The 72,089-nt window shown below is 50.0% G+C and overlaps 2 pseudogenes; one reads left to right on the top strand and one right to left on the bottom strand.

The window, feature by feature from the left end:
- The first annotated feature begins 22,032 nt into the window (after nt 1-22,032).
- On the top strand, nt 22,033-23,124 carry LOC121440356 (annotated as a pseudogene).
- A 33,022-nt stretch (nt 23,125-56,146) lies between these two features.
- Nucleotides 56,147-56,322, bottom strand: LOC121440357 (annotated as a pseudogene).
- Between the last annotated feature and the right edge of the window lie 15,767 nt (nt 56,323-72,089).

Raw genomic sequence — 72,089 nt, 5'->3', positions numbered from 1 at the left:
TGAACAGGCTCCCTGTGGAAAATGCACACAAGAATCCTTAACTGAGGACAAACATCCTAACTTCGCTCTGAAGGAAAGGCAGGCGAGGCACGCGATTTCGGAGAGACCAGCGCTCATGTGAGGCAAAGTCGGATTTGCCTCTCCCGGGTCATTGGTCTTACTCCTTTACTCAGGTTTTCACAGGGAACCAAAGAGCTCACTGCAGATACATATGGGCACACGGTTAAGGGTTACTTACTGGAGCGTGGGTGACTCAAAGTCAGCCATATCCCCAGGAAACCAACCTCAGGCTGGGTGCTGGATGACTCAGGAAAACTGCATCCCTGGCCTTCCCAGCCCAACTGCACTGGGCTCCACAAAGAGTCTCCTCTCCGCAAGCAGCGGCTTTGTGTTATGTTGTGACAGCCTAGGGGTTGGTATACTACATGCTGACCGGAGCCCATTCACTGTACAGCACTGACGGGTTTCATAGAGGTGTGCCCAGCCGTCTTTCGTGAACTACAGCCGTATTCACTCTCCTCCATCCTCAATCCCCTCCCGCTACTTACTCCTCCTCTATTACCCAGCAGTGTCTCTTCAACCTTCATGCCACGTGACCACACTCCACCTCCAGAGTCGGCCTCCACTCCTCAAACCTTCCCCTCTATTGGCCATTGCCTGCCTCTCCCCAGTCTCCCTTCTGAGTTCGGGTGATATCATTTTATGGACCTATTTATAATCTGGGATCCTCAAATGAGAGAAAACAGCTGACTGTCGTCTCTGGTGCTGGCTTATTTCACGAAACACCAAACTCTCCGTTTGTAGCCGTCTCCCAGAAAAGGGCAGAAGTTTCTGCAGAAAACAACACTGAAACTACTTCCTGGGTCAGGCCAAAGTTGCTTTAAGACATCACCTGGCCTCCTGCACGTTTGATCCTGAGGAACAGCTGCCCATCTCACTGGTATCAGCCGCCGGATTGTTTGCTGCACCGAGAAGAAAGGAAAAACCTTTGTGAATGAAGTGTGCTGTTCTCATGGTCCCACGTGGGAAACAGCTTCAGTCTGGGGTCCACAGAGTCCATCGCCGAGGGCAGTTTTAAAGTACTCTTCCAGGAACTCATGACCCACCCCAGTCCCACCCAGGTGAAATTCAACTAGGCCTGAGTCTGGGGACAGCAGGTACTTGTGTTTGTACAAGCCTTGCAAGGAAAACCACCGTGGCCCACGGGTTCTTCAGAGGCCTGTTGGCCAAGGCCAACTCCCTTGCACCCCAGCCACGGGGAAGAACATCGGGTGGGGACAGAAACCCAGAGCGTGCTTGAGAATCACTTCTCAGCACGCGAATCCCCACACCCACACCTGGAACTCCGGGGAAAGACCCGGTGAGTACTAGGCCACCCCGGTGCTCCACCCGTCGAGGAGTAGCAGAATGTCCCCTCTCGGTTAGGATCCCCCCACCCATATGCCCCATATCAGTTGTTACCGGGGGTGACTCGACCTGGGTTCTGCAAGTCATCTGGTGGGAGATTCTGATCAACCCTAGGGCGCTTGGCACTTCTCTCTGTATGTTTCTGCTCCTTGCTTGACATGGCTGGGGCTCTGCGGGGCTGGGGACGACTCCTGAAATGTTGGTGCACACAGACAGTAAAGACACCGAGAAGAATGTCGTGGTCGCCATGGAAACAGGGACCCGGACTGCACAGGCTGTGGCCATGAGTCCTGGCACTCTCTGTGCTGCAGCCAAGAGGAGGTAGGAGGATGACACCGATATCCCGCAACATCCAATCACATTCTGTCCCAATTTTCTGTCTGAATGCAGAGCTCTCCACAGCCCTGTAGCCCTCAGTCTCGGCCCTTTCTGCTGACTTCTTGGCCCCAGGATAGGACTGCTTGGGCTGGCCCCAAACCAAGTGGCCATTAACCCAGACACCAGCCCACTGACGGCCAATGGGGTCACTGGAGCCAAGTCCCTGCACTTCACGCTTGAGTCCTGCTGAACACTCAGCTGAAATCCCTACCCACTCTGAGTCTGCATGTCTCAGAAGCAACACATGGACTCCAACATCCTTGAAGGACCCAATGGAGGCAAATGCAGAGGTTCGCCAATATACCCTCGCACAGGGAGTGACACACAGCCTGTAAGCGGGCATGAGGCCCCTGTGCTCACAGACAAGCACTATGGGAACTAGGAACGGTAAGCACCCAGGCTAGTCTCGTCAACAGAAGGGATGCCTACGTCTGTTTTCCAACCAGAAGACCTGGAGAGGATGCTGTTAACAGCCTGGTGATCTGTGCTGCCTGCAGAGCCAGGCCACACCCGGATCTCCCAGATTATTATGTTTGACTCTCCCTCCCTAGACCTTCACCTTTAGTTTGGTTTCTCGGTCAACAGAGCCCATCCTTAGGGGAGATGGCCCATGGACGTTACGGCCTGGTGACCTCAACGCTATCCGCGTGACTGAGCCACACCAGACCCCAGGTCCCTAAGCTATAGAACCCATCTTCGTGGTAGAGGTCACATGTACGTTGCAAGAGAGTTTCTATGTAGTCAGGCCTCCATATTCATTCTGCACATGTTACTGAGATCATCGTTACCAAGAATTTTTTCCCCCAAATTGTGCTTTATTTAATCGTGTCAAAAACAACCCGCCTGGGGTCAGCCTCTAGAAGTTTGAACCAACATCTGCTAAATAACTAAGGTATTTGCACACAGATTTCATCTTGATCTCGTGGGGATCGTTACTCTTTTCACTGTGGCATTTGTAGGGAGCCCCATGACGATCCACACCCCTCTGTGATGAAGTGCAGCCCCCGGGGGCCCTTCTATTTGCCCCTCGACAAGTCACCTCACAGGCCAAGTTTGGATCTTCCAGGCACAAGCCTGATCACCTCCGCACACTCTGACACAGTTTCTCTTAGAATAAGCAGTCACCCACCAAGAGGAGCCTACTCCAAGACCTTTCCCTCAGAAACCTCTTTCTCTTTAGAGGAAGGTAACACCTAGACATTGCCTGCCTCCACAAGCATGCTTTCCTACTGGCTGGAACAACTCCTATGCATGAGAGATGCCTCGCATGTGGGCCCAGCTGGTGCACAGACATGAGGAGAGTGTGTGTGTTTGTCTGTGTGTGTGCGTGCGTGTGAGTGTGTGTGTGTGTGTGTGGCAGAATGGGGGTGGGGTAGTGCCTGGCGTGTGTGGTAGGTGATACAGCACCAAGTACTGTGGATCCAGGCTGACTCTGATTTTGGAACCACCAGATCTTCAGAAGAGGGACCCACCCAGATAACGTGACCACACTTCAGCCACATTTCCCTGAGAGTTCTCTTCCCTTGGGAAGCTTGTCCCACCTGAGTGGGCCCCACATCCCCGAATGGGATGATGTGTGATCAGGTGGAGAAGCATGCAGGCATGCATGGATGAGCCTGCTGCAAGGAGCTAAAGGACTAGACCCATGCAAGTAAGGAAGCTTGTGTGTTGACCTGGACTTAAAGGTGCACACGACTGGTCCGGGAACTGCAGTGACGGGGGCTCGAAGGGACAGGACTTCCTTCACCAGAACACATGCTGTCCTGCCCACTCCTTCAGGGCCCTGCGGTCCTGACAGAGCTTTCTCAGATCTCCCCTCTGTCCTTGATTGCAGTCTGATGCAGAAGGGAGGCTCCAGACATCACCTCAAGGGCCACCATGGTGGGCCCTAGTGACCAGTCACTCGCCAAGGTGGACCTGCTTCACCACCATCCTCTGAGACTGTCCTTCCACTCGAGGGGGATCACACCTAGTTCGTCCTCACTTCCTGAACCTAAGAATCCCTGATTCTGGAAGAGCGGAAAGGAGGGTAGGCAAGGGTCTAACCTAGGCTCTTCCACTTCTATGGTAAGGTTCACCTAGAAATCATGTCTAGGGACTCTGGGCTTGCAGTCACACATGGCTGAAACGGGACCCCACTATCGAGGGTGGGAAAGGCCCAGAGCACCTCTTCTTCTCGGTGTGCCCGCCCGTCTAGCTCTCTGCCCTGGACCAATCTGGAAAATGCCCAAGAGGTACAAAAGGTGCCTCCTGGAAGGTCCCTAGTCCCTCCAGCAGCAGGCAAAACTGCCCTGCCCAGTGCCCTCAGGCCGTGGGGCCCCAGCACAGCTTTCTCAGACTGCTCAATCTGGCCTCTTCCAGTCACATTCAGAAGCGAGGCTCTGGACATCACGGGCTCTCCTGGGGCCCCATACCTCGTCACAAACCTAGGAGGACAGGATTCACGTTGATCCCCACAGACCCTCCTTACCCACGAAGGTGCGTCACACCTAGCTAGGCCCACGGGGCAATGACACATACGTGACTTGAGTGTTGGGGTGGCACACGCGTGTCCCGGAATAGAGCGGATTAAGGCTTGCGAGAACCTGAACACCCACCGCCCCTTTCACCTAGGCCCGCCCTCCACGGATGTCCCGGAGGACATCGGAAGTGCCCAGAGACCTCGGAACGGGCCATGGGGAGGTCCCTAAGTCTTTCCCCAAGCACCCCTGTTTCTGGTCCGCTCTTCTCAGTCCCGCGTCCCTCACAAAGCATTCCTAGACTTTCCTCCGGGAACCTGGGCCATGAGGAGAGGAGATGTGGTGTGGAATTCAGGAGCCAGGCACCAACCACCTCAGGGAAGATCCTGGGTCCTAACACCTGGTCACTCACCTAGAGGAATGGCCTCGGGAGGGCGACCCGAAACCCGGCTTCCCCTCGGCAGTGGTCACAGCCAGTTAGTTCTCACTTCCGGTAAATCGTCGGCCTCTGTGGAAAAGCGTGGGCGCGTGAGCATGCGTGCTCCTGTCCAATGTCTTTAGGCCCGCCCACAACCACGCACAAGCACGTATGCACGCAGGCATGCACACACGTATGCACGCGTCGAGGGGAAATTTCCCTTTAAGGCTCGGGAGGACCTTAAACACCCACACTCGTGTTTTGACTCAGCACAACTGTGGACCTGTGGACCCGGATGAATGTCTCACTGGCCCAGACATCAGAAAGGGCCATGTGGTAGGTCCCTGGTCCTTTGTGAGCACACATATCGTCCCGCCCACTCTTCTCAGTCCCTGCTTCCTATCAGAGCTTTCCACACAGCCCTTCCAGGCCTCCTCCACTCCACTGGGGAATTTGGGCTCAGGACGTCATCTCAGAGACTAACCTGGGTTTCAGTAACTACTCACTCACCCAGAGGGACGCAGCTCTCCACAATCCTCAGACTCCCTTTTAGCTCTTGGTCCTCCGGGTGGGCGAGGGAGGGGCCGGCATCCCAGGTCGGCCTCACTATGGGGAAGTGTTCTACCTCTATAGAAAACCATGTCAGCATATGTGAGCCAGGCTGGCGCTGGTCCGTCTTGAGACCGACCCTGCAATGAAGCATACTTGACTTGGAGCTTTCGGTTGTGCATGCACAAACTGGAAACTCACCTAGGAAGGGCTGAAAGTGCCCGGAACACCTCTGCTCCCTGTTTGCAATGCTCCCACATGTGGAAGTAAGGACCTGTGAGGAATGGCGGGAATGCTCAAAGGGTACTGAACGAGCCATGTGGAAGGCCCCGAGTCTCTGCAGGGGCATACAAGCGGTCCTGCTCATGCGTCGGGGTCCCTAGCACCTTCAGGAAGCTTTCCCAGGCAGCCCTTCTGGGCCTTGTCCACTCCAGGGTGGAAGTGAGGCCCATGATCACCTCGCGGGCCCTGAAGCCTAGTCACCCGCCCTTAGATGGGAGATGTCCCCCTATAGGCCTTGTGGTGTCACCATTTTCACAGGCTTTCATCCATGTCCGTCAGTCCAGCCATTCCCTGGGATGAGTGCCTTTTAGAGGCCCTAAGACCCCAGGCCTTAATGTCCTAATTCTTCAGCTCCTTCCCTCACTCCGCCAGTGTCCCCCAGGCTCCACTTTTATGGGAGCTTTCTAACTACTGTCAACATACAAACAAACGGAAGGAGATTCCTCAAACTGTCCCTGCCACCGCTACTGCTGCCAACAAGATTGGTCGGATCCATGAGGCGGCTGTTTTCAATTCCAGCCTTTTGCTCCCCACCACGGCTTGTGGTATGGTGGTTCGGTACAGGGCGGATCACGCCTCTGGGTCTCTCTTTTTATTAAACTTAAAATCCCTGCGGCTCAAATTTCGTGGCTTTTCCATACACTATATGTCCCGCTGCCATTTTGACTGAGGTCAGGTGAACTTACCATCATCTTAACTGAGGTCAGATGACTTCACCGACATCTTAACTGAGAGCCAGGTAGATGACCAAGTCCTGTCATCTTTACTGAAGTGTTCCCTGTCTGCTCCCCCAGTGCTGACTCTGTTGCTTGTGTGTTTTGTGCAGTGGCACGCCTTAGGTTGGCCGCACCAAGAACATCCACTTTGCCCAATTCCTGTTCCCTCTGTGTGTATGTTCGTACATGTAACTTAGGTGCACCTATGTTTACCGTTAAATGTTATAATTGTCTGTTCATTGCATCTCATTTCAGACTACAGAAACAATAAGTCTTATGTTTTATGCTGGCATGTACTTTTAAGTTTCTTACAAAAACACTTTATATTTGATCCAAACCTCATTTAAAATGTAGTAAGATGTTCTCTACTATTGTCAGTTCTGCCCTTAACCTTCTATTGCAAGCAGTTTTTTTTCTTTCTGTCTTTTTACAAATGTAAATCTTGCCTGGTAAATTAAGAGCCGGTACAGTCAAGCTCAGGCCCGGCTCTCCAGGCAGATTCTATACTGTAGTTCCACCTGATAAACGGCCCACAACTGCTCCGAGATCTGGGAGACATGGCATTTAAATATTTAATTATTAATAAACTTTTCCTCACAAAAAGAGACAGGTTGGCTCCTAGCAGCAGCACTCTACTTCCTTCAAAGAAGACAGAAAGCAAATGGGCACAGAACAACGTCCATCCACACTTTGCTTCGACTGCCAAGCGCTGACCACCGAGAAAAACTGCCTTTCATCTGAACTGAGGATCTCCAGACACGAAAAGAATCTCTGGAATCGACAGCCTAGCTGCTCAGGTCAAGGTAGGCTTGTCTGCCTACAGATTTCGTAGCCCGCAGGATCTTCTGGAGCCTGGCAGGCCCTGCTCTAAACATCAAAAGACAAACGCGACCTTCAGTGACCACGGAGAACCCTGAGGTCTAGGTGCCAAACAAGTAAGTCCTCTGTCGTTTTTTAATCAGTAATTCAAGTAAAATTTCATCCTTCTCAAAGGTCTCTGATGCAGTTTGACAGCTGAGAGGTTTTGTCAGTTTAAAAGGACAACCTCACCAAACAAATTTCAGGTAAATACAAATACAAGACCTGCAGGTTATAAAGGTGTGAGCTTTTATAAACACAAGTTTGAACACAAGTTATCAAATTTCTCTCACACGCTGTCTTCCGTAGTCTTAACACTTTTCATTGTGCAATAATATCTGTCACAGCCATTCTGACATAAATATGCTACTGTTTATACAATGTATATGTCTGAAACTTCTTTTTTCACAAACCCTAAGAATTCTTGTGAGTTCCAGGAAAAAACAGTCAGAAACGCCCCCTTCAATTCCCTGGTCCTAATTTTTTCCCCTAAACTTAACTTTGTTCTCTGTTCTGCCATTACCTTAAACAGGTGTAAGAGGTCTGTGTTTGTGTGGTGTGTGTGTGTGTGTGTGTGTGTGTGTATTGTTTGGTGTCTGTGTGAGAGTGTGTCTGAGTGTGTTTGTGTGGTGTGTGTGTATTGTTTGGTGTCTGTGTGAGAGTGTGTCTGTGTATAAGTGTGTTTGTGTGGTGTGTGTGTGGTGTGTGTGTGTGTGAGTGTGTGTGGTGTGTTGATTTAAATGAGATAGCCTCCACCGCCTGGGGATATTGAATACTTCTTTTCTCCTAGATGGCTGCTGTTTGGGTTTGTTTTGGGGTGTGGCACTGCTGCAGGAAATATGTCACTGTGCATGGCTTTGAGGTTTCCAAAGCTTCCTGCCATTTGAAGTGGGTTCTCTCTCCTTTCTGCTTGAGATTCACCGTGTAATTTTTTTTTGTGAGGACGGGGTGGGGGGAATGATGCTGCCACCTGATTTCCTGGAGGTTCCCGGTCCTCCATATTTGTTGCAAAGTGACCTAGAACACTTATTTCCAGCTGGAGAGACAAAGTGCCTGCCTTCCAAATTCTGTCAGGTGAAAAGGTGTCCTTCTCAGACCTGGCCCCTGCCTGATCTTATTATAGTAGAAGGTAGAACGGAGCCTGTCAGCTCTTGTCTTGCCTTGTCCCGGCCCCTTGTCAAAGCCCAGCACCAAGGCCCCTGCACCCTGGAATGGCAGGCAACATCGTCTTCTGTCGTTGTGTGCATGCTTACTCTGTTTCATGCGTGCAGCTGCAGGGGATGGTGGGGGAACTAGGTGACAGAGATGTAAGTGAACAGTCAGGCAGCCTCCTTCCTGATTTCTACCGAGAACTGGCCTCTTACTAGGGGAGAACGTTTTTCCTATGACACTGTGGTTGCCATGACAATGGGGACAAGCCATTCTTTCCTGGTTACAGATACATTAGCGAAAGATACTCACAGAGCGGAGACGTGGGATCACTAGACAGACACACGAGGCACACAGGTAGGTGCCTGCAGCCATCCTGAGTGAATGTGAGCTGGGCCCGTGAGTGTGCCGTGGGTACGTGCTGGCTCTTTCGTGGGACAGGAAAGGTTCTGGCTATTACTGTTTGACGCGAAGCCCCAAGGACTGGTGCTCAGCCAGCCCTGTCTCTTTGTCCTCGGGTGACACCTCACCGCGTTGGTGCCAGCTTTATCCTTTCAGGCTCTGAAAGGATAGCTCGCCAACCTACATAAATGGCTGCCTCGTCGCTGTTTGGCAATGATTGTCACACGTGCTCTTGACAGAATGGCCGTGTTGGTGCGATGGCACCTTACCCGAGAGAGTTGTAGCTTGTGTTGTCTGAGAGAGAGAAGCTGGAAGGCATTTAAGGAGGAGGTAAACATGGATGAGGACTGGCAGTTCCCTTGGAGGATAGAAGCCGAGGTCTCCAGATCTCTTGGCCTGGAGACCTGACACAAGAAGGGAAGAAATGCCTCCAAAAGACAGCCGCCTCTAAAGTGGCCACTAATCGCAGCTAGGCAGACTGAGGCAAAAAAAAAAAAAAAAAAGTCAGTGCGGTATGAGAGCACCTGAAGAAGGGGCAGCGTCTGTTTCCTCGATGGGTGTTAGTTTGTGCCCGGGTCAGAGTCTTTGCTCTGCTCACAGATGGGTTAAGCATCAGCTGGGCTGTGTTACAGGGTGTGCAGCTGGGGTTTCCCTCTGACCCAGCAGCCCATCATCGGCATCTCTCCCTGTATCTCAGCCCCTGCGTGTGAACAATACGCTCTGTGCCCTTCTCGCACCCTCTCGTCAGACTGGGCCCCGTCTGTTTGTCTCACCACAGGGAGGGGAGCCATCTGGAAGTTCCCATCTGGACAAAACGTGAATGGATGTCGCACACGGAGACCGTGTGCGAGTTCTTGACAGAAGGCCTCGGGCACGGGGCCAAAGCATGTGTTGAGACAGGGATTTCAGGGTTCCATCTTGCACCCTTCTCCGTGCACCTCTGGGGAAGACTTTGCTGCTTTCATCGGAAAGGTAACTGTCGAAGGTAGTGCACTAGAGGTGATGCCTGAATCGATGGAGCCGGATGGCAAAACTGACAATATTTAAGCAGGTTGTAGAAAGACGGAGGGCTTTTCTAAGGCACGGCGCAGTAGGCCTGCACAGATGGAATACACACGCCGGGAAGAGCGTGGCCTGATAATGGGTGCAGACGCTTTTCTCTGTGACTGAGATACAGATGCTGCCTGGATGTCCTGGCATGTGGGCTTGAACACAAACTTGATATTCCCGGGTATGTTTTCTAACTCAGGAAGTGTGTGAGGCTGAGAACATCACGCCTGAGGGAAGCAGAAGCTCCTGCAGGCACCCCTGCCTGGGGTGGAAAGCTTGCATTCTATAACTATAACGCGGGCCTCCGTGATTGCTAAGGGCACCGAGTGAGCGGTGGGCTCTCTCGTGCCCGAGGTGTGGTACCCGCATATGGATGGGGGCATGGTTGCTTGGGCTAGATGGTGCTCAGTCAGCCTTGCTGGTGAGCATGTGCTCGGAAGGTCCAGCAGAGGGCAGCCGGAAGTAACTGAGGTGCCTATGTTTTCCTCTGTGTCCTCAGCAGATAGATACCTGTGGCCGAGGACTCCACGGAGGCTGGATCAGAGCAGGCCAACCCTGTGAGGTCACACAGATTTCTCGGAGGAAGAACCACTGCGGGTGATCCCTAAATTGGGCCCCAGATTGCACAGTCCACATTTACTATTGCATCACCCAGCAGGTGTGGCCTGGGCCAGACCTAGACTCCTGCATGTTGAGAGCCACTTTATGCACTGTGAGATCAGATTGGAAGTCGGTAAGACTTGAACGGGAATACGGCAGAGGGGACACTGTACATTTGAGCAGTGAATAGGGATCTGGTGCTAGAATTACCGACGGGTGTTTATGGATACAGAGGGTGGGAAGGGGAGGGCTGAGGGACTGAAGCGAATATCATTTGCCTCCCATATTTCTGTCCGGTCGGGAATTCCCATGGGTAAGGCAAGGCCTGGAGTCCCTAAGGGAGAGGTCGGGGTGCCCGCACTCACCGAAGGGGTCGTGGGCTAACAGGAGTCCCCAAAATGACCAGGGTCCTCAGGGAACTGCCTCAGGACCCCCTGGTCCACAGTGCTCTGCAGCGCTGTGCCTGGTGCTGGCCCGGTAATGACAGAAGCCGCCTGCGTCTTGGCAGGAACAGTGAGCGACTGTGGCTTGTGAGCCCTCCGTGGTTCTTCCGTGTGTGGTCATCGGCACCCTCAGTGGGCCTCTCCTGAGGATCAGACGGATGTGGGCTTTGTTTCCAGAGTGCATGCACGACACGCATGGCATGCTCACTGCTGATAGGAAAGCGCGGACCCAAGGTAAGAGCAGTCAGGAAAGGAGTAGACCCCTGACACACACCCACTCACAGTGAGCAGAAAGGGACGAGACTCCACTGAGAAGCACGGGGGAGGCCCTGTGTGGAGAGGCAGAGAATGGAGGGACATGGACGGGAGAGCTACGCTACAGATGAGATTGGACACCACTTAAGATTCAAAGCATGCCTTCTGGACTTAGGGATGGGCAAGTGACCATCCAGGGCATCAAACAGCTGCTTTGATTTCCTGTCTGTCTAAGACGACCCTGTGGATTAACATTATGGCACAGAGGTTGTGGGCAGGAGAGTTCTGTGGCCTGGGATCTGATGGTAGAACAGTGCCCATCGCCAGCAGATATGGGTGTGCAGGGCCCATGGACTTGAGGCAGCAGCAGGAGAGTGGGCAATACCAATGGCGACACTTACCCTGTTGCTCTCATCTGACACTACTGAGTCTGCCAATTAGAAAGCATTTCTCCACGGTGAAGTGCTTTCCTTGGGGGGGCTCTCCTTTGTGCCACGCGTGCACTTGATCCCATAGCGAGGTCGGTCCAGCACGGAGTTGGGAGCAAGAGGTCAGAACCAAACTATGAGGGGGCGGGGGAAGGGGAGGGAGGCCAGAAGCTATGACAGTGACAGCAACCATCCTTACCTGCCATGTTATGCAAATCGCCATGAAGATTTCCGCACACACACACACACACGCACACACACGCACACACACGCACACACACACACACACACACACACACACCCCGTTCCTCAACCTGGTATCATACTGGTGCAGAAGGCAAGGTGCACTAGGTGTGCACAGGCTTCCTGGGGTGGGGCACAGGGGGGGTTAGCTCCCTAGGAAAGAAAGCAATGAGGCTCCCCCCACCCGGACGGAATCCCGGGGAGCCCCCAAGGCATTGGATGGGCAGGAAAATACACAAGCCAAGTAAAGACACTCACCTCTCCGGGAGGAAGTTCACCACCCTAGCCTCAGGGTGGGTGACCGTGTGTCACACATCTGCTCTGGATCCTTCCATATCTTCTCAGGCACACACCCTCATCCCTGTGGAACGACAGACTTTGGGCACCCCCTTGCTTTCTCTCTCCTCACCTCACTGAGCTGTTGCTTCAGTATCCACTAAAGGCTAATTCCGTCCTAACGCAGCTCTGCTTCCCTCTCCCACACTTACAGGGCAGGCCCACATCACCCTGAGAGAGGCCCTCAGGTTGAGCTTGTCTACCAGATTCTGGAGGGAGGACAGCACCGCAGGCAGGGGAGCCAGGCCAGACAGAGACGACCAGCAGGGAGCAGTGCCCACCACAACGCAGGGGGTCACCCTGCCCTGATCAGAACAGCCCCAGGGTTCCATCGCCATGGACTCTGCAGAGTATGTGCTCTGTGGCTGGAAGGGCCAGCTGTGGCCTGCAAGGGTGTTGACCAGACCCAGGACCTCGGCCCATAGTAAGAGGAGAGGGGCCTCTTTCCTGGAGGTCCAAATTCTCTCTGTTGGTGAGAAGACCAGAGTGAGGAGCACAGAGGCGAGGCCCCTAACCAAGTCTGAAATCGTAACCATCGCCTCCTTGGCCGGAAAGGAGTCACAGGGCAGTGGCCCGCCAGGGCAGACCAGGGCATACAGAAGAGCCCTCAGGGTGGCCCTGGATGTTCTGGGCGAGGGAACCCGCTTGTATCAAGGAGAAAGGGCAGGTGGCCGAAGAACCAGCACAGTGGCTCCCAAGGTTCCGAAAGAGGAGACCAGCTCCAGCCCACGCCAGCGCCAGCACCCCCAAGGGCGCAACCAGAGAGGCCAAGGGCTCTCCCACAGGAGTCCTGGGAAGCGAGGCCGCCCAGGACCTGTGTTGATGGGCTCAGGGAATGATCCTGCAGTGCAAGGGGGGGAAGCCCAGGCCCATGCCACTGTAGAGTCCCCTTACTCTGAAATGCAAGGGAACATGTTAAGGGGCACCAGAGCTAGGCCAAGTTCCTGCAAGACGCCAACAGGAAATGCTGGTGATAATCCTGGCAAGAGAAAGTTGAGCACCCGGGCCTCTAGGGAGGGTGCCCGTGCTAACAATGAGCATAGACCTGCCTCTGGGCCACCGAGGAGGCACGCCTCTACCTCGCCCAAAGCTCTCAAGCAGCAAGTAGGGTGTGGTGGCCTAGAGATCCAGGCCATTGGAGCCCAAAGGAAGACCACCCTCCCAGAGAACAAGGAGGATCCCGGTCCGCCGACCCCGAGGCCAGACTCAGAGGGGGCATCGGCAGCCTGCACGCCTCCAGTCCCGAGCCTGCGAAGATCAGTCCGCACTGCTGGCAGGAAAAGGAAGATCCATGTGCTGTGTGCACATTGTGGGCTCTCGGGACTGGAAACTCGAGTGCGCTCGAAGGTGACTAAGGCCAGGGTCAAGAGGAGAGCCCCTGGAGTTCAGGAAGACTGCCAAGCCACCAGTGTGGCTTCTGCCCAGGAGACGAATACCATCGAACGAGGGATGCTGGTCTGGTTCAAATTCCAGGACCATCCTTTCTGGCCGGCGGTGGTCAAGAGTGTCAGCAAGAACGACAAGACGGCCAGGGTGCTGCTGATCGAGGGCAACATGCAGTTTGAGCGCAGGGGTGTCCGCGTCCCTCTCCGCAAGCTGAAGCTCCTGGACTGTGGGGAGAGATTCTCCCTCCTGCGGAGAGCCAGCAAAGTGTACGGCCAGGGCATCAACTGGTGCCTCTCTGTGATCGACCGCTACAGAGAGGACCTCGCCTGTGGCTCCTTCCGGGGCTCCTTTATGGACTACTACACCGCCCGAGCCAGTTACCCGCTGAGGAGAGCCATTCAAGAGGGCGACCTGCGCATTGATTTCCCCAAGGTGAGCTATGCCGACTTGGAAGACTGGGAGGAGGAGACCGCCCCCGGTGGGAAGAGGCCCCGCAAGAAACTCCTGCCTGACCGCATGAGAGCCGCTTGGGACAGAGCCAACCAGAAGCTCGTAGACTTCATCGTGAAGAGAAAGGGGGCCGACCAGCACCTGCTGGACATCGTGAAGGGCAGGAAACCGTCCCGGTGGCTGGACGACCTCTGGAAGTCAAAGAGGGAAGTCTTCTGCATTGAGACCTACCTGGAGGATGAAGACCAGTTGCACCTCGTGGCCAGACATTTGCAAGAAATATCCAAGGAAGCAGACCAGGCCCTGCTCTCGCTGGCAAGAGGAGACCAAGTCCGGCTCACCATGGAGGTTCTTCTTCCAGAGGCAATCATCTGCTCCATCGCTGCCCTGGATGAGCTCAGCTACAAGGAGGCAGAAGAGAAGTACCTGCGTGGCCCACCTGTGCACTATCGTGAAAAAGAGCTCTTTGAGAAGACCATCCTAAAGGCGGCCCGGAAGAGGTCAGCAGCCAGGATTGGGGCTGGCAGGGACCCTCCTGCGCCCACTCCTTAGAAGGGAGCCTCCTCCTTTCTGCCATCACCCCCTGCAGCTCCACCTCCAAAAGAGAACCATCTGGGAGACTGTGGGGCTTGCTATGACCGCTCCTCACTGCATACGTGTTTCTCCACACACAGACCCCACCCCTACCCCCTGACCCCCAAAATAAACGTTCACGAACGTGCTTGACGTTGCAGATTGTCTACATGGATTCGGCAATTCCTGTTAGCTTCAGGCCGGGCCTAGCCCTCTGTGGCCTGTGCCCAAGCGTGGAGAAGTCCCTTGGGGTCTCCTCTCTGGACCGTCACCAGCTATGGGTGGGGTATTAGCTAGCTATGCGCAGACTTGCCCTCTCTGCACGGACCCCATGCACCCAGACAGCACACCAGGTTCCTGATGACACTGTGTCTCTCTATGTGTCTCTGACTCTTCCCCTTACTCCCTGTCCTCTCTAGGGTGCCTTGGATGGGGCAGGTCCCATTGCTTTCTCCATTACCTCCCTCTTGGCTCACTCACGTTGAAGGAGAGGAACGCATGTGTGCTTTGAGGCTGTGCTTTGAAGCCAAAGAAGGGGTTGGAAATGTTGTGACCCTAGGAATAGCCTGATTTCAAAGGACTCCCCCTGTCTTTGTGTGTGAGTGTCTCTCTGCGTGTGTCTCTCTGTGTGTGTCTCTCTCTGTCTATCCCTCTCTTTATCTCTCTGTGTGTGAGCACGCTTGCACGCGTGCATGTTTGTGAGTGTGTATGTGTGTGCTCCTTTTGATCCTCCTGTCTCTGTCTCCCTGGTGCTGAGATTAAACATACCTGTCCACATACCTTTTTGTCAAATGAGTACTGGATGATGAAGGCAGATTTTACATTATTAATTTCTTTCTGTTATTTGAATATAGTTTTTAATTCTTTGCCTATAAGTTCTTGCAAATTGTTCTTAATGAGAAACTTTACTCTGAGATCAGCAATTTTTGGAGAAAGTATATTATTTTTGTTGTTGTTATTTATTTGGTTTTGTGCTGGACTTGTACATCTAGATTTGGTTTGTTTCCTGAGTTTCTCTTTTTTCTTTTTTAAATTCTCATTTCCTTTCTTCTTTCACTGGGAATAATTACAATGTTTACAAGAGGACTACAGTCATAATAACTTTGCAGTGTTGTTTTCCTCTATGACGGGGATTTAGACCAGAGGCTCTATGTCTAGCCTTTCTCTGAACACTCCCGTAGGTTTTAGAATCGATGTTCCTTTGGGTCTTGCCCTGTGTCAAATCTGGTCCCTCCTGTGGGTCCGCAGCTTCCTTTGAAGCAGCAACAAGATGTGCATTCCCCTCACGTAGGGTTTTCCCGTCCTTATTCTGGGTCAACAGCTGCCTCTGCTGCTGTGAGGTGTCAAGACCAAAATTCCTATCTGCTCTGGTACCCAACTTCTTCCAGTAGGACCGCATCTAAACTATCTAAAACTAAATTAAGTGTCCAGCAACCCTCTCCCAATAAGTTACATCCTGAGGTAACAAGAGCTAGAGCCTTCCTCTTATGAGTGTGGATTTGTGGAAAATTGAATCCACATCACCCAGGAATCCAGGTCCCTGGAGTCTCCATGAGGTGACTAGCACAAAAGTGCATTTGAATAAAGACCTCTTTCTTGCAAGATGTTGACTTGTTCATGAATGTTGGTTGACTCCTAAAGTAGCTATCACCGAACCCCACAAGACAAAAGGGCAATCCAGGCAGACCATGTAGGCTGGTAATTTGAGCTAGAAGGAACAAGTGCCCTTGGGTTACATATTCATAACTCCAGGCTGGACAATCAGGCTGCTGTGTCCATCTGTGCTGCTGTAACAAAATGCCTAAGGCAGATCTAACTTACATGAAAACTGTAAATTTACCTCTCACATCTCTGGGTGTTGGGTCACTCACCCCTCTCTAGGCTGAGAAACTAGCCAGATGGTCTTCAAGGCAAGATCAATCCACCACTGATTTCCAGTGAGCTTGAAGCTAGCTAAATTGTATCATCATTTTATCTTTCTCATGTCTTCATTTCCCACTGTTCCCACACACACACCATAACGCCTGCACTTAGAACTGCAGTCGGGCAAGTGTCTGGGGAGTAAAGAACACATGGAGATGTAGGTCACTCTTGAAACAAGAATGCTAGTTTATTATGTTCCAGGGCAGCTTATATAGTGCTCTCCTTGATTAGTGATTATGTCCTAGCTCTCAGGATTTTCTACTGCAAGCCCACCAGAAACCACTTCCTTGTTCTTAGGAACTCATGAGGGTCCCATGTTCAGAGCAACTCTCTCTCTCTCTCTCTCTCTCTCTCTCTCTCTCTCTCTCTCTCTGTGTGTGTGTGTGTGTGTGTGTCTGTGTGTTTGTTTGTTTGTTTGTTTGTTTGCCACTGGCTCTTACAACCTAGAAGACAGACTCACTTGCCATCCAAGGCAATGTGATCCTGAAAATGTCAGGGCACACATAGATGTCAGCCCATTCCACTTTTTCTGAAGGCCAGAGAGTTTGAGCTTATTTTTGCTTTCTCAAAGTTGTTGACAGCAGGTGTGTCCACAAAGGAGACATGCTGACCTATGGTATGGTTAACTAGCATTTTGAGTGTTGAAGTAGATACCTCTACCAAAGTCAGAAAATTCAAGTCTATTCCTTGTGTCATGCTAATATAGTCTGTTATCTCCCCTCTCCACCTTTGGACTAAATTATAAGCCTGTGGAAAATAAGTGAGGTGGATTCAGTATTCCCTGACTGTCCCTCCCGATGCTGTTCTGTTTCTGTCTCTTATTTCTCCTATATCTCTGTTCCTTTTGCCTAATAATTTTAATCCTCATGCTCCTACCCTGGAACGTACAAGTTTTCTTGAAGCTGATTTTTGACAGGAAAGGCTCCTTTTAGTAAGGGCACCTGCTTGCTTTCCAGGAGGGAGTTCTCAATGCTCAAAAGCAGAGAGCTCTCCATAATTTATCTGGTGGTGACATGGAAAGAAGTGCTACTAAGAAGGATGAGCAGGTAGAGGGGTCAGAGTACAGGCATGAAGAGTAGGACACCGGGCTAGGAACTATGGAAAAGAAGGGCTGTCCTTGTTTGTAAAATTGATAACCTTTGGTAGTGAGTGAAATAGTATTTGGAGGGGAAAAACAAACGAAAGGAGAGGAGAGGAGAGGAGAGGAGAGGAAAGGAATATGTTTGCCACCTTTGTTGAAGTAACCTGATAGACGGCATCTGTATAGGTGGGTGAAGCACAGGGAAAGAACAGGTATGCAAAGGTGCTTGAAGCACCCTAGTTGAAACATCTCAATTGTTAAATTCCTGAGGGGCATCCAAATGGACATTCTGATGCACATGGGCAGATCTGGAGGAGGGATCACTACCAGCATAGAACATCTCTGAACTACAGTTAGGAAATCACCCACACTATACTGAGCTCCAACAAAGGAACAGGAAGAGAAAAAAAAAAGAGGCGGAGAGGTTTGAAGAATAACTTCAGCTGAGAAGCAGGAAAAGAGGCAGAAGGTCAGTTCAAAGGCAGGAAGGAGTGTCCCAGAAACCAAGAAAGGAGAGATTAGAGAAGGAAAAGCTACTACCTGCTGAGACATAGAGACATTGTATACAAAGAAGAAACAAAGGAAGACAACTGAGGTGTCACTACCAATGTCCTAGAGCAGAGGGAGAAAAATGACCCTATAAAGAAGCAAAGTCCTCTCTCAGAGAGAAGGAAAGAGGGAAAGGAGCGACCAGCCTAAAAACTGGGAAATGTGTTGATTATCTGTTTGTAAGCCCACTGGGCCAGCTGGTAACACTAGACCATCCTGCATATTTATGTTCCCAAGGGAGAGCCTTCTCTGAGGAAAGACCCCAGGAAAATTACCTCCAAACCAAGAAAGAAGACAAGGTATTCATTGTATGATCCATGACAGGTCAAACAGGGAATTTCATTAGACGGAAATTCTCATATCAGACATTAACAGCAGTTACTGACCTGTATGAGAACAGACAGTGTGGGCCCTAGAAGCTGAGTAAGGGAGTGATTAGGCCAATTGACAAAGTTGGGTTGTAACAGAAAATTTAAAATTTTTTCTTGTTCCCAAAGCACTTGACTTCAGGCTGTATATAATCATAGAAGAGATTCCAGGGGCAAGAAAGAGAACCACACACGACAAACTGAAGGCCAAGTGTGAGATCAAGTAACCTGTTTGGGCATTGGTTGCATGTACACAATGAGAGTACCTTCAGGTTTGACACTAGAAACTTTCTCCTGAAAACAGGCCAAAGACCCATCTGTAGGACAGAGCTGGGCATGAGGAAGGGGCAAAGGAGATTCACAGAAGCTGAACCAGGAGTGGAAGATGAAATTGTAAGAGGATGCACAATATCATAACCTATTAAGGAAATACCAAACACTTATCAATGCATGAGATAGTAATTCTCCCCTTGGGGTGTTCGATGGTCAAGGCTGAAAGGCTGCTTGGGATGTAGGATACAGATGAGCACTCCCACACTGCTAATGGGAGAGGACATGGGTTGCCCCCCCCCATGGCAGATAATAGATTAATGGATATCTACTTGGATACAGCTCAAGTTTCAGCAACGTCATGTTTGGTCAAATGCCCCAAAGCCTTCCTTCCTGCCAGAGGTTCAGGAAAGCAGGTAGAATGCTGGTGGCAGTAGTGAGGGTCATTCAAATGGGCACTCTGATGCACACGGAGTATTCCAACATGACAAAAGCCTCAATAGAGTCCCTGATAATAAACCAAAGCAGTGTGAGTGAGATGGACACCATTGGGGAAACCTTTACAGTAGTGAAAGTCAAGTGGCCAGAGTATGACGCCCAAAGAAAGAAAATGGGGTCAAGAAAGAATACACAGAGGCATAATAACCTTCTGTGAACCTGCTTGCCCTCTCTCTCACTGGCAGAAATGTTGTGCATGTGGCCCTGGACTCTTGGTGACTGCAGAGAGTCAGAGTGATGAGACTGGCAGGGTCTGAAACTGTTTTGAGCCAGGATAGCACAGCTCTGAGTGGATGTCTAGCCCAGGCAGCAGAAGATATGGAGGGTGGGGGTGGGGACTAACTGATGTTAAAACCATAGGGAGGCTTCTGGGATCTCGGCCACCCATGCCACCCTCACACTGAAAGAGTCATGCCCCAGAGCCCGGAAGGCTATCAACACTGGAAGCAGGGAAAAGTTGAACACCTCACCACCATCACAGTGCTTCCTATATGAATTTAGGCAGAATTCCCAGAAACTCTAAACTTTTCGGCGACAAGAAGTGGAAGGGACTGGCCCAAAGTCAGCCAGTAAGATACAAGTCTAAGGGTTTGGGCTTCAAATCTGAAAAGCAGCTTTTCAAGAAGCTGGATATACAGCATGCAGAGCGGGAAAGGCCTGCCAGTGCTGGACCCTCCTGTGAGCTGGCCACTGGCACCAAGGGCAGGAAGGCATGCAGGCCCACAGTGGTGAAAGTGCCTGCAGCCCCTTCCACTGGGATGGGCATCACCCAGATGGTACACGCTTCATGGGGAGTGATGGGATGGGGTGTATGGGCTCATGTGTTATCTATTCCAGGGACTCTACCTAGAATAGGTGTTGCTTGCCCAGCTCTGTCACTAGACTAGGTCCAGATAGGGACTCACCAGGGCAAAAACCCTCAGAGTCCCTGCTCCCTGGCCTTGATCAGGAAACAGAGCTGGAGGGGGCAACACAGATTTTTGGTGCCCTTCTGTGGAGACCCCTGAGCACTCTGTCCCCTGTGCCAGGGGCACAGATGTGTGGTGGTGGTGGTGGGGGTCAGCAGCCGATGACGTCATCAGTGACTGGACCGGTGATGTCACCTGAGGTCCCAGGCTGAGACAGCCTTGTCACTTGACCCTCCTGCACCAATGGCCTGGCTAGTCTGCTTCTGGAGGACTAGGAGGTAGAGGATCCATGCTCCGGCGTCACCACACCCCCGCGCTAAATCTGCACTGCAGAGAGCAGCGTTAAGCTCGCATCACCGTTTGTGAGGTCCTGGATTCTATTCCCAGCACTGCAGAAAAATAGAAAGAGAAAACCACTCTTGGGAATATACCCAAGAGAGGCCCTATCATACAACAAAAGTATATGCTCAACTATGTTCATAGCAGCATTGTTTGTAATAGCCAGAACCTGGAAACAACCTAGATGCCCTTCAATGGAAGAATGGATGAAGAAAGTATGGAATATATACATATTAGAGTACTACTCAGCAGTAAAATACAAGGACTTCTTGAATTTTGCATGCAAATGGATGGAAATAGAAAACACTATCCTGAGTGAGGTAAGCCAGACCCAAAAAGAGGAACATGGGATGTACTCACTCATATTTGGTTTTTAGCCATAAATAAAGGACACTGAGCCTATAATTTGCGATCCTAGAGAAGCTAAATAAGAAGGTGAATCCAAAGACAAACATAAATATAGGCATCCTCCTGAATATTAACCTTCATCAGGCGATGAAAGGAGACAGAGACAGAGACCCACATTGGAGCACAGGACTGAAATCTCAAGGTCCAAATCAGGAGCAGAAGGAGAGAGAGCACGAGCAAGGAACTCAGGACCGCGAGCTGTGCACCCACACACTGAGACAATGGGGATGTTCTATCAGGAACCCACTAAGGCCAGCTGGCCTGGGTCTGAAAAAGCATGGGATAAAACCGAACTTGCTGAACATAGTGGACAATGAGGACTACTGAGAACTCAAGAACAATGGCAATGGGTTTCTGATCCTACTGCACGTACTGGCTTTGGGGGAGCCTTGGCAGTTTGGATGCTCACCTTACTAGACCTGGATGGAGGTGGGTGGTCCTTGGACTTCCCACAGGTCAGGGAACCCTGATTGCTCTTCGAGCTGATGAGGGAGGGGGACTTGGTCAGGGGAGGGGAGGGAAATGGGAGGCGGTGGCGGGGAAGAGGCAGAAATCTTAAATAAATAAATAAATAAATAAATAAATAAAACAAAACAAAAAAGCTTGCATATGTACACTGGTCTGCGTGAGTGCGCAGCTATAAGGCTAGAGAGAGCAAGGGAGCTGGCTGGCGGGAGAACCTGGAGAACAGCCCGGGGAATCCTTGCTGTGCGATTGAAGGAGAAAGGGTTCTGCTCCTAGAAGGTACCAAATTCTGGGAGGGTATTACTGGCCCTGACAAACCCCCTCTCAACCAGCACGCCTGCCTGGGTTGGACTGTAGGGAGGTGCTGGGGAAGGCCTGTGTCTGAGGCACAGAGTGGGATGCAGAAGCATCATGTAAGGCAGTGGTTCTCAATATCCCTAATGCTACGACCCTTTAATACAGTTCTTTGTGTTGTGGTGACTCCCTCACACAACCATAAAACTTATTTCCATGGCTACTTCATACCTGTAATTTTGCTACTGTTGCAAATCATAAGGTAAATACCTGTGTTTCCCAGCGGTCTTTGGAGATCCCCTTGAAAAGGTCGCTTGACCCTGAAGGGTCACGAAGCACGGGTTGAGAACCTCTGCTCTAGGGCTAGTGGATGAGAAGGGGCTGGGGTGGGGAAGACATTAACCTCCTCTTTCCGTTTTTTGTTTCCAGGCTGTGGAGAGCTAGGCTGGTCTTCCTGAGTCCTAGCCTAGGCTCCTATCCCAACCTGATGTGCTTCTGGGGAAACTGTTTCCGGCCCCTAGTGTGAGCTTTGCTAAATTTTCAGATTATGGCGGTGGAGATGCTCCAGGACTGGTGCAGGTGGATGGGTGTCAGCGCTCGTAGGGGCTTGCTTATCCTGGGCATCCTGGAGGACTGCAGTGAAGCTGAATTCCAAGGGTCCCTGCAGGCTGCCCTGTGGCCCATGGGCCACTTTACTGTGCTTGGCAAAGTGTTTCATGAGGAGGATAATGCCACTGCAGCCCTGGTTGAGCTCGACCAGGAAATCAACTATGCTTTGGTCCCAAGGGAAATCCTAGGCACTGGGGGGCCCTGGAACGTGGTCTTTGTGCCCAGTTGCTCCAGCGAGGAGCTTCTTGATCGTGTTTTCCACTTCTTGGAGCAACGGGGGAGACAGTGGACAGTGTACCTGGAGACCCAGGTCTGGAGCTGGACAGAGTGTGCAGGCTCCAGTCAGTTAGTCAGGCAATCCAGCCCTGGGTGGATACCTTGCGGTACCAGCGTTTGGGTATGTTTTCTGGGAGCGTTCAGCCAGCCCCTGGGGAGGAATCCTTTGAGGCCTGGCTAGACCACACCACTGACATGTTTTGGGTGTGGCAAAGGGTCCCAGAAAGGGAGAAGAGGAGACGGTTGCTGGAGGGCTTGCGGGGAACTGCTTTGTACCTTGTACAGGGGCTGTTAGCAGAGAATCCGGCAAAGACTGCAGAGGAGTGCCTAGAGGCTCTGTCGAGTATTTGGAGACAATGAGTCTCAGGCCACCATTCGAATCAAGTGTCTGACTGCAAAACAGCAGCCAGATGAGCAGCTCTCTGCCTTTGTGTTGAGGCTAGAAGTTCTGCTGCAGAAAGCCATTTAGAAAGGGGCTCTCGAGAGAACCTCTACGGATGATTTGCGCCTGAGGCAGATGCTCACCAGGGCTAACCTGACTGAGCCTCTGGAGGAAGCTCTGAGGAGGCTAAGAATGATCAGGAGATCTCCAACTTTCCTGGAGTTGTTGGGCCTCAAACGGGAATCTGAGGAATGGGAGGCAAGACTAGCCAGCAACATGGTAGTCCAGGTGGAGGATGAAGCTGGCAATCTGGCTTCTGTCCAGGCTGATGGAAGAGCCAGTGCTAAGGCAGAAGATGAGGTGGAGGAGTAGGCAAAGGACAAGGTTGAGGAGGAGATATAAGGCCATAACTCAGACCACGGCCCTGTAGACCCAAGCCAGACAGGACCCTATGAGCCCCCTGGGACTCCCACCCCAGCACAGATGGGCAGTAATCTTAGAGAGTGCCCAGGAGGGCCCGGCTGCATGCTGGGCAGCCTTGCCTAGGCAGGAGAACATAAGGCAGAAGACCCCATCCTGTCCCAGTCTAGAAGTATTGCTGAAGGGTCAGCCCCAAAGTAAAGGAGCGGGCCTGCAGATATCTGCTATAGCCCCTGGCCTGGGAGAGATTAGGGAGAAATAGTCTCTTATAAGGGTCCTGACTGCCTGGCTCTTCTACCCAGTTAGCATCTCCAGGCAGGTTTATGACACTGCCTTTGGAATCTCATCCTTATCTGTTCTACTCACAGTGGCCCAGGTATTCAGTGAGTACACACTTTAATACTAGCTCTCCCATCCATCACACCCTAGCAAAGTATATCAGTCCCTGACTTACCCTGCTAGCTACTACCGTAGCCCAGCTTGTGTTGCGAACTTCCATGCCAGCCAAGGCCCTATTTGCTCTGCTCCTATCTCGTGTTGTGTATTCCTGGACAGCTTTCTTGATATACTTACAGGCCAGCAACTTGCTGCTTGTTCCCTGCAGATGTGTGTGTTCTTACCTGAGAAGGTGCTCTACAGAGATCCCAAGACAAGCCCTTGGAACCAGCAAAACAGTATGGGTGATGGCAATCAGCAACTGGCTGATGCTCATCTTGTGACTGATTACAATCTGGGGTGGGCACGAAGACCTGGACTAAGGATGGATGGGCTCGGAGAACCAAGATTCAATGTTCCACTCTTGTTGTTACTTTTGTTATTACTTGTGACAACAGTTCTTCAGTTTGGCAAGATGTTCCTTTCAGTGCTTTCCAGTGTCCAGAATAATTCAGGATCACCCTACAGTGGGTGATTCTTCTAGAGAGTTCCCCCAAAAGAAAGAACACTTCCAGATGCCATTATTCTGCAAAGAGGTGTATCAGGGGTCCCTTGGAAGGAAGAAGCTTAGGCAAGCAGGCCTCAGTGTGGCCAGTAGATGAGATCCTTTCTAATGAATCACAGAGTAGGAAAAGGTGGGACCTGTGGCCTCTAACAGCTGGGGGAAGTTCTGTGCTGTCATCCCCCCGCCTTCAATGACTTCAGTAAATGTATCTGTTCAATAAATTTCACGGATGTTACAGTTGCATCCTGCTTTTTCTTGGCTTGGACTGGACTGGAGCAAGATTGATTTATGTACAAGGCAAGAACATGAAGGGCTGTGGGGGTGGCAGGGGGGGCTTGAATTGGTAAAAGCAGGCTGACAATGTGTATGGGGGCAGTGGCTATCTGGTTTCAGTGGGGAGGCACTTCAGGATGACAAGAGTTAGGGATACGTCAGTTATGTGCTCAAGTGAAGCTATGGAGCAGTAAGCAAGGCCCTTGGACCCAATGTTCATGACTGATGGGTGTTTCAGTTAGGAAAGCGTTCTCACAGATATTAAATGCCATTTTTGATTACTAAAATATAGAAAAAAGAAAACCAAAAAAAATTTCCATGGAGCCACAAATAGCCAAAACCCTCCCCTGAGACAGAAAACCAAAATTGGAGGCATTATATTTTCTGATTTCATAATATATTACACAGATATAATGATCAAAAGAGTACCACACGCTTTTAATCACAGAGTTGGGAGGCAGAGGCAGGAGATCTCTGAGTTAAAGGCATAGCTGGTCTACATGGTGAATTCCAAGACAGCCAGGACTACATAGAATGACTCTGTCTCAAACAAACAAACAAAAGTATGGCATTGGCATCAAGGTGTGTATCAATGGGATGGGGAAAACATATAAGAAACCAGTCCCCACACCCACAAAAAACTGGGGAAAGTATGGTCTTTTCAGCAAATAGCACTCAGAAAGCTATGCATCTATGTGTAGAAGTAAGAATTTTGACCCTCACTTTGTTCTTGGAGCACTTTTAGTTATCACATTAAAACTTTAGACAGAAAAAGCATAAAAGATTTCCTCAAACGATAAATGTTATGCATAGCAAAAGGAAATATTCGAACAAACAAAATCACCATCTTTGGATTGGGGGAAAACATTTGTGAATTATAAACTTCATGGGGGTTAATATCTCAAATATCAATGAATTAGTACAACTCAATAGCAAAAAGCAAGCAAACAAAAACTCCCAAATAATTTGATTAAAAAATGGACAAAAGAACTCCATAGACAACAAGTATATGAAAATGTACGCAACATCACTAGTCAATAGGAAATGCAAAGCAAAACCACAATGTGAGACTTCCCCAGATGGGTTGAATGGCTACTATTAAAAACCACAACAGAGCCGGGCAGTGGTGGCACATGCCTTTAATCCCAGAACTCGGGAGGCAGAGGCAGGTGGACCTCTGTGAGTTCGTGGTCAGCCTGGTCTACAAAAGCTAGTGCCAGGACAGGAACCAAAAAGTTACAGAGAAACCCCCGTCTCGAAAAATCAAAAAAAAAAAAATAGCTAGCTTCCTGGTTTGTGCTGGTTGCACAAATGCCTCTGGCTCTTTTGGGAGGTCCAGCTATGGAACACTTAAATGGGGTTTGTGAACAGAGTACCACAAATTGCTTAATGGCAACATAAACCTGCTGCATCCCTGGAGCTGGGGTAGAGAGCATGGCTTGCAGAGGCAGTGAACATACCTCCACCATGTTGTATAGGGCAGAGCCAATGGGCAGAGCCATGGAGTTGGTCCTAGCCATGCCCACTTAACATTTTTTAAAAAGGTACTCCTTGTCAAAAATAGCTATGCAATAAAGACAGACTCAGACAAAAGTGAACCTCTGAATGGGCCACAGCGTGTTTAACAACATACACAGGCTTGGGAAAGAGAGGGAAAAGAGTATAGATAGTAAAATAATATAAATAGTACGTACAGACAGTCATAGATTTAAGAAGAAAAGATAATTAAATAAATATTAAAAACTAAGAGTAAAAAAGCCACACGAGGTTGGAAAATGCACAGAGAGTCTGAATTATGTATACTATTGTGTTTTCTTTAAATTTTTTGACTGTGAATAAACTAACAACAGAGAGATATTTCATTGTATGGGCTACTAAGCTAAAGCAACATATATATTTTAAAGGTATTTTGACCTCAAATTTGAGTCTGAGGATATGTTACTTTGGAAAAGAGATTCTACATTTGTTCCCACAGAAGATAAGAACCTTAAGTTCCTTCCAGGCTAATGTAGTATGATGGAACATAGATCCCCTGAAAGGTCTCCATAAACCCTAAAAATACTTTGCCCAACAAACAGCAGGAATCAATTTGGAGAAAACAACTCCCAAATTTCCAAAATGATGGTTTATAAATGTTTGTTTTCATTTGAAGGGGGATATGATATAGAGATGAATACTTTGCATTGGTAGGGACCTTGGTCTATTGATACATATTTAAGGTCGACTTTGTCACAGTGTATATATGTAATTCTGCTCTTATTTAAGGTATTGTGTTTGTGCAGCTCATTTAAAAAAGTAATGTATAATTAAAAATTACAGATTATTAGCCTTTTATAATAGTCAAACAGGTAGTCATGTTATTCAGGTTTTCTAGATATATAGAGATATAATTCAGTTAGATAGATAATCTTCAACACTTTAAAGACTACAGAATATGACATTTTAAATGTTTTAAGAACTTAGACTTTTCTCACTAGTGAGACATGTCTGCTTCTGTCAGCACCAATTGCTTCAGAGACATTGATAGGCATTGAAGGAACTCATCATGGAATTTGCCTTCAATGTGACAAGGCTAGCCATTTGGGCAAGAAACTGCTCTTGCCTGGACTGCTTGATGGGATGCTGTATGAACTGGACATGCAGGACCCATAGAAAAATGATTGCTGAACTTGACTAAAGAAGGTGAGGCAGTCCTTCAGGGTTTCTGCTTCATGAAAGAGTCTGCCAGACATTCTACAGGACACAGAATAAACCAACTGATGCTCTTTACAAGACAGAACAGATATTCAAATTTCTTGCTTCATGGAAAAGTCTGTACTAGGGGCCTGTAGACTGAAGATGGATGCCCCAATGGTACAGAAGAACTTTGGGTGACTGTCCAGGCAGCGAGATCTCTCTGTCAGCTCTAGAGTATTGCAAGTTGCTTACAATGCACTTCCTGTTCACTTATATCCTCCTGGGGTCTTTGCTGGAATTGAAGATAAATAGGAATATAGTTTTCCTTAATTATAATAAAAGATAAATTAGATATAAAACTTTAGATTCACAAAGAAATATTGTCACTGTAAATCTTGCTTGATACTTGTTATATGTAATTTTACTGTGTTAAAGTTAAAACTTTCTTTTTTGTTTAGATCGAAAAGGGGAGGTGATGTGGGATATCCTTGATATATGTTGCTTTTATTGGCTAATGAATAAAGCTGCTTTGGCCTATGACAGGGCAGAATATAGCCAGACTGGAAGAGATATCTAGAGAGAGTAGGCGGAGTCAGAGAGACACCATGTAGCTGCTAAAGAAGACAGAGGCCTTGTAGCTGCCTAAGAAGCAAGCAACTAACAAACCACTAGCCATGGGGTAAAATATAAAATAACAGAAATGGGTTAATTTAAGAAAGACATAAGAGATAAATAAGAATACACATAAGCTATTGGCCAAACAGTGTTGTAATTAATATAGTTTCTGTGTGATTATTCGGGTCGGGGCAGTCAGGAAACGTAAGCACAACCTCTGCTTACAATTGTCGGTAGGCCTTTTTGTTTTTCAAGTCCTGGGCTGATGCAATAAAGCACTTCAAGGTACATATTAGACAGTGAGTGAGGAGTATGCTTTTCTTTCGGAACTATGAGGAACAGGAGCTGCAGAAGGAATCAGAAGTCCACAGCATGTAGAATCAGAATATGAAACTCCAGGAACATATTTGCACATGAGGCACATGGCCCACACTTTTGATAGTGGTAGGACAGGAGCCTAGGCCTTCTTACATGCTTGACAAGAACCATACCACTGATCTCTGTAGAGGCTTACTCTGTGGGGGCAGTGATGAATATGGAATTTCACAGTTTGAAAGCGACCTGGAAAGTAGAAGCTGTTGTTTTTCAGCAGCACAATAAGAGTCTCTGCCGACACAATAATCCAAATTAGAGCAAATCAGATCGAATTAAAAAAAATAACCAGGTTTAATGGACGCCAGGGTTACTGGGTGGACCCAGGAAAAACATGGAGAGGGAGAAAAGAGAACCGGAATAAACACCAGAGAGGGAAAAGGGAAGACCAGGTGTTCCTTGGGGGTGGGGGGTAAATAGCTTGTGGGAGTGGCCTCGAGCATCTCTGGGGAGGGGTCACTGTTTGGTAGGTTGTCTTGGAGGTGGAACTTGGATTGAGGCAACTCCCAGGGGAGGTGACTTGAAATGGAGTTTTCTGCTCAACATTCCAAAATGAATGCCAGGGAGCTGGGGTGAAGCCCCCAACTAAACATTACAGTCTTTTCGGTTAAAGGGCTGCTGGTTCAAGTTTAGCTACTTACTGCGGGCATTGTTGATGTGGGAGAGGGGAGAGTTGGGAGTTGGTGGGCTCACACTCAGAGAGAGATGTGGCTGGAGAGGCATCCAGTATACTGCCTTCCTGGAGACCTCCAGCAGCTGTTTCTTGAGGGAGGTAAGAAGGCAGGTAGCTAGGAGAAAAAATATTGTTATTACCTGTCTTGTTTGTACCAACAACGATGAGTGTGCCAGGACAAGGAGCAGATAGGATCTTTATTATGGCATCTTGGAAAACCAGAGGGTGGAAGGTCCTAACTTCTAGACAGATCAAGTATCCACAATAGGTGCCCGCTTGGGTCTGGAGAGATGGTACCAGCATGGGTGTCTCAGAAGCTTGGCAGCTGAGGGGGTGGTGAGGATTACCGTGTGAGGTCCTGTCCATCCAAGAGAACTGGGAGCTATGTAGAAGGAGCTACCGGCCTGCTTTTCATCCCACCCGGCTCCCGCACAGCTAGCTTTACACCCGAAATAACAACATACTAATTGTATTCATTTAAACATTGCCTGGCCAGTTAGCTCTAGCCTCTTATAGGCTAATTCTTACATCTTGATTAACCCATTTCTATTAATGTGTGTAGCACCACGAGCTGGTGGCTTACCGGGAAAGATTCAGCATGTCTGACCTGGCGGCTGGCTCCATGGCGTCTGGCTCACTTCCCTTCTTCCCAGCATTCTGTTCTGTCTACTCCACCCACCCATGTTCTGACCTATCAGGCCAAGCAGTTTCTTTATTAATTAACCAATGAAAGCAACAGATAGACAGATGACCCTCCTCCATCAGAGCTAGATGTTTAAGGAATACTCTGCCCCTGGGGAGAGCAGGGCATATTTAGGGGCATTTGGGTCCACTGGTGTGGGGCAGGGAGACAACTGTCAGCATGTGAAAGGAAGAGGGAACTTAGAAAGGAGAGGTAGGGAAGGTGCACCACCAGTGGAAGAGTATGGACTGGGAGGTGGTGATTAACAAGAAAGGGCCTGCCATAAAGGAGCTCAAATGGCAGGTAAGGGCATTGGGGAGAAATGAGGGCCAAGATGACCTGACTTCAATGGAGAGCTTGGTTTGTTGTTGTTTGATGAGTCCATTGGCCCTCTCCACCTTTCCCGAGGATTGTGGATGGTAGGGGGTGTGGAATTTCCAGGAGATGTTGAGAGCTTCTGACCCGAGCTCCATGACCCTGGAAGTGAAGGCTGGCCCATTGTCCGTCTCGATGGTCCATGGGATGCCAAACCGAGGAATTATATGGTCCAGGAGCACCTCAGCCACCACATCTGCTGTTTCCATGGAGGCTGGAAACATTTCTATCCACCCTGTAAAAGTGTCTACAAGTGTTAAGAGATAACAAAGTTTTTTTATAAGTAGGCATATGGGACAAATCAACCTGTCAACCTTTGCCTGGTTGATGCCCATGAAGCTGATGCAGAGACTGACATATATGGAGACCCCTTGTGGACTGGCCTGGGCACATGTCAGGCAGGAGGGGTGAACCTGTGAAATATGATCTTGGAGATGGGTGGGGTCAAACAGTGGCTCTAGAAATGGAACAAAGCTTTGGGGCCTATGTGTAAGGTGTGGTGGATGTCTGAAATGATCGACTATGGTCTTGAAGAAGAATGAGACAGATATTTAAATTGAACCAGCCACCCTTTGTTTTTGTGGCCCCCTTTTTATGAGCTCATCCCTACGTTCTGGTTTGTAACAAGGTTGATAGGAGGGAGTTAAGAACAAAATATGTCCTGTGGAATCAAAGGAGCTTGAAGCCAGCCCCCAGGGCTACTGAGTCTGCCTTGGCATTGCCTAAGGTCACTGGGTCCTTGGAGGATTGGTGTCCCTGACAGTAATTTATGGCTACTTCCACAAGGACCTGGAGGGCCTCCAAGGGATTGGCTATAAGGGGTCCATTAACTATGGGAGTGCCCTTGATAGTAAGGAAGCCCCTTTCCTTCCAGAGTGTAGAATGGGCATGGGCTATTAAGAAGGCATATTTAGAGTCTGTATAAATATTAGCCCTTTGGCCGTTGGCTATCTGGAGTGCTCTAGTAAAGGCAATTAATTTGGCCTTTTGTGAGGAGGTTCCCATAGGCAGGCAGGTTGCTTTAACTGTGTTAGTGGAAGTAACCACTGCACAATGCTGCCTGGTCCACACTTTCAAGGGAAATTTTTTCCATGTATTGCTCCCTACTTCTGTTTTTTCAATTATTTGTTTTAGTTTATAAAATGATGTACTTTATTATAACACTTTGTACATTCTCATGTTTGTGATATTATATCTTGCACTTCTTGACTGCAACTGCCTCCACCGTTCCTGCTCTTCCTCATGTGCTTCATCTGCATTATACACTGCAGTGCTACTGTTGCATGTGCACGTACGCTCACACACACGCACGCACACACGCAAAGGAGTGTACCAGGAGACAGAGAACACAGATAAAAAGACAGACACCAGAAGGCATCATATGTATTCTTCTGCTCCTTGCTCAAGGATGTACTTTATAACTTCCATACTCCAAAGATAAAAAAGAAAGTATGATGTGTGTGACAACTCAGTGTATAGGAAAACAGACACACACACACACACCAATTAGCCCAAAGCACTGATGTGCAATATTCTCCCATAAAACAAACAGGGAGGAGGACTTATAAATCCAACAAAGGCTACAGACAAATGAGAATTACAGAAGGAATCAGGACAAAGGAGCAGGAGAGATGACTTGAGAATTGATCAGACAAGCACTTCAAAGTCTACAGTGAGAAACCTGCAGTCGCATGTCCCCAAGAAAACTCAAGGACACAAATGAAAAGAGAAGTAAACAGGAGCTTCTGGGAGGCATAAAAAGGCTGCCTCTCATCAGTACTTGTCAGGTGTCAGTGACGTCAAGCAATGACATGTCCCCATCGTTGGGCTTCAACCTCTGGAAGAGGATGGTGTAGGCAAGGAAAACGGCATTACTGGGACATATAGCCCCATGAATGGTAGGCGAGGAGACAGGGTTTTGTTCTCAGAACTTAACGTACAGGGGCAGTGGCAGTTAAAGTCAGAGGAGAGGCTGAATATGCAGGTAAGAATATTTCTGACATGCAGGCTCTGAGCATTGCACTGCCATGTGCATGGCTAAGTAGAACACAATGGCCTTAGACATGATCTTCTCTTAGAAAAGAAAGTAACACATTGAAATTGCTATTTCCTCCTCTAGATGGAGTCAAAAGCAGGAAGAAGGGAGGTCCAGAGATTTTTCCATTCTTAAAGGTAAGAAGGATTGAGTTACACTGTTGATGGCTTTTACAGAGAAACAGCTCATAACACAGAGGGAAAATGTGGATCCATTTAAAAATCTTCTGTACATGTTCATTGTTGTGAACTTCTGAGTGTGGAATCCAGAAGCTGACAAGACGTGTCTGCCTCATCTATTCTTCATGTTCGTTTTTTAGACAGGGTCTCCTCATAGAACTCAGTACTTGCAAATCCAGCCATACTGGCTGGTCAGCAAGCACCAGGGTTCTTATCTTTGCAGTCCCACTACTGAAAATACAAGCATGCACACTATGTGTGATCTTCTTAACCTGGGTAAGAGCCCACATTGTGCAGAAAGGAAATCCAGGAATTAGCAGCAAGGACTAACGCTGAGCATTCTCCCATACGAGGCAAACGGTACTGTGAATCTAGAGGCACAGGCTGGAGGACACAGGACATTTCACAGAGATTCAGACAAGAACAGAGACTGAGAAAGAAGACCGGGCTTGTGTAAGGTTGCACTTGAGAGCCCACTGAGGCACCAATTCGGTGCACAGTCACAAAAATATGTCATGGACTGTGATTCCAGACAAGAAAACAGGAGCTTCAGGGAGGTATGGCAGGGCTGCCCCTCATCAGTACATCACAGATGTCAGTGACTCCAAGGGATGACAGGTCCCCTCCTTTCCTGCAAACAGCAGAAGTCTCTGATCTCTGAAATGTGAGAAAAGCTGGGATACTGATGTTTTCTGCAAAAAGTCAGCCCACAAATAGCAAATGTCTCATTTACAGTAAGAAGTCTCCGGGGAGGGGAAGATGGCTGAGAATGGAAAGTGCTTTCTGCATGAGGTGAAAACCCGACTTCATCATCCAGTACTCATTTGACAAAAAGGTATGTGGACAGGTATGTTTAATCTCAGCACCAGGGAGACAGAGACAGGAGGATCAAAAGGAGAGCACATACACACACTCACAAACATGCACGCGTGCAAGCATGCTCACACACAGAGAGATAAATAGAGAGGGAGAGACAGAGAGAGACACACGCAGAGAGACCCACGCAAAGAGACACACACACACAAAGACAGGGGGAGTCCTTTGAAATCAGGCTATTCCTAGGGTCACAACATTTCCAACCCCTTCTTTGGCTTCAAAGCACAGCCTCAAAGCACACATGCGTTCCTCTCCTTCAACGTGAGTGAGCCAAGAGGGAGGTAATGGAGAAAGCAATGGGACCTGCCCCATCCAAGGCACCCTAGAGAGGACAGGGAGTAAGGGGAAGAGTCAGAGACACATAGAGAGACACAGTGTCATCAGGAACCTGGTGTGCTGTCTGGGTGCATGGGGTCCGTGCAGAGAGGGCAAGTCTGCGCATAGCTAGCTAATACCCCACCCATAGCTGGTGACGGTCCAGAGAGGAGACCCCAAGGGACTTCTTCACGCTTGGGCACAGGCCACAGAGGGCTAGGCCCGGCCTGAAGCTAACAGGAATTGCCGAATCCATGTAGACAATCTGCAACGTCAAGCACGTTCGTGAACGTTTATTTTGGGGGTCAGGGGGTAGGGGTGGGGTCTGTGTGTGGAGAAACACGTATGCAGTGAGGAGCGGTCATAGCAAGCCCCACAGTCTCCCAGATGGTTCTCTTTTGGAGGTGGAGCTGCAGGGGGTGATGGCAGAAAGGAGGAGGCTCCCTTCTAAGGAGTGGGCGCAGGAGGGTCCCTGCCAGCCCCAATCCTGGCTGCTGACCTCTTCCGGGCCGCCTTTAGGATGGTCTTCTCAAAGAGCTCTTTTTCACGATAGTGCACAGGTGGGCCACGCAGGTACTTCTCTTCTGCCTCCTTGTAGCTGAGCTCATCCAGGGCAGCGATGGAGCAGATGATTGCCTCTGGAAGAAGAACCTCCATGGTGAGCCGGACTTGGTCTCCTCTTGCCAGCGAGAGCAGGGCCTGGTCTGCTTCCTTGGATATTTCTTGCAAATGTCTGGCCACGAGGTGCAACTGGTCTTCATCCTCCAGGTAGGTCTCAATGCAGAAGACTTCCCTCTTTGACTTCCAGAGGTCGTCCAGCCACCGGGACGGTTTCCTGCCCTTCACGATGTCCAGCAGGTGCTGGTCGGCCCCCTTTCTCTTCACGATGAAGTCTACGAGCTTCTGGTTGGCTCTGTCCCAAGCGGCTCTCATGCGGTCAGGCAGGAGTTTCTTGCGGGGCCTCTTCCCACCGGGGGCGGTCTCCTCCTCCCAGTCTTCCAAGTCGGCATAGCTCACCTTGGGGAAATCAATGCGCAGGTCGCCCTCTTGAATGGCTCTCCTCAGCGGGTAACTGGCTCGGGCGGTGTAGTAGTCCATAAAGGAGCCCCGGAAGGAGCCACAGGCGAGGTCCTCTCTGTAGCGGTCGATCACAGAGAGGCACCAGTTGATGCCCTGGCCGTACACTTTGCTGGCTCTCCGCAGGAGGGAGAATCTCTCCCCACAGTCCAGGAGCTTCAGCTTGCGGAGAGGGACGCGGACACCCCTGCGCTCAAACTGCATGTTGCCCTCGATCAGCAGCACCCTGGCCGTCTTGTCGTTCTTGCTGACACTCTTGACCACCGCCGGCCAGAAAGGATGGTCCTGGAATTTGAACCAGACCAGCATCCCTCGTTCGATGGTATTCGTCTCCTGGGCAGAAGCCACACTGGTGGCTTGGCAGTCTTCCTGAACTCCAGGGGCTCTCCTCTTGACCCTGGCCTTAGTCACCTTCGAGCGCACTCGAGTTTCCAGTCCCGAGAGCCCACAATGTGCACACAGCACATGGATCTTCCTTTTCCTGCCAGCAGTGCGGACTGATCTTCGCAGGCTCGGGACTGGAGGCGTGCAGGCTGCCGATGCCCCCTCTGAGTCTGGCCTCGGGGTCGGCGGACCGGGATCCTCCTTGTTCTCTGGGAGGGTGGTCTTCCTTTGGGCTCCAATGGCCTGGATCTCTAGGCCACCACACCCTACTTGCTGCTTGAGAGCTTTGGGCGAGGTAGAGGCGTGCCTCCTCGGTGGCCCAGAGGCAGGTCTATGCTCATTGTTAGCACGGGCACCCTCCCTAGAGGCCCGGGTGCTCAACTTTCTCTTGCCAGGATTATCACCAGCATTTCCTGTTGGCGTCTTGCAGGAACTTGGCCGAGCTCTGGTGCCCCTTAACATGTTCCCTTGCATTTCAGAGTAAGGGGACTCTACAGTGGCATGCGCCTGGGCTTCCCCCCCTTGCACTGCAGGATCATTCCCTGAGCCCATCAACACAGGTCCTGGGCGGCCTCGCTTCCCAGGACTCCTGTGGGAGAGCCCTTGGCCTCTCTGGTTGCGCCCTTGGGGGTGCTGGCGCTGGCGTGGGCTGGAGCTGGTCTCCTCTTTCGGAACCTTGGGAGCCACTGTGCTGGTTCTTCGGCCACCTGCCCTTTCTCCTTGATACAAGCGGGTTCCCTCGCCCAGAACATCCAGGGCCACCCTGAGGGCTCTTCTGTATGCCCTGGTCTGCCCTGGCGGGCCACTGCCCTGTGACTCCTTTCCGGCCAAGGAGGCGATGGTTACGATTTCAGACTTGGTTAGGGGCCTCGCCTCTGTGCTCCTCACTCTGGTCTTCTCACCAACAGAGAGAATTTGGACCTCCAGGAAAGAGGCCCCTCTCCTCTTACTATGGGCCGAGGTCCTGGGTCTGGTCAACACCCTTGCAGGCCACAGCTGGCCCTTCCAGCCACAGAGCACATACTCTGCAGAGTCCATGGCGATGGAACCCTGGGGCTGTTCTGATCAGGGCAGGGTGACCCCCTGCGTTGTGGTGGGCACTGCTCCCTGCTGGTCGTCTCTGTCTGGCCTGGCTCCCCTGCCTGCGGTGCTGTCCTCCCTCCAGAATCTGGTAGACAAGCTCAACCTGAGGGCCTCTCTCAGGGTGATGTGGGCCTGCCCTGTAAGTGTGGGAGAGGGAAGCAGAGCTGCGTTAGGACGGAATTAGCCTTTAGTGGATACTGAAGCAACAGCTCAGTGAGGTGAGGAGAGAGAAAGCAAGGGGGTGCCCAAAGTCTGTCGTTCCACAGGGATGAGGGTGTGTGCCTGAGAAGATATGGAAGGATCCAGAGCAGATGTGTGACACACGGTCACCCACCCTGAGGCTAGGGTGGTGAACTTCCTCCCGGAGAGGTGAGTGTCTTTACTTGGCTTGTGTATTTTCCTGCCCATCCAATGCCTTGGGGGCTCCCCGGGATTCCGTCCGGGTGGGGGGAGCCTCATTGCTTTCTTTCCTAGGGAGCTAACCCCCCCTGTGCCCCACCCCAGGAAGCCTGTGCACACCTAGTGCACCTTGCCTTCTGCACCAGTATGATACCAGGTTGAGGAACGGTGTGTGTGTGTGTGTGTGTGTGTGTGTGTGTGTGCGCGCGTGTGTGTGCCTGTCTGTGTGCGTGTGTGTGCGGAAATCTTCATGGCGATTTGCATAACATGGCAGGTAAGGATGGTTGCTGTCACTGTCATAGCTTCTGGCCTCCCTCCCCTTCCCCCGCCCCCTCATAGTTTGGTTCTGACCTCTTGCTCCCAACTCCGTGCTGGACCGACCTCGCTATGGGATCAAGTGCACGCGTGGCACAAAGGAGAGCCCCCCCAAGGAAAGCACTTCACCGTGGAGAAATGCTTTCTAATTGGCAGACTCAGTGGTGTCAGATGAGAGCAACAGGGTAAGTGTCGCCATTGGTATTGCCCACTCTCCTGCTGCTGCCTCAAGTCCATGGGCCCTGCACACCCATATCTGCTGGCGATGGGCACTGTTCTACCATCAGATCCCAGGCCACAGAACTCTCCTGCCCACAACCTCTGTGCCATAATGTTAATCCACAGGGTCGTCTTAGACAGACAGGAAATCAAAGCGGCTGTTTGATGCCCTGGATGGTCACTTGCCCATCCCTAAGTCCAGAAGGCATGCTTTGAATCTTAAGTGGTGTCCAATCTCATCTGTAGCGTAGCTCTCCCATACATGTCCCTCCATTCTCTACCTCTCCACACAGGGCCTCCCCCGTGCTTCTCAGTGGAGTCTCGTCCCTTTCTGCTCACTGTGAGTGGGTGTGTGTCAGGGGTCTACTCCTTTCCTGACTGCTCTTGCCTTGGGTCCGCGGGGCTTCTCTCATTACCGGGCCAGCACCAGGCACAGCGCTGCAGAGCACTGTGGACCAGGGGGTCCTGAGGCAGTTCCCTGAGGACCCTGGTCATTTTGGGGACTCCTGTTAGCCCACGACCCCTTCGGTGAGTGCGGGCACCCCGACCTCTCCCTTAGGGACTCCAGGCCTTGCCTTACCCATGGGAATTCCCGACCGGACAGAAATATGGGAGGCAAATGATATTCGCTTCAGTCCCTCAGCCCTCCCCTTCCCACCCTCTGTATCCATAAACACCCGTCGGTAATTCTAGCACCAGATCCCTATTCACTGCTCAAATGTACAGTGTCCCCTCTGCCGTATTCCCGTTCAAGTCTTACCGACTTCCAATCTGATCTCACAGTGCATAAAGTGGCTCTCAACATGCAGGAGTCTAGGTCTGGCCCAGGCCACACCTGCTGGGTGATGCAATAGTAAATGTGGACTGTGCAATCTGGGGCCCAATTTAGGGATCACCCGCAGTGGTTCTTCCTCCGAGAAATCTGTGTGACCTCACAGGGTTGGCCTGCTCTGATCCAGCCTCCGTGGAGTCCTCGGCCACAGGTATCTATCTGCTGAGGACACAGAGGAAAACATAGGCACCTCAGTTACTTCCGGCTGCCCTCTGCTGGACCTTCCGAGCACATGCTCACCAGCAAGGCTGACTGAGCACCATCTAGCCCAAGCAACCATGCCCCCATCCATATGCGGGTACCACACCTCGGGCACGAGAGAGCCCACCGCTCACTCGGTGCCCTTAGCAATCACGGAGGCCCGCGTTATAGTTATAGAATGCAAGCTTTCCACCCCAGGCAGGGGTGCCTGCAGGAGCTTCTGCTTCCCTCAGGCGTGATGTTCTCAGCCTCACACACTTCCTGAGTTAGAAAACATACCCGGGAATATCAAGTTTGTGTTCAAGCCCACATGCCAGGACATCCAGGCAGCATCTGTATCTCAGTCACAGAGAAAAGCATCTGCACCCATTATCAGGCCACGCTCTTCCCGGCGTGTGTATTCCATCTGTGCAGGCCTACTGCGCCGTGCCTTAGAAAAGCCCTCCGTCTTTCTACAACCTGCTTAAATATTGTCAGTTTTGCCATCCGGCTCCATCGATTCAGGCATCACCTCTAGTGCACTACCTTCGACAGTTACCTTTCCGATGAAAGCAGCAAAGTCTTCCCCAGAGGTGCACGGAGAAGGGTGCAAGATGGAACCCTGAAATCCCTGTCTCAACACATGCTTTGGCCCCGTGCCCGAGGCCTTCTGTCAAGAACTCGCACACGGTCTCCGTGTGCGACATCCATTCACGTTTTGTCCAGATGGGAACTTCCAGATGGCTCCCCTCCCTGTGGTGAGACAAACAGACGGGGCCCAGTCTGACGAGAGGGTGCGAGAAGGGCACAGAGCGTATTGTTCACACGCAGGGGCTGAGATACAGGGAGAGATGCCGATGATGGGCTGCTGGGTCAGAGGGAAACCCCAGCTGCACACCCTGTAACACAGCCCAGCTGATGCTTAACCCATCTGTGAGCAGAGCAAAGACTCTGACCCGGGCACAAACTAACACCCATCGAGGAAACAGACGCTGCCCCTTCTTCAGGTGCTCTCATACCGCACTGACTTTTTTTTTTTGCCTCAGTCTGCCTAGCTGCGATTAGTGGCCACTTTAGAGGCGGCTGTCTTTTGGAGGCATTTCTTCCCTTCTTGTGTCAGGTCTCCAGGCCAAGAGATCTGGAGACCTCGGCTTCTATCCTCCAAGGGAACTGCCAGTCCTCATCCATGTTTACCTCCTCCTTAAATGCCTTCCAGCTTCTCTCTCTCAGACAACACAAGCTACAACTCTCTCGGGTAAGGTGCCATCGCACCAACACGGCCATTCTGTCAAGAGCACGTGTGACAATCATTGCCAAACAGCGACGAGGCAGCCATTTATGTAGGTTGGCGAGCTATCCTTTCAGAGCCTGAAAGGATAAAGCTGGCACCAACGCGGTGAGGTGTCACCCGAGGACAAAGAGACAGGGCTGGCTGAGCACCAGTCCTTGGGGCTTCGCGTCAAACAGTAATAGCCAGAACCTTTCCTGTCCCACGAAAGAGCCAGCACGTACCCACGGCACACTCACGGGCCCAGCTCACATTCACTCAGGATGGCTGCAGGCACCTACCTGTGTGCCTCGTGTGTCTGTCTAGTGATCCCACGTCTCCGCTCTGTGAGTATCTTTCGCTAATGTATCTGTAACCAGGAAAGAATGGCTTGTCCCCATTGTCATGGCAACCACAGTGTCATAGGAAAAACGTTCTCCCCTAGTAAGAGGCCAGTTCTCGGTAGAAATCAGGAAGGAGGCTGCCTGACTGTTCACTTACATCTCTGTCACCTAGATCCCCCACCATCCCCTGCAGCTGCACGCATGAAACAGAGTAAGCATGCACACAACGACAGAAGACGATGTTGCCTGCCATTCCAGGGTGCAGGGGCCTTGGTGCTGGGCTTTGACAAGGGGCCGGGACAAGGCAAGACAAGAGCTGACAGGCTCCGTTCTACCTTCTACTATAATAAGATCAGGCAGGGGCCAGGTCTGAGAAGGACACCTTTTCACCTGACAGAATTTGGAAGGCAGGCACTTTGTCTCTCCAGCTGGAAATAAGTGTTCTAGGTCACTTTGCAACAAATATGGAGGACCGGGAACCTCCAGGAAATCAGGTGGCAGCATCATTCCCCCCACCCCGTCCTCACAAAAAAAAATTACACGGTGAATCTCAAGCAGAAAGGAGAGAGAACCCACTTCAAATGGCAGGAAGCTTTGGAAACCTCAAAGCCATGCACAGTGACATATTTCCTGCAGCAGTGCCACACCCCAAAACAAACCCAAACAGCAGCCATCTAGGAGAAAAGAAGTATTCAATATCCCCAGGCGGTGGAGGCTATCTCATTTAAATCAACACACCACACACACTCACACACACACACACCACACACACACCACACAAACACACTTATACACAGACACACTCTCACACAGACACCAAACAATACACACACACCACACAAACACACTCAGACACACTCTCACACAGACACCAAACAATACACACACACACACACACACACACACACACCACACAAACACAGACCTCTTACACCTGTTTAAGGTAATGGCAGAACAGAGAACAAAGTTAAGTTTAGGGGAAAAAATTAGGACCAGGGAATTGAAGGGGGCGTTTCTGACTGTTTTTTCCTGGAACTCACAAGAATTCTTAGGGTTTGTGAAAAAAGAAGTTTCAGACATATACATTGTATAAACAGTAGCATATTTATGTCAGAATGGCTGTGACAGATATTATTGCACAATGAAAAGTGTTAAGACTACGGAAGACAGCGTGTGAGAGAAATTTGATAACTTGTGTTCAAACTTGTGTTTATAAAAGCTCACACCTTTATAACCTGCAGGTCTTGTATTTGTATTTACCTGAAATTTGTTTGGTGAGGTTGTCCTTTTAAACTGACAAAACCTCTCAGCTGTCAAACTGCATCAGAGACCTTTGAGAAGGATGAAATTTTACTTGAATTACTGATTAAAAAACGACAGAGGACTTACTTGTTTGGCACCTAGACCTCAGGGTTCTCCGTGGTCACTGAAGGTCGCGTTTGTCTTTTGATGTTTAGAGCAGGGCCTGCCAGGCTCCAGAAGATCCTGCGGGCTACGAAATCTGTAGGCAGACAAGTCTACCTTGACCTGAGCAGCTAGGCTGTCGATTCCAGAGATTCTTTTCGTGTCTGGAGATCCTCAGTTCAGATGAAAGGCAGTTTTTCTCGGTGGTCAGCGCTTGGCAGTCGAAGCAAAGTGTGGATGGACGTTGTTCTGTGCCCATTTGCTTTCTGTCTTCTTTGAAGGAAGTAGAGTGCTGCTGCTAGGAGCCAACCTGTCTCTTTTTGTGAGGAAAAGTTTATTAATAATTAAATATTTAAATGCCATGTCTCCCAGATCTCGGAGCAGTTGTGGGCCGTTTATCAGGTGGAACTACAGTATAGAATCTGCCTGGAGAGCCGGGCCTGAGCTTGACTGTACCGGCTCTTAATTTACCAGGCAAGATTTACATTTGTAAAAAGACAGAAAGAAAAAAAACTGCTTGCAATAGAAGGTTAAGGGCAGAACTGACAATAGTAGAGAACATCTTACTACATTTTAAATGAGGTTTGGATCAAATATAAAGTGTTTTTGTAAGAAACTTAAAAGTACATGCCAGCATAAAACATAAGACTTATTGTTTCTGTAGTCTGAAATGAGATGCAATGAACAGACAATTATAACATTTAACGGTAAACATAGGTGCACCTAAGTTACATGTACGAACATACACACAGAGGGAACAGGAATTGGGCAAAGTGGATGTTCTTGGTGCGGCCAACCTAAGGCGTGCCACTGCACAAAACACACAAGCAACAGAGTCAGCACTGGGGGAGCAGACAGGGAACACTTCAGTAAAGATGACAGGACTTGGTCATCTACCTGGCTCTCAGTTAAGATGTCGGTGAAGTCATCTGACCTCAGTTAAGATGATGGTAAGTTCACCTGACCTCAGTCAAAATGGCAGCGGGACATATAGTGTATGGAAAAGCCACGAAATTTGAGCCGCAGGGATTTTAAGTTTAATAAAAAGAGAGACCCAGAGGCGTGATCCGCCCTGTACCGAACCACCATACCACAAGCCGTGGTGGGGAGCAAAAGGCTGGAATTGAAAACAGCCGCCTCATGGATCCGACCAATCTTGTTGGCAGCAGTAGCGGTGGCAGGGACAGTTTGAGGAATCTCCTTCCGTTTGTTTGTATGTTGACAGTAGTTAGAAAGCTCCCATAAAAGTGGAGCCTGGGGGACACTGGCGGAGTGAGGGAAGGAGCTGAAGAATTAGGACATTAAGGCCTGGGGTCTTAGGGCCTCTAAAAGGCACTCATCCCAGGGAATGGCTGGACTGACGGACATGGATGAAAGCCTGTGAAAATGGTGACACCACAAGGCCTATAGGGGGACATCTCCCATCTAAGGGCGGGTGACTAGGCTTCAGGGCCCGCGAGGTGATCATGGGCCTCACTTCCACCCTGGAGTGGACAAGGCCCAGAAGGGCTGCCTGGGAAAGCTTCCTGAAGGTGCTAGGGACCCCGACGCATGAGCAGGACCGCTTGTATGCCCCTGCAGAGACTCGGGGCCTTCCACATGGCTCGTTCAGTACCCTTTGAGCATTCCCGCCATTCCTCACAGGTCCTTACTTCCACATGTGGGAGCATTGCAAACAGGGAGCAGAGGTGTTCCGGGCACTTTCAGCCCTTCCTAGGTGAGTTTCCAGTTTGTGCATGCACAACCGAAAGCTCCAAGTCAAGTATGCTTCATTGCAGGGTCGGTCTCAAGACGGACCAGCGCCAGCCTGGCTCACATATGCTGACATGGTTTTCTATAGAGGTAGAACACTTCCCCATAGTGAGGCCGACCTGGGATGCCGGCCCCTCCCTCGCCCACCCGGAGGACCAAGAGCTAAAAGGGAGTCTGAGGATTGTGGAGAGCTGCGTCCCTCTGGGTGAGTGAGTAGTTACTGAAACCCAGGTTAGTCTCTGAGATGACGTCCTGAGCCCAAATTCCCCAGTGGAGTGGAGGAGGCCTGGAAGGGCTGTGTGGAAAGCTCTGATAGGAAGCAGGGACTGAGAAGAGTGGGCGGGACGATATGTGTGCTCACAAAGGACCAGGGACCTACCACATGGCCCTTTCTGATGTCTGGGCCAGTGAGACATTCATCCGGGTCCACAGGTCCACAGTTGTGCTGAGTCAAAACACGAGTGTGGGTGTTTAAGGTCCTCCCGAGCCTTAAAGGGAAATTTCCCCTCGACGCGTGCATACGTGTGTGCATGCCTGCGTGCATACGTGCTTGTGCGTGGTTGTGGGCGGGCCTAAAGACATTGGACAGGAGCACGCATGCTCACGCGCCCACGCTTTTCCACAGAGGCCGACGATTTACCGGAAGTGAGAACTAACTGGCTGTGACCACTGCCGAGGGGAAGCCGGGTTTCGGGTCGCCCTCCCGAGGCCATTCCTCTAGGTGAGTGACCAGGTGTTAGGACCCAGGATCTTCCCTGAGGTGGTTGGTGCCTGGCTCCTGAATTCCACACCACATCTCCTCTCCTCATGGCCCAGGTTCCCGGAGGAAAGTCTAGGAATGCTTTGTGAGGGACGCGGGACTGAGAAGAGCGGACCAGAAACAGGGGTGCTTGGGGAAAGACTTAGGGACCTCCCCATGGCCCGTTCCGAGGTCTCTGGGCACTTCCGATGTCCTCCGGGACATCCGTGGAGGGCGGGCCTAGGTGAAAGGGGCGGTGGGTGTTCAGGTTCTCGCAAGCCTTAATCCGCTCTATTCCGGGACACGCGTGTGCCACCCCAACACTCAAGTCACGTATGTGTCATTGCCCCGTGGGCCTAGCTAGGTGTGACGCACCTTCGTGGGTAAGGAGGGTCTGTGGGGATCAACGTGAATCCTGTCCTCCTAGGTTTGTGACGAGGTATGGGGCCCCAGGAGAGCCCGTGATGTCCAGAGCCTCGCTTCTGAATGTGACTGGAAGAGGCCAGATTGAGCAGTCTGAGAAAGCTGTGCTGGGGCCCCACGGCCTGAGGGCACTGGGCAGGGCAGTTTTGCCTGCTGCTGGAGGGACTAGGGACCTTCCAGGAGGCACCTTTTGTACCTCTTGGGCATTTTCCAGATTGGTCCAGGGCAGAGAGCTAGACGGGCGGGCACACCGAGAAGAAGAGGTGCTCTGGGCCTTTCCCACCCTCGATAGTGGGGTCCCGTTTCAGCCATGTGTGACTGCAAGCCCAGAGTCCCTAGACATGATTTCTAGGTGAACCTTACCATAGAAGTGGAAGAGCCTAGGTTAGACCCTTGCCTACCCTCCTTTCCGCTCTTCCAGAATCAGGGATTCTTAGGTTCAGGAAGTGAGGACGAACTAGGTGTGATCCCCCTCGAGTGGAAGGACAGTCTCAGAGGATGGTGGTGAAGCAGGTCCACCTTGGCGAGTGACTGGTCACTAGGGCCCACCATGGTGGCCCTTGAGGTGATGTCTGGAGCCTCCCTTCTGCATCAGACTGCAATCAAGGACAGAGGGGAGATCTGAGAAAGCTCTGTCAGGACCGCAGGGCCCTGAAGGAGTGGGCAGGACAGCATGTGTTCTGGTGAAGGAAGTCCTGTCCCTTCGAGCCCCCGTCACTGCAGTTCCCGGACCAGTCGTGTGCACCTTCAAGTCCAGGTCAACACACAAGCTTCCTTACTTGCATGGGTCTAGTCCTTTAGCTCCTTGCAGCAGGCTCATCCATGCATGCCTGCATGCTTCTCCACCTGATCACACATCATCCCATTCGGGGATGTGGGGCCCACTCAGGTGGGACAAGCTTCCCAAGGGAAGAGAACTCTCAGGGAAATGTGGCTGAAGTGTGGTCACGTTATCTGGGTGGGTCCCTCTTCTGAAGATCTGGTGGTTCCAAAATCAGAGTCAGCCTGGATCCACAGTACTTGGTGCTGTATCACCTACCACACACGCCAGGCACTACCCCACCCCCATTCTGCCACACACACACACACACACACACACGCACGCACACACACAGACAAACACACACACTCTCCTCATGTCTGTGCACCAGCTGGGCCCACATGCGAGGCATCTCTCATGCATAGGAGTTGCTCCAGCCAGTAGGAAAGCATGCTTGTGGAGGCAGGCAATGTCTAGGTGTTACCTTCCTCTAAAGAGAAAGAGGTTTCTGAGGGAAAGGTCTTGGAGTAGGCTCCTCTTGGTGGGTGACTGCTTATTCTAAGAGAAACTGTGTCAGAGTGTGCGGAGGTGATCAGGCTTGTGCCTGGAAGATCCAAACTTGGCCTGTGAGGTGACTTGTCGAGGGGCAAATAGAAGGGCCCCCGGGGGCTGCACTTCATCACAGAGGGGTGTGGATCGTCATGGGGCTCCCTACAAATGCCACAGTGAAAAGAGTAACGATCCCCACGAGATCAAGATGAAATCTGTGTGCAAATACCTTAGTTATTTAGCAGATGTTGGTTCAAACTTCTAGAGGCTGACCCCAGGCGGGTTGTTTTTGACACGATTAAATAAAGCACAATTTGGGGGAAAAAATTCTTGGTAACGATGATCTCAGTAACATGTGCAGAATGAATATGGAGGCCTGACTACATAGAAACTCTCTTGCAACGTACATGTGACCTCTACCACGAAGATGGGTTCTATAGCTTAGGGACCTGGGGTCTGGTGTGGCTCAGTCACGCGGATAGCGTTGAGGTCACCAGGCCGTAACGTCCATGGGCCATCTCCCCTAAGGATGGGCTCTGTTGACCGAGAAACCAAACTAAAGGTGAAGGTCTAGGGAGGGAGAGTCAAACATAATAATCTGGGAGATCCGGGTGTGGCCTGGCTCTGCAGGCAGCACAGATCACCAGGCTGTTAACAGCATCCTCTCCAGGTCTTCTGGTTGGAAAACAGACGTAGGCATCCCTTCTGTTGACGAGACTAGCCTGGGTGCTTACCGTTCCTAGTTCCCATAGTGCTTGTCTGTGAGCACAGGGGCCTCATGCCCGCTTACAGGCTGTGTGTCACTCCCTGTGCGAGGGTATATTGGCGAACCTCTGCATTTGCCTCCATTGGGTCCTTCAAGGATGTTGGAGTCCATGTGTTGCTTCTGAGACATGCAGACTCAGAGTGGGTAGGGATTTCAGCTGAGTGTTCAGCAGGACTCAAGCGTGAAGTGCAGGGACTTGGCTCCAGTGACCCCATTGGCCGTCAGTGGGCTGGTGTCTGGGTTAATGGCCACTTGGTTTGGGGCCAGCCCAAGCAGTCCTATCCTGGGGCCAAGAAGTCAGCAGAAAGGGCCGAGACTGAGGGCTACAGGGCTGTGGAGAGCTCTGCATTCAGACAGAAAATTGGGACAGAATGTGATTGGATGTTGCGGGATATCGGTGTCATCCTCCTACCTCCTCTTGGCTGCAGCACAGAGAGTGCCAGGACTCATGGCCACAGCCTGTGCAGTCCGGGTCCCTGTTTCCATGGCGACCACGACATTCTTCTCGGTGTCTTTACTGTCTGTGTGCACCAACATTTCAGGAGTCGTCCCCAGCCCCGCAGAGCCCCAGCCATGTCAAGCAAGGAGCAGAAACATACAGAGAGAAGTGCCAAGCGCCCTAGGGTTGATCAGAATCTCCCACCAGATGACTTGCAGAACCCAGGTCGAGTCACCCCCGGTAACAACTGATATGGGGCATATGGGTGGGGGGATCCTAACCGAGAGGGGACATTCTGCTACTCCTCGACGGGTGGAGCACCGGGGTGGCCTAGTACTCACCGGGTCTTTCCCCGGAGTTCCAGGTGTGGGTGTGGGGATTCGCGTGCTGAGAAGTGATTCTCAAGCACGCTCTGGGTTTCTGTCCCCACCCGATGTTCTTCCCCGTGGCTGGGGTGCAAGGGAGTTGGCCTTGGCCAACAGGCCTCTGAAGAACCCGTGGGCCACGGTGGTTTTCCTTGCAAGGCTTGTACAAACACAAGTACCTGCTGTCCCCAGACTCAGGCCTAGTTGAATTTCACCTGGGTGGGACTGGGGTGGGTCATGAGTTCCTGGAAGAGTACTTTAAAACTGCCCTCGGCGATGGACTCTGTGGACCCCAGACTGAAGCTGTTTCCCACGTGGGACCATGAGAACAGCACACTTCATTCACAAAGGTTTTTCCTTTCTTCTCGGTGCAGCAAACAATCCGGCGGCTGATACCAGTGAGATGGGCAGCTGTTCCTCAGGATCAAACGTGCAGGAGGCCAGGTGATGTCTTAAAGCAACTTTGGCCTGACCCAGGAAGTAGTTTCAGTGTTGTTTTCTGCAGAAACTTCTGCCCTTTTCTGGGAGACGGCTACAAACGGAGAGTTTGGTGTTTCGTGAAATAAGCCAGCACCAGAGACGACAGTCAGCTGTTTTCTCTCATTTGAGGATCCCAGATTATAAATAGGTCCATAAAATGATATCACCCGAACTCAGAAGGGAGACTGGGGAGAGGCAGGCAATGGCCAATAGAGGGGAAGGTTTGAGGAGTGGAGGCCGACTCTGGAGGTGGAGTGTGGTCACGTGGCATGAAGGTTGAAGAGACACTGCTGGGTAATAGAGGAGGAGTAAGTAGCGGGAGGGGATTGAGGATGGAGGAGAGTGAATACGGCTGTAGTTCACGAAAGACGGCTGGGCACACCTCTATGAAACCCGTCAGTGCTGTACAGTGAATGGGCTCCGGTCAGCATGTAGTATACCAACCCCTAGGCTGTCACAACATAACACAAAGCCGCTGCTTGCGGAGAGGAGACTCTTTGTGGAGCCCAGTGCAGTTGGGCTGGGAAGGCCAGGGATGCAGTTTTCCTGAGTCATCCAGCACCCAGCCTGAGGTTGGTTTCCTGGGGATATGGCTGACTTTGAGTCACCCACGCTCCAGTAAGTAACCCTTAACCGTGTGCCCATATGTATCTGCAGTGAGCTCTTTGGTTCCCTGTGAAAACCTGAGTAAAGGAGTAAGAACAATGACCCGGGAGAGGCAAATCCGACTTTGCCTCACATGAGCGCTGGTCTCTCCGAAATCGCGTGCCTCGCCTGCCTTTCCTTCAGAGCGAAGTTAGGATGTTTGTCCTCAGTTAAGGATTCTTGTGTGCATTTTCCACAGGGAGCCTGTTCAGAAGAGGATACGGGATTTCAAAGGTATGTTTGAGCAGGTCTTGCTAGTCCAGGAGCTTTCTTTCCGACCCTACAACTCAAGCGTGGTGAGAACGTGGTCGCCTGTCAACAGGACAACAGGAGTCTGTTAACAGTTCTGTCGCTCAGGGGATGGATTTTTATCATCATTATTATTAATTTTTGGAAGAGTAAATTGCCATTGTCGTCTAGGGGCTACCTTTAGCTTAACTTTTCACTAGCTGCTCTGAACAGGGGGATGTTGCAGCTGTCACTGAGGCGGGGAGATGGGGGGGGGAGAGTGTCCTGCTTCCTGCATTGCACTGGAGATGATGGGCAAGCAGGTTGATCTCTGCTTTTTATCTTACTGCACGAATGGTATGTGGCATTTCGGCAGCTGTTTTTCACCTTCTGAATTAAGTCACTTTTCTGGCTTTCCAAAGTTGCCCTCCTCCAGGAACCCCTGCCCAAGAAGGGCTTGGAGAGCAGCATTTAGGCCGTACACACCCGTGAGCCTGTCAGGGAAGGGTGAAGGCAGCCAGGCCGTGGCCCGGCAAGAAGAGTGTCATGGCGTGCGAACGAACATCAGCATCACGCATGCCACACTAGCTTGTGGTCTGTCGTCCACGGTAACCAAGTCAGAGTACCACACGCCCCTCAAGCTGAGACAGCTTTTTTTTATTACTTGTGTAGGTGACCCTAAAACAGCATTACAAGAGAGACATCGTCAATTCTTTGCCGGTGTATAGAGTCAGTTCATGCAAGCAAGGATGTCCGACAGCATTCCTTCTTTGTGGTACAAATGAACTGCTTGGTTTTTGAGGTTTCCAGAAAACGGTTTGTCAGTTCAGTGGTGGTCACTCGTCAAAGCACGATGCCCCCGTTTCTGTATTGCTAGCACAGAGGAGGTAGAGGCGGGAGAAACCAGAACTGGAGGTCGTGGTCGCTTACCTCTCAGGTTTGAGACCGGCCTGGGCTGCGCAAGAGGCGGTCTAAAATTTAAGAAAAGAAAAATAGAACAAAGAACAAAATGAACACCAGATCTGTACATACTCCTTCCTGTTACCGTGTAGGTGGTATGTCAGGGATGAAAGAGCGCCTCTTCCTGTGGATACTTGATTTAAAGTGATACCATTTCCTTTGTCGACTAGGGGACATTACCCGGTCCTTCCTGGCAAAGAGGAAGCAGTTTGAAAAGGATATACATGCCTCTTTCAGAATCCTGAATGCAAACCTCCACAGTATTTTCAAAGCGCAGCAGAAGTCAAGGTAAAGTTGTGACCGACCCTCTGTAAAGGAAACCTGTACCGCTTTCGCTCTTCCTTCCAAAGTCACTCCCGCCTGCCATTGTGACACTGTGCTGAGTGGAGTCGCTAATGGGACCTAGGTAGCACTGCATTTTCTCTGTGAGCTAGTCCTGTCCATAGCTGGAGGACCGCCCCCCTCGTTTATGCCGCTCAGGTGTGTTAGCTGCAGCAGGACTGGTAAGAGAACAGTTCCTCACCGGTCAGATGACAATACAGATAATGTCCTGTGAGGAAGGCCAGGCCTCTGTGGTCCTCAAAACTGTACCTTTTAGGATGTGCCATCGGCGCTCTCTTTGGTAAATCGTCGTCCCCGTGTGGGGAAATGGTTCTGTGCACTCTTTGTGTATGTGACTCCGAGAAGATGAAGGGTATGTTGCCTTCAGTACACGGACTTGGGCTTTCAGGATATCTAGGTTACTCCATAAGGGGAAGGGAAGATGAATCTAATTTTAAGCCGGAAATGCAATCTTGGGAAACGTATGCCTCCGAGCATCCTCGGCGTGCGAGAGGGAAGACGCACAAAGTGATGACACCGGTAGCAAATTAAGACAAGTTCTTCTGGGACGAGAGTGATATTTCCGCCTCTCAGGAGACAATTTAATTCATGCCCCCTTTCTCTTTTGCGCCTGGCTCTTGTCTCAAAATGTGAAGTGTGTGCATGCGTCCTTGCCGTAGCCTCACACAGCGTGACAGTGCTCAGTAATTGTGACTGTGTTTCACAGGCAAGAGCTTCACGCCATGCACTCCCAGATGTTTGAGTCGCTGCATCAGGGGTGGCTGGACGATGTGGAGAGTTCAAGGAAGCAAGAAGATCACCTCGCTGTGAGTGTCGCTCTTAGCTTGGAATAGAGCCACCTTGTCTGTTTCCGAAGTGGCGGGGCTTTGATGCTTTGATGCTGCATATCGCCACGGAAAGGGACCCGACAGGACAGGACGGGACATGAGCATCGGGAGACAGGGAGGGTGGTGCTTGTGTCCCCGAGAGACTGGCCGTCCTCTCCAGCTTGCTTCTTTTTCTGTGGAGGGGTGGTGTGGTCATGGCTGAGGAGCCAGCATAGGAGGGAGGCGGAGTAGGCACTGCTTGGAGAGCGCAGGAGAAGGTATGGGCTTGGGTGCTCAGAGGGAAAGCTATACCATCCGTGCAGTGCAGATGCCAAAGGTGCAGGACAGGGTGAGGGTGCGGTCCCAGGTAGACTTCTGACACAGTGACGAGGGAGGCAGAGTGAGAGCAGTGCCTGTGGCTGTGGCAGAGCAGGTGGAGGCTTAGCGTTCAGAGGTAGCTAAGTGTTCATGGACACAGACTAGTGCTGTCTTTGAGGAGTCTTTCATCCTGATGGAGGACAGGGCGGTACTCCCAAAGATGCTGACTTCCAAAAGTAGGGAAGCAGAGCCTGGAATCTGAGGGAGATGGAGACAGATTCCAGTCTGGCGGTGAGGAGCATGTTCTCCGGACCCCACTGATTGCCATGCAGCCATAGTCCTGCTGCTTGCTCCTCATGAAAACTCAGAAAATGAGTCACCTCCCTGCCTCAGTTTCCTAGGAGGGTGAAAGCAGAGCCGTGAACAATCCCTGCCTTTCTATACTTTGTGTATCGAGTGCTTGCAGTTTTTGACATGTTGCTGTGGAATGTTTGACCACAGGAGCTGCAGTATGTTTGCTATTCGTCTTCCCTGCCCTTCTTATTAGGTCGATAATACAGTTGATGGGATGATGTCACACTCCGGGGAATGACTGATTGATGAAGAACTTTTGGGGGGGGGGAGGGTTGGGAGAAGGGATTCCTTGGAAGCTAGTCCGTGCCCTCGGTGTCTTCAAAATACTTTGTGAATAAACAAAGGAACGTTTTGTGCTTAATTTTGGCGAGTGAGGAGGGAATCCACAGATGAGGTGGGGCTTATGTTAATTTCAAACTGAATAACGATTTTATAGTATTTTTGCACCAGCTAGACGGACTATCTCCCTCTGTGACAGGTCAGGTCTTGTTATGTTGCTTTTGGCACTGAAGGGCATGTCTTCAAACGCGTTCTTGAAATGTCAGCACACAAAACATCACGGGAAGCGATTTCTGTGACTGGCAGCAGGGTTGGATGTTCAGTTGTACTGACATTTTGTCATTATTCTCCTACGTTTCAGCTTATAACTTGGAAGCAGATGAAGATTTTACAGAAAGCTATAGGGGATCACGAAACTACGATTGGAAACGCTAAAGATTTACGTGACACATTTTTGAAGGTCTGGTAGATTGCACTTGTCAACAGAACACACCCCTATGCCATGCCACGTGTCTATAAAAGGAGAAGACAGATTGGCCCTTTCTCAGCTTGTGGGAGAAGTAATTAGTTTTGCAGAGCATGATCACACTCTCTTGGGAAAATTTTCCCCACACCTAGGAGCGATGCTAAGGTTTGTTTGACCTGGGAAGCCGATGACAGTGTCGGGGGCAGCTTTCTAGCACAGGAGCTGGTGACGAGAGCTCTGCTTAGAGAGGATCACAGTGCATCGCAGTGATGAGTTATGGACCTCCGGTGACATTGCGATGGAGATTGGCACGTCTGGGGATCCTTCTGGTTTTCTCTGACTGTTTGGATTGGACAGATCAGTGAAATACACAATGGGCAAGGGTAGCTTTTATTTTCTTTCATACATTTATAGTCTTCCGACATTAGCATTGTTCTCCAGTGTTGGTGGTCATGCGTTTCAGCATCTCCCCAAGAGATGTGGGAAATGAAAAAAACTGGTAGAGGGTTAATCCTCTTTGAACTGCGAGCTGGCAGTTCTACCCTTGCTGAAGCTCCAGGTCCTAAGTGACCTCTGTATATCCAGGGATTGAAGCAGCCCTTCAGTGGGAATTCTTTTTGATGCTCTCATTAAAATGCTCTGTGAAAGATCTCTCCTCAGACCCGACTCAGATGCCCTATCTAAAGTGCTCCATGTGTCATAGTAAATTGAATGTTTTCAGGATGCTGGCGAGAAGCTAGGTCTGTCTTCTCTGAGCAAGTGTGAGTACCCCTGTTGGTACCCTAGTGAATATTCCTAGCACCCCCGTGTACTCCAGGAATGTGCCTATAAGCCCAGAGTGGAGAGGGTAGAGACAAAAGGATCCCTGGGGCTTGTGGGACCACCAGAACAGTCAAACTGTAAAGCCTCGTGTTTCGTGAGAGACCCTGCCTCAAAACTTGATGTGGTGAGGGGTTCTGGAAGGCGCAGGTGTTCCCGAGTGCACACGTATGCTTGCAGACAGGTACACGTGAAGGAAATCACTTTGAATTTGTTATGACCTCTGGTCGCCATACTCAGACACATGTGCATGCACACTCTCCTGCACCCCCATGCACGCAGAAATATAAGTTAGTATTCAAGACCTTGAGAGCCACCTACATACATCTAGGCCTTTAGGAAGAGCTTAAGAAAGGGAACATGCAGCTCTAATGCAGCTGAGTACTGCCTGGGAGCCTGTTGGAAGAGCCACCCAGAAAGGCTCCCTTCTAACTGTGGGTGCTCAGTGTGAGCAGCAGCAGTAGCTCAGAGGGAGCCTTGTGACTGGGTTTCTCTGGCTTCCCAGGTGGTCCCTTCTGCCCTGTGCTCGCTCTTCTCGCTCTCCCTCTGCTTCTCCACCCAGGCTTCCCTCCTTTCCTAGTCCTCAGTTCTGCCTCTGAGAGACTGTTGTCCTGAAACACGGCCTTTCCCTCTCCCAGATTTCCCGGTGGCCTTCTTGCTTTGTTCTCTCTGTTTCCTGTGTCCTCCGCACAACACCCTCTAACATACACACACACACACACACACACACACACCACCCACACCTTCTTGAAAGCTTCACTGGCTGCTTGCTTCTGTCTCCCCGTCTTCCCTCCCAGAGTACCAGCTTCTCCTGAAGTGACTCCCATTCCCTACCCATGCTTTGCTTCTGTTTTGTGCCCAGAAAGCACCATGTGCGCTGTCTTCCCTAATGTTTCTACTGCTTGCAGTCGCCATCTGTGTCCTCTTCAGCCGCCAGCCCAGCAAGCTCCCCTTCCATACCTGTGTTCAGCTAGTGTGCAGGTCATCTGTTCCTAAGCTGCTCTGGACCCTGGGAATAGGGCAGGGACTGGACCGGCGTTTTGCCCTTTTCTGGACAGAGGGCGACACACTTCTTTCTCCTCTGTGTCCACCCCTGCAGTGTCCTTTGAGAGAACAGAGGGATTTGAGTCCTGGCTTGAGCTTTCCTTAGACCGAAGGGTCGTGGGATTGCACACTGTGTGTTCTTCGGTGAAAATCACATTCTATGGGCATGGCAAATGGCTCCTTCCTCTGGGCAGCCTTGGGGGTGTCCAGTGTGGGAATCCTTGGGGAGTCTCCAATGTGGGCCCATGCCTGGCCTCCCAGGTCTGCCCCACGTGAGGCCTTTAACATATCTCCACCCATTTTCCAGATAAGTCCCTTTGCTCTTCTTGTCCCACAATGATACCACCTTAAAATGGGGGACTGGAAGGTTTCCTGAAGTGGAGTAACTCTTTAGATGTGCTGAAGTAGCCACTGTTCTTACTCTGAATTCCTAACAAGCATCCTTTGGCTATGCAAAGTCGGTTCTTTTAAAATTACATGAGGTGAGGTGTCAAGCCAGACTCGAGTGGAGATTTGTTCGTTTGTTTGTTTCAGAAAGCCAAGGACTTGCATGAACATGGCAAAACTCTCATTGGTGGCGAAGAAAGTGAAGTGAAGAAACAAATCTCCAAGGCGCAGGACAGAGTTATCATGGAAAGTGTAAGTCGTGGGTCTGTGATGCTGTGTGCCTCGGAATGGCTTCCTAAGGGCAGAGATGGAACAATGATCCCCTAACTCTCCGTTTTCCCACAGCAAGAGCAGGATGTGTCGGTAGTTGAAACGTACCTTCAGTCCCTGGTCCTTACAGCTGTGAAGAAACCTTCTGAAGCTCACCTGGAGGAGGCACAGGGAGCAATAGCCGTGCCCAGAGGGTGTTAGTAGTAGTCAGTGCAGCTCCTTTCTCTTTACTTTGTCGGTTAGAAATAAGACTGAGACTCTGTTGACCATGAAGTGAACCCCAACAGTTCTGTGAGTAGCAACATTTAAGTGTGGACCCTCCTGACCCTGACATTCTCCCCAGCAGGGCCAGTTACATTCAGGAAGCCAATGTCATTTGATTCTACGACAGGCTGATTTGGTTCTCTGTCACCTGCCCAAAGTGAATGTTACCTTGCTTATTTCAGGAAGAAATAAATAACGGTGGGATCCGCCTTTCCGTGCTTGCTTTCATCCATTCATGAGGTCACAGAGCCAACTGCATTGCAAATGGAAAACCAGCCCCACCTGCTCACTCAGACGTTCAGTAGAGCACAACTCTGTAGTTTCGTGCTCAGATGCGCTAGACTGTTAACACGGTTCCCGAGGCAGAGCCAGATCTTCACGTGTTGGCTTAGAGCTTGCAGTGGGGCTCTGGCTTTTCCCAAAGACATCCAGACTCATTTCTGGCATTATTCAACACTGGCTGGAAGATCCCTGCCCTTCCCTTTGGTCAAAAATATTTTATCTGTGAGTGTGTGCATAGGCACTTACAGTTTCAGTATTTTCGGTGGGTGTTTCCACGAGCATTTTCTAGTGTTCTCTTTAGAGTTTAATTTTACTCACGTAGTTCTGCGTGTGCGTGCGTGTGTGTTTGTCTGATTCTTGTGTCATTCTCTTACTCTTGTCCTGTGCTGTATCTTTTGAAGGAATCCCGAGAATCTGTGTTCAGTACATTTGACATTTATCTTCCTTGTTGAGTCTTTGCGAGCATATTCCCAGTGTGTGTCAGTACCAGGAAGGTCAGACTTTAGGCTCAGTTCCCCTAGGGCTTGAGTTACAGGGGGTTGTGAGCTACCCAAAGTCGGCGGTGGCTAGCTGAATCCCAGTCTTCTGGAACCACAGCTGGAGCTCTCAACCATGGAGTCATCTCTCCAGCCCTGTTCAGCACACTTGAAATTGCTTGACCTTTTACCCGGAGTTTGTGAGCTAAGCCTATTCTTTGTGTAGATTACAGAAATGAATCTATGATGGAGAACAAAAGCCTTCTGGGAGGGGAGAGAGGAAGGAGGATCACATTCTCCTGTCCTTCCCGTCCTGTGGCTCTGCCTACCACTCTTTGTCCCAAATTTTCATGGTGAATTCTAGTCTTCCTTTGAAGGCCAACCTGATGGATTTTTTTCTTTTTTACAAAAATGTTACGTGTGTGTGTGTGCACGCACACGCACACGTACACAGATAGGACAGAGGATAGACCTTGGGAGTGAGTCCTGAAGTTGTCGGACCTGGAGATTGGACCCAACTCATCAGGCCTGGTGGAACGTGCCTGTTCAGCCATCTTACTAGCCCATTGACTTTACTACCACATACATCCCTCCATCCCTCCATCCCTCTTCCCTCCCTCCATCCCTCCTCTCCCTCCCTAGTATTCCCTTCCTCCTCTTGTGTTTCACCCTCACCCCTGCCGTGTGTGTGACTGTGTAGGGCAAAGGCTGACACTGCGTATCATCTGTAACCCCTCTTTTCCCAGACAGGATGTGATATTTATTACTGAACATGATTTAGTAGGGTAGAGGGTAGCACCACAGTAGAAGCCCCGAGGAGTGCGGGGCCCGCCAATGCCCGTGGGACCAGGATTGGTGATGCAGCTGACCCCTCGGCCATCAGGAACGAGTCACTTCTCAGCGACTGTGTCCTTCAGATCAATCTACATTCAGTTTAGTGAAGCCTCACCTCTTTGAGAGAGACAGACAAAGTAGAACTCAGTGAGGACGACCAGGGCAAGAAAGTGGGAGGAAGGGGCTTAATAACACCACTTGCCTCTGGCAGCACGGAGAGCTTGAACTTGGCTTTACGTAGGGCCTCCATCCGATGTTCCTTATTCTGAGGCATGATTCAGGTGGACGTGATGGCCTGGACAGTGAGACCCCTGGCCGTGGTGACCTGAGGCTTCCCTAGGGCACAGCGAATACCTGTCTGGGGCCTAGATTGGAGGCGACATTGAGGTCAGAGCTCGAAGAGCCTTCAGAAGATTGTCTCCAAGGTCCCTTGGGGGAGCCCATACAGGCAACAGGGTGAGGTCACTCCGAACGAGTGTGCTGTTGGCAAGCATTGCACACCAGGCCCCAGTGAGAAGCTGCTGGCAACCATTGCACAGCGCGCCCCGCTGAGAAAGGGGACCTCCCGTGCAGCTTAGTTGGCTGCAGATTTACCTTATCTTTTAAGACACAGTCTCTCAGTGAACATGAAACTCACTGATTTTGTCAGGCGGAGTGGCCAGAGAGCTTTGCGGATGGATCCAGCAATCTGTCCTCCACGCCAGACATGCCGGCTCCAGGGTTTAAGAGTATTGCTGTGCCTGGATTTTCCGTGGGCGCTGGTGATCTGAACTCAGGTTCTCAGGTTTGCATGGGAAAACCTAACCCACTGAGCCATGATCCTTGCCCATCATTAATTTTATGGTCAGTAACGTTAGTGTTAGAAATGAATGACATCTGTGGTGCCATTTCATCCCACGTACACATGTGCATGGATGGTGTGCAGCCTCGCCATACTGCTACCTTCTCCCTGCTCTCAGATGCTACATCTCACAAATTTTTCTCTCTTCTCAAGTGCTGGTGTTACAGACACTCACCGTTAGCCTGAGATGTGGTATGTGTGTGTAACTGTGCGTGTGTGTATGTGTCCATGTATGTATGTGCAAATGTGTTCGTTCAGGTTCCCGTGGAGGGTGTCTGACCCCCCAGTGGGGGAGTTATCAGTCAGTCTTGGGACACCTGACAGGGTTCCTGGGATTTGAACTCCGGTCTTCTGGAAGAGCAACAAGTGCTCTTAAACACCGAGCTGTCTCTACAGCACCCTGTGCCGAGGTTTTCAATGGTTCTGGGGATCTGAACTCAGGTCTTCATGCTAATTCAGCAAGCATTTTACCTGCTGAGCCATCTCCCCAGTTCCATGTACATATTCGTTTCGTAGGCTTTGAACTCAGAAATTTTATCCGTTCCTTGTCCACACTGATGATGCATACAGAACACATTCTGTGACAGTTCTCATTATTTCAATGTGTGGCATCTACACTTTGCAAATGTGGGTCTGTCTCCTGTGTCACATCTCAGCTCCAATCACAGTGTCCCAGTCTGTGGGGAGCAGGAAGATCCTTGTGCCCACAGATCTCCTGGGAAACCAGGAACGTTAAGCATGCAGTAATGTCTTCTCAACGGAAAAGATGTGAGACCTGTTCTTCCATCCAGAAGGCTGGGGATTGGAGGTGATTAATAGCCTGGTGATCTTCACTATCTGTTGGACCAGGCCATATCAGGCTCCTACAACCAGGACCAGAGATACCAAATAGCCCAGATGTGTTCAGATCTCCAGAACCTTTGAAAACCTCAGCACAAGGTGATGTAGAGACGGCTCGGTGTTTAAGAGCACTTGTTGCTCTTCCAGAAGACCCGAGTTCAAATCCCAGGAACCCTGTCAGGTGACTGATAACTCCCCCTCTGTGGGGTCTGACACCCTCCTTGGGAACCTGAACGAACATATTTGCACATACATACATATACACATACATACACATGCACAGATACGTACACATACCACATCTAAGGCCAACGGTGAGTGTCTATAACACCAGCACTGAAGAAGAGAGACAGGGTAGAATCCTGGCACTCAATGGCCTAACGCTCTAGACCAATCAATGAGCCCCACGGTCACAGCGTTACCCTGTGTCAAAATAAGTTAGGTGGGTGCCTGGAGTATGTATGGCTTCTACATGCAAAATCATATCTGCCAGCATATGCACATGCAGTTGTGAACACACGCACGCATGCGTGCACATGCATTCACGCACATAAGTTCTACACACATGTGTTGTGGGATTCCCCTCTGTATGCTATGAATAGGTTTTACTACCGTTGGTTAATAAAGAAGCTTCTTTGGTCAATGGCAGGGCAGTACAAAGTTAGGTGGGAAATTTAAAATGAATGCAGGGAGAAAGACGGCAGAGTCAGGCAGATGCCATGCACCTGCCAAAAAAGACAGACACCGGAAACTTACCGGTAAGCCACAGCCTCATGGTGATACACAGATGAGTAGAAATGGGTTAATTTAGGATGTAAGACATAGCTAGGAATATGCCTGGGCCGTCGGCAAAACTGTGTTGTAATTAATAAAGTTTTTGTTGTGACTATTTGGGTCTGGTTGGCCAGGAAATGAACGTGAAGTCTCCACTTACACCTATGATCACATAAACATACGTACCACATACCAAAAGATCTGCACACTCTCTCACACACATATCCACACATGTGTGCTACACATATGAACACATATATATGAACCACATATCAAAAGATTTACACTTGCAAACATACACAGAGGTGGACACATGCATTCAAAAACAAGTGTGTCTACACATAGAACACATATATATGAAGCACATACCAAATGATTTACACACATCTGAAAACATGCAGAGATGCATACATGCACTCACACACAGGTGTGCCACACATATGAACATTTACACATGTACTGCATACTAAAAGTTTTATGCATAAACCTGCATACTCCATACACGTGTATTCACACACACATGTGCTACACATAGGAACACATTTACACATGTACTGCATACTAAAGGATTTATGCATAAACCTGCATACTCCATACACGTCTATTCACACACACATGTGCTACACATAGGAACACATCTACACATGTAGTGCATACTAAAAGATTTATGCATAAACCTGCATACTCCATACACGTGTATTCACACACACATGTGCTACACATAGGAACACATTTACACATGTACTGCATACTAAAAGATTTATGCATAAACCTGCATACTCCATACACGTGTATTCACACACACGTGCTACACATAGGAACACATTTACACATGTACCACATACCAAAATATTCTCTCTCTTTCCCTCTCTCCATCCCTCTCTGTCTCTTTCTGTTTCTCTGTCTCTCATACACGCAGGAGTACACACTCGAATAATACAAGATTCAATGATAGGGAAATGTATTTTTCATCTCCTACTGATAGAATATCTCAAGTAGGAGATATTCAGTGCTGGAAGCATTACTGAAGGTCCATACGATCACAGATATTTTGAACAAAGGGGGAAGTTCCCCTAGATGATTCACAGTTTAGGAAGTACCATGATTCTGGCCAGAGGGGAAGTTCTCTCATTGACTGTGGAGAAATGAATTCTGCTTGTAGAAAATGAGAGATGCCGAACACACACTTGTTTTTAATGCTTCTGCATCACAGGACACAATGAGACAAGTGGTCAGGACGAGGAGAGGCCCCATGCAGAAACATGAGTTAGCATGGGACCATTTTTGTTTAAAAGGGCATGAAACGTTGGGAAGGGAGTGCAATTACATGACTCATACCAGCAAGTCTGAAACAATTCCATATTTATTAAACCAAATGTTTCCAAGTAATGATTTCCCATGGAGCATGTATGTATGTATGTATATATATATGTATATATATGTATATATATGTATGTATGTATACACACACACACACACACATATGAAGGACACCACAGGATAAGAGTCTTAAGTGTACAGAAGACCTTGTCTATCACTGATGTTCACATACTACATGCACAATAAATTTGAATCACAAAACATTCTCAGTTACCGCTATCCATACAAAGGAGGAAATACATAAACCACGAGGAAGTGAGCTATAGGCATACTAAGGATCAACTCTTAATGTGACAGGCAGTTGACATCAGGTAGCAGACCACATTGCATTGAAAGACCTTATAAATTTTGTCGGGAAGTGACATTTTCACATACTCGTCACAATACTTACATCTTTTTTTCTTCAGGAGTTCTAATGAATTCTACCAATTTCACTACTTCTGGGGCACAGTCTTTTCAAGTCTACAGGACGCATTCCCTTTGCAGGGTTATCGTCATTCCCATAGGCTCCATGACTGAACAAATGTAACAGCAGTATACAATGGCAAGAGTGTGCCTCCTTTAACTATTTCTCTGAAGATGACAAGGATGGACCACTCTTGTGCCTTCTAATTTGGTCAAGTGATACTGAGGTACAAGACCCCACTGTATCGACCCCAATGCACTGCTAACCATTAATTACGACGCTACCAAGAAAAACTTGCCATTACGACCCGTGGGCTGGAGGATGCTATAGACATCTCTGGACTGCTGTCACACAAATCCTTCGGTTTACTTGGGTTTTAGCAGAAAGGGGTATCTTTAGGAACAGGAGAACACAAGAAGATGTAGTCGCTGAAGCCGCAAACCACAAGCACCTTCTCCCAGAGAATTTCCATGAGAGAGTCGCTCCCCTCGTATCGACTTTCATTTCTTCAGAGTATTATGAGAATAACAGATCCAGGAGAGACAGTTGACCAGCAGCATTCTCTTGCTGGCGCTGTGAAGCACAAGGACATATTAAACGGACATATTAAAATAAACAGTGCTCGTCAAGCCCCAGTTTACCCTGAAAGGCTCAGTACTTACATTCAGCATCAGAAGTTTTGTTTCCAAGGTGGCTATTAGACGTCTCAGCTCTTCAATGGGGGATTCTCCCCGAGAATCCCTCAGTATTACAAGTTTCTAAAGTGAAAGAGACATGGGCAGAAATCAGCCCCGGTCATTTTGTTTACAAATGCGAACAGCAATATTTAAAAGGGAGTAGATGTGGTGAAAAGACATGGTTTCATTATTCCAAAACAAGCATACAGCATGTGCAACATGGAGATCCGTCACCCACCAAAGAGACACAGACGTTACCACTCCACAACCCACTGCTGAAAGTTCAACCTTGTGGCATTAGCGGGGGGGGGGGGGGCGTGGGGGGGGCGGAGGGTTCGGGGGAAGGGTGCTTTGCCTACCTAGCATGGATCCCTCTCCCCGCAAATCAAGAATGAATCCCAATGAAAACAGAGAGCATGAGGCATGAGCTCATTGACTGCCACTCATTTCTTTGGGAGCTGGAGTAGCTTGTCGTGTACCACTGAATACCATGAAATTAAAACTCATGGTTTCCACCCCCACAGTGCCTTCAGTAGTGTGTGAAATAGCACATGCCACATTTAAATGCTTGTGTGAAATACTGTGGGGGGGGAGCTTATAAAATTTCGCAAGACCTCTTCCCTTGGGCACGCCACCCCTGTGACCTGGTGAACAGCCAGCCCAGCCACAGGGGCAAGCGAGTTGCTGGTTCAGTGAGCCATCCTGAATGATATGAAGGAGAGTGACTGAAGATACCCACGGCTGGCTTCTGACCTTCACACACACACACCCAGAGGAACGTACACGTGCGTGTGCCTCAGTGCACACACACACCCAAGGGAAAATGCACTGTGAAGCAAGAACAGACGGTCTGAAAGGCATCAATGCCCTGTACAATACGAACAACTCTGGATGAAATCACCAAGGCAGCAATTCCTGCTTCAAAGGACTCTACCCACCGTATGTGAACTCTAAAAGTAAAAACTCATTTTGTACTTAGGTTTACATGGAACCATGACACCATGAGGAAAATGCTGGAAGATGCTCTGGTACAATGGTCTTGCACTGTTTCAGTAAAACTCTGACTGGCCAGTAGCCAGGCAGGAAGTAGAGGCGGGGCCAAGAAAACAGAAGAATTCCAGGAAGAGGAAAGTGTCAAGTCTTCAGTTGTGACCCAGTCCAAAAGGAAACAAGATGAGAATGCCTCGCTGATAAAAGGTCCCAAGCCATGTGGCTAACACAGACAAGAATTGTGGGTTGAGATGTAAGATATGAGAGTTAATGAGAAGACTGAGCCAATAGGCCAACCAGTTTATAAATAAAATGTAGGCCTCTGTGTGCTTCTTTGGGACTGAATGACTGCGGGACCAGGCGGGACAGAAACCTCTGTTGACAGGAAGATGTTTACAGGTAACGTTCCGAAGGAATAAGCCAAAGCATGGAAGGAACGCCAGAGTATTCAATGTCCCTGTGTGTGGGTTGCTTTCAGAATGTACAACAGACCTCCAAGTACTGTTCACACAGATCTTTAAATTCTTCCATTCTCTTCTTCTGAATACCCAGAGACTGATGAATAAATTTTTGCTGCTCCTTGAAGATATTCTGAGACACAGACAGTAAAAGATGTAAGAACAATACAGGGAAACTCAGAAATATTACAAAAACGCGACTTTGTATCATATTTATGCAAAACATATACAAAGAAATCACTAGCAATTTTTCAAGCACGATGACCACTTCACACAAGTTATCTAATACTAAAATATTACCATAGTGATGAGAATCTCATTCATTTAATGGAACGTTTTCCTACGTAACAGTATCTAAAATATTGCTGTTAGTTTCTGAAGACTTGAAAACCCATCCATTAGAGACTGTCATAGCTGGTGAACCCTCTGTGTTTACAGAAATTACCCTGAGATGGCCCCAGTGTCTCTCACTCCCTACATAGGAACCCACTCCCTTTTGTTCTTGCCAGTAAGAGTAGAGTCCACAGCTGGCCTGCTTAACAGGCAAGGATTCTGTAAGACTTACGTCGGATACTGTCCTGGACCAATATAAGAATGCACATCTAAGAGTCTTTTGAAACCAATTCCATGAGATGGGGACCTTAAGTATCTCTCCTCTCACACCTAGCAATCTGAGACACAGAGGTAAATTATTTTCCCCAGTGAGCGTGACTAGCAAGGGACTGAACCGTGACTGCGTTCCAACTGGTGGGAATGCAGAATGCAGGGGCCATACTCCTGCCCACTCGACTGGACGGGGGGGGGGGGTCGCCTCCATCTCCCTCCACATCCCAGCCTCGGCCTCCCCACTTTGGAAGTCAGAATCTCCAGGAGGGCAGCTCCATCCTACACCAGGAAGGAAGATTCCCTCAAAGATGGCACTGTCCGGTGTCAGGCATTTATTTGTGCCCCAAAACTCATAAAAACCTCACTCAAATCTCCAGGTTAAAGGAGAGTCAGTCATCCCATGGCTATCACGGATTGAAGCCTTGCCTTCTTCACCTCTGGGAGTGGGCTGGTCTGAACTCCAAGCACTGAAGGCTAAGCCTCCACCTGCTCTGCCGCAGCCACAGGGACTGCTCTCACTCTGCCTCCCTCGTCACTGTGTCAGAAGGCTCTGGTGGGCCTCCTGCTCCTGGTGTCTGCACTTCTTGGGTGGATCAGAAAGGGCTCCCTCTTAAGATACAATCCCATACCTTCTCCTGCACTCTCCAGGCAGTGCCTGCTCACCTGCTACCCCCCCCCCATGATGGCTGCTAACCATCACTGACCTTGTCATCTCTCTGTGGGAAAAGGAACAAACCAGGGGGAAACGGTCAGTGGCCAGTCTCTTGTCACCACATCCACCACCCTGCTTGCCTCCCTAAGTTCTTGTCTCGTCCCTTCCCTCCAGACTTGCTGCAGGAAGCCCTGCTACTTCTGATGCTGACACAATGGATTCCTTGAAAGCTAAGCTGCTTGACACTCACAGCGAGTTTTTTTGCACGTTTCTTGACTTCAGCTGCATCCTCGGATAACTTTCTTTTCAAAGTCTTCATCTGAAGAGAATATTCTTGATAAAGTTTCTGCCTGTGAATGATATAGCAAGGAATAGTGCCATACTCCATCCCAATAGGAAGAAAGTACATTTGAAGCACGACTGACTTGCCCTCACTAACGCTATTGGTGGAGGATGTGGAAATGGCCTCTAAACTATGCAGACAGGGAAAAGGAAGCTGACTGGATTATTTCATTTTACATCACAGCATTTGCTCCTCCCTGCTGAGAGAGAAGTACCTTCCCACGCCTTTGTGCCAGAAAGCTCAGGAAGAACTATTGTTTTACTATCATTCCACAAATATTCGTCTGTCTGACAGACACAACTTGTGGTTAGTTCTCTCTTTCTGAAGAACAGGTCCAAGGAGCATGCACATCCGCTCCCATCAGAGAATTCTGCGGTGGCCTACCTGCTTGCTCTTCCTCACGCTGTGCCAGTGTGGATCTCGGTACAGTAGCACAGTGAACACTGCTCCTGATAGCTATAAGGCTTTGGAGGCATGGGATTTTCATTTCTATGGCACCGAACAGAGGCTCGACCGACTGTGGGATGAATGCTTTGAGGATTTCAAGCTCCAGGTGCCCAGCACGTTCACGTGATGCATACTGTTCCACTGACTCAACAGCAATGTGTCAAAACGGTCATCATAGCCGGGCGGTGGTGGCGCACACCTTTAATCCCAGCACTTGGGAGGCAGAGGCAGGTGGATCTCTGAGTTTGAGACCAGCCTGGTCTACAAGAGCTAGTTCCAGGACAGGCTCCAAAAAAAAACCACAGAGAAACTCTGTCTCGAAAAAACCAACCAACCAAACAAACAAAAAAAAAACAACAACAAAAATAAAAAACGGTCATCGTAATTCATGGCTAGGAAACGCAGCTGACTTCGGTGATGATGTGAGGCTATAACATGACTAAAGAAGTCTACCCTATACAGAAATGCCAAGCCGAACACGTTCTCCTACTGAGCTTCTGGCCCGTGGGGGTCACGGCTATTCCTCAACCTCTAGCTATCGTGCTTACTAACCAAATGTCAAAGCATCCGGGATAACAGCACCAAGAAGCAACAATCGTACCTTTGCTCGCCCTGGATTTTTAGAATATCCTTAAATTTCAGCTCCAAGGTTTCAGAAGACTCCATGATGATCGCTGTGAATCTTTCGCTGTTGCCCTGAAGAAAGTTCTTATTGGGTTCTGTATCGAAACACATTCTTGAAACCATTACTGTAAAGTTCCGCCAGCTTTAGTTTTCTACTTAGAAAACCACTTGCTATTAATAGAGGGAAACAATCTGTCAATGGCAAGAATATCTGCCTCCTTTCTTTCAGTCAAGAATTTCAGTGGTTATGACCTTGAGGTGAGATTGGAGAGCTGGACTTCAGTGTCTATATATTACAGACAAAACACAGTGAAGGGAACTTAGCAAAACTGGCAAGAAAGGGTTTCAAATCGCTGTGCAATTTCCTCATGGGGCATCATTAAAAGGTAAAATTCAATCAATGTACATATTTATGCTCCAGTTCAAGGACACATTCTGAGGGACTGTTGGGCCGCTTTGTGCAAAACACAACAGTAGTCCGTTTACAAAGATCTCCAAAGGCTCCGAGATTATTGCACAGTCAGATGAAAATACTGTAACTATTGTAGCCATTGGAGCTTTTAGGCAAATTTGACAGGGTAGACACCCTGAATATTCTAACGGGGGAACCACACTGATCGATAAGTCTGTGGTACTGGGGATGGAACCCAGAGCCTTAAGCATAGAAGGCGAGTGCTCTCCCACTCAGCTACCTCCCTATCCTGATTCCTGAAGTTTCCAGAATCGATTCTCTGTCAGAAACCTCTACAGAGCTCCTAGAACGTTCTCGGATTGCAATGTTTTTTTTAACTGTTTGTGTGACTGACTTCTGACAGAGACATTTAAAGCAGGACTCAGTCTGCGCATACAATGGTCCCAGTGCTGACTTCAGCTCCCCACTGCATGTACCATTCTTTACACACTAAACAGTGGTCAGGTATTTAAGGGAGGCTGGCCACCACCCCTACTCACACACACGCAACACACACGCACATACGCACAAACACACAGGGAGAGAGAGTGAGAGAGAGAGAGAAAGAGAGAGAGAGAGGAGACAGAGAGCTGGACTGAAATACAAACAAGTAAAGTAATATGTGGTATTTTGTTTGGATTGTTTTTCGAGACAGGATTTCTCTGTGTAGCTTTGGTGCCTGTCATGGAACTAGCTCTTGTAGACCAGGCTGGCCTCGAATTCACCGAGATCTGCCTCCCTCTGCCTCCCAAGTGCTGGAATTAAAGGCATGTGCCACCACCGGCTGGCTTCAAATGTGATATTAGAAACAGACATATCACTTGTGCGAATCAAAACCTTGAAGACAGATAATTACATCTAATTTTCAAAGATCCCACTGTTAGTAAATAACAGCATCCACACCACAGGTGCCATGTTCTCAATATTGGCAATTAACGTGAAGTAGAGAGTTGGTAATCTAATAAATACTATTTGACACTGTTTGAGAACAAGGCAGTAAACACACTCTCTTGTCTGCCAAGCGATACCTCCCTCGCCTTGCACTTCTTTGGTTGAAACAATTTTCTCAAATTCCTGATATCTCCTAGAATGTACCTTCAAATTCTTCAAATAAATTCTGTATTTTCTTCCTGCAAAGAAATTACCTTTTTACTTCGATGTACATAAAAGGTCATTCTTGTAGTGAGTGGAAGAAGTGGAGGGTGCCACACAGCCTACATACAATTCACATTTCAAGAACAGGCCACCTTATTCCTGTCAGACAGGCTCTATGACAGGATCCGTACTTTGTTGGAGGCATGAGATTTTCATTCCTTACCACATTGAACATCTGATCTACTGTAGGATGCTGCTTTGAGATCCTTCAGCTCAATGCACCCAAGTACATCCACGTGGTGCATGCGCCTTAGTTGCTGCATTTACTTACTTACTTACTATCTCCGTTTATTCTGTTAGTCTGGCAATCAGCAAGGACCCGGAATATCCCCCAGGTTCTGCCATGCCTCCTCAGCCCTCACTTCTGGGCTTAAAGGCTGGGTGTGGCCACGCATGGCTTTATCTGTGGGTGCTGAGGGCCTGAACTCAGGCTGCTGTGTTTGCACCTTAAGCACTCTTCCACTGAGCCCTCTCTCCAGCCAGACTTTTCTAAATTTATTTCGTGAAAATATGAAAACGTATCACCTGGCCTCTTGCCCTTCTGTTCCAGAGGAAGTACCGTCCTCACCACTGACATCAATGACTTCTCTTCCTGGTGTTTTAAAACGAAAGAGGAAAACTATTTTGAAACAAAGTGTGCTGTTCTCATCATCCCCCACGGAAAGCAGTGTCATTATAGTGTTTCTAGATTCCATAGCCAGCATCTGTTCCTTACACTTTTTCAATAGTCATCCGTGAAATCATGAACACACACACATACATGTCACATATACATCACACACAGAGACACAGACATACAGATACACAGACACACACATACATATCACATATACATCACACACAGAGACACAGACACACAGAGACACAGAGATACACACAACACACACACCACTTTAGGCTTGACTCTCAGACCAGTTGGTCCAGGCACCTGTACAGGCCTTCCAGAGAGTCACTGTGACCCATGTGCTCCCGGAGAGGCATGTTGACTAGGCATGTGGCAGGTTTCCTGTGTGGCAGAAATTTCAGGTGGGGAACCTAAAGGCCCCAAGAAGCTTGAACAAGAGTTATTAGCATCTGAAACCTCCTGCTATTCCAATAAAAGTTCATGCACATAATCCACTCAGTGCTCCACCCACCAAGAGATTTTAGGATGTCCCCCGGGGTGGACACAGCCCTACAGGGCCCTTCTGTTTTTGGTGTTGTTGTTTGATTTTTTTTTTAACCTTGGGTGATGAAATCTGGGGTCTTGGTGTCATGCAATGTGATATGCATGAGCCTTGGATGTGTGCCAGCACTGTCAGGAACTTTCCCACCCACCAAGAGATTTTAGGATGTCCCCTGTGGTGGACACAGCCATATGGCAGCCCATCTTGTTTCTTCAAACCTGGAGTGATTGAATCGGGGTTCCGGGTGTCATCTGACATGAGAATCAGACCTGCCTCGGATGCGTTTCAGAACTCTCAGGGGCTTTCCCACCCACCAAAAGACTTTAGGACGTTACCCAGGTGGACAGAGCCCTACAAGGCCTATCTGGCTTGTTGTTGTTGTTGTTATTGTTTCTGGTTTTGTTTTTTACCTGGGGTGACTGCATCTGGGTTCTTGGTGTCATCCCACGTGGGATTCGGATCCAGCCTTGGACACGTGCCAGCACTCTCACGGGCTTTCTTCTCCCCGCTTGACATGGCTAGAATCTTCTTGGGCTAGACAGGACTCCGGCCACTACAGATACCAGGAGGAATTACAGGATGGCAATGGGAACAGGGACTTGGACTCCACAGGATGTGGCCAGATGCCCTGGCACTTGTACTGCAGCAAGGAGAAGGCAAGAGGATGTCACCACAGTTCAGTTCTGCACCATATCTCTATCTGAACGTGGAGCTCTCAGACCCACTACCTCTCAAGATTGGTCCTCTGCTGTGTTCCCGACCCTTGGGTAGGAAAATCCTGGGCACTGCCGGTGTAGGAGGGTCATCTGTCTATGTGTTACTTTCATTGGTTAATAAAGAAACTGCCTTGGCCTTTTGATAGGCCAGCCCTTAGGTGGGTGGAGTAGACAGAACAGAATGCTGGGAGAAAGAAAGCAGAGTCAGGCAGATGCCATGAAGCTCCGGCCCGAGATGGACGTAGGTTAGAATCTTCCCGGTAAGCCACCACCTCGTAGTGCTACACAGATTATTAGAAATGGGTTAATCAAGAAGTGAGAATGAGCCAATAAGAGGCTGGAACTAATGGGACAGGCTGTGTTTAAATGAATACGATTTGTGTGTTGTTATTTCGGGTGTAAAGCTAGCCATGCGGGAGCCGGGCGGGAGGAAAAGCAGGCCAGCTTGCCTCATCACTACACACTGCCTCCCGCCTGCCAAACAAGGCACCAAATGCCCGTGTCTGGTTGGGAACGCCAACGCATTGACGGCCTACTCAGTCACCTGGGCCACGTCTCCCAGCTCATAAGCTGTCCCACTCAGCCTGCCCAATCCCTGTAGCCCTCTTGACCCCTCCCCAACCTTGCATTCTGGGGCCTTGCTCAGTCCCATTTAGAAGCAAAGCTCCTGAGATCACCCCACAGGTTTCCCTCGGTCCTGCCTCTTTGAGATCCCACTGTCCTGGTGCATGAGCTAAGTAAGGTTCCTCTCGGATCCCTATCACAACTGGGGAGACTCATAACAGAGTTACTCAATGGCAAATCATCCATGCAAGTATTCTCCCACCCTGGGAGCCTCCTTCTCCTCAGCCAGTGGCCGTGCCTATCTAGGCCCCACCTCCCAATGCACATCTCTCTGATGGGCTGCAAAGGCATACACGCCCAGGATTAAGTGTGAAAGAACCCCACCCAAAAGCTAAGCAGCAGTAACGCGATTTTTGCAAGGCTTGAACTTAAAATTCGTAAGTTAAACTAGGACAGGAAAGCTCAACCACAAGACAAGGGTGGAGGGCCAGGCAGGATATCTGATATCTGCGGTTGGCTACCTAGCCCCTGTTATGAGGAACCAACTTGAAAAGGGGGAAACTGAGTAAGGAACCCGCTAGAAAAGGGGAAACTGAGCAAGGGAAACCGTCTACACCCTAGATAGTTAGCCAATTTTTATCTGATTACTTGAGAATCCCCGCAATTGTCCTTGGGTTGAACCTGGCCTTATTTGAATTGTCCAATCAGAACATTGTAACTATGCATCTCGCTTCTGTAGCCATGCTTTCTGCTCCCCAAACCTATAAAAAGCCTACTTCTCCAGCCTAAAGGCGCGCTAGTCTCCCGAGAGACTAAGACGCCCCAGGTACCTGTGTACTGAATAAAAGCCTCTTCTGTTTGCATCCGGAGAGTGGTCTCGCTGTTCCTTGGGAGGGTCTCCCCAGTCTGAAAGACTGCCTACCACGGGGGTCTTTCAAGTGGCCTGAAATGGCACTTGTGAGATCTGGATGCAGAAGTTGCCCAGACGTTGGATGCAGAAGGGGCCCAGTCCTGCCCCACCCCCTGCAGACAGGCATTTCTGTCGAGGCAAGGCCCTTGGGTGCATGTCAGTGGGCCCCAGATGTCCCTTGAGGACTCCAGCTGGACACAAGGAGGAAAACATGGACAGTCACTACTTCCCCTTCTGTACCTCACTGCCACACCCAGCTCTCTTCAAACCTGCCACCCTCAGAACCCCTTCCTCTACTGCCTTCAGCGTCCTATTTCACTACCAGGCAAAAGTGGGTCTTTCAAACTTCACCTCACAGATAAACCTGCGCCCTTCCTCCTCAAGATCCCGCTCTCCTCCCCCAAAGGGCTGTGCATCCCTGCTGACCTGGGCTCGCGATCGAGTCTGCTATTTACCCTGTCCACTCACCTCGGTGACCACACTTGAGAATGCCCCTCTGAGAGGCTCCTTTCCCGCCCCTGTCAGACAGAGGCCCCACCTCTGGCACTCCTGAGGCTGCCTGCAGGCCCTCGCACAGGTGTGACGCTGTCCATCAGTCGCCCATTCCCGACTCGGGCCCTACAGTTGCCTATGTGCTTGATTAAAGTGCCCAGAGTTCCCTTTCAGACCGGTGAGCCTGTCGAACTCTTGCCAGTGGAAGCATCGCAGGAGGACCCAGTTGTCCTGTCAGGACCCACAGACCCCAGGAAGGAAAGGAACACAAAACAGCAGATGTGGAGAGTCCCTACCGCCTCTCTCAGGCCCCTGACTCTGCCCCACCCAGTGTTCTAGGGCTCAGCTGTCTTCATCACCTCTTTTCATTCTTGCCTCTGGCGCCTCTTGCAGCTTGAAGTGGAAGTGAGGCTCCCGAAGTCACCTCACAGGCCACCCTGACCCCTCTCGCTCTGTGGTCCCTCTGTCCTGCGTCAAGAGCTTTCGTCTTCCTGATCCCTCTAAACCACCCCAGGAGCACTGGCACGGTATCCCGAAACCCCCAAAACAAAGAAACAAAAAACCCCGCCACTCACCTACGTGCCTCGGCTCCGCTAGACAGCTTCCCTCCACTCAGAGGTTGGCCACGTTTAGTCTGGCCCCACCTCGCAATATAACACTCTCTGATTGGCTGGCCTGATACCCCTTGTCGCACGCGCAGGGGCGGGCCAACATGATGCGCATGCGCCAAGGGGTTCAGCACGCCTAGCTTGACCAGTCACGCCCTCCCCTTGAGGCATGGGCCACGGCCTCATTTCATTGGGCCTTGGTCACAGCCAGTTAAGCCCATCTTCCTGTGTATGTGTCTGTCTCTGATTGGATGCCACCGGAAGGGGCGTATATGTGCCATGGGGGCCAGTGGGTCCCATGGGCTGCTCTCGGGACATGAAACATAAGCACTTACAGGGAGAGGTCAGGCGAGACTCCAGGGCTGGGCTGATCTATCAGTCAGAGACAGGCGTTTACCCTGGGGCACAGCAGTTGAGCATACCTGAGAGGTCCACTGTGCTTTTCTCTCCAAATGGCGCTCTGGTTGCTGATGGCCCGTGGCTGTATCTCAGAGGTCTCAGGTGTTCATCCTGTCCCCGAATAGTACACAGGGGCCAGCTGTTGGATACCGCACGTCCCTCCTCTAACACCCTGTCCGGCTAAGGCCTCCCAGGCCCTCTATTTCTCGAACCTCGCCTCTGATGCTCCAGAGGTGTCTAGTCCAGTTCGAGGCTAAGGCCAGACACAGGCACATCACATCACAGGCCCTCTTGAGCAAGCCTCCCCGGGATCCCCACCATCCAACCCCAGGGGCTGTGGTTCAAGCATTACTTGCCTAAAACCTCGCCAGAAGATGCCCTTTCACCCAGTTATTCACTAGGTGATCCTAACCCAACCACACCTTCGAGAGCTTCCTTCCCTTCAGAAACCAGCCACAGATAGTTAGTCCCAGCCTTTCCGATGGACATGCACCCCTTTTTGGCTGGAAGGGCGTGCTCACACGCGAGGCAGGTACAGCATGGTCTGATGAGTACGGTGGCCTATCCAGGCTTGCATGCATGCCTGACGGATGGCCATCAGGCACGTCTCACGATGCACACTCTGCTCCCCAAGGGCTGTAGAGGAAGGTAGTTTCTGATTGCCATGGCTGGAGCCTCACCGTGGAGTCCCTTAATGGTCAGTCACCTTCACCACCCTGATCCAACAGAGTAACCTCAGATGCTTATTTCTATTTTTATAGACATGAGGGTCTCATGCAGATAAAGGCCACCTTCCAGAGGATACAGTTAGGTTTGCTGACATAGCACCCATGCGTGGGACCGAACCTTTGTAGTA

The sequence above is a fragment of the Microtus oregoni genome, unplaced genomic scaffold (genome assembly GCF_018167655.1).
Source record: "Microtus oregoni isolate MIOR12 unplaced genomic scaffold, Mior012 000067F_004, whole genome shotgun sequence".
In the NCBI taxonomy this organism is placed as follows: Eukaryota; Metazoa; Chordata; class Mammalia; order Rodentia; family Cricetidae; genus Microtus; species Microtus oregoni.
This window is presented reverse-complemented; position numbering and strand designations above follow the sequence as displayed.